The sequence below is a fragment of the Falco rusticolus genome, chromosome 7 (assembly GCF_015220075.1).
Source record: "Falco rusticolus isolate bFalRus1 chromosome 7, bFalRus1.pri, whole genome shotgun sequence".
NCBI lineage: Eukaryota > Metazoa > Chordata > Aves > Falconiformes > Falconidae > Falco > Falco rusticolus.
The window spans coordinates 12,195,445-12,266,722 of NC_051193.1; the positions used below are offsets into that span (position 1 = coordinate 12,195,445).

At 45.2% G+C, this 71,278-nt stretch overlaps 1 protein-coding gene and 1 long non-coding RNA gene across 2 annotated transcripts; both read left to right on the forward strand.

Moving 5' to 3' along the window:
• The first annotated feature begins 18,136 nt into the window (after positions 1-18,136).
• On the forward strand, positions 18,137-36,811 carry MINAR1 (membrane integral NOTCH2 associated receptor 1). Its single transcript, XM_037395836.1, has 4 exons — positions 18,137-18,316; positions 24,924-27,268; positions 28,754-29,008; positions 32,827-36,811. The coding sequence occupies exons 2-4, from the start codon at positions 24,971-24,973 to the stop codon at positions 33,022-33,024; spliced, it is 2,751 nt and encodes a 916-aa protein (XP_037251733.1). The 5' UTR covers positions 18,137-18,316; positions 24,924-24,970; the 3' UTR covers positions 33,025-36,811.
• A 2,205-nt stretch (positions 36,812-39,016) lies between these two features.
• Positions 39,017-52,021, forward strand: LOC119151718. The gene is made up of 2 exons (XR_005105521.1): positions 39,017-46,589; positions 48,308-52,021. It is a non-coding gene; the product is annotated as an uncharacterized LOC119151718 (long non-coding RNA).
• Positions 52,022-71,278: the final 19,257 nt, after the last annotated feature.

Below are 71,278 nucleotides of genomic sequence, written 5' to 3' on the forward strand. Positions count from 1 at the left end.
AAGCCTACAAAAACAAAGGCTGGAGCCAATATCAATGTCTCTGACATTCAGCTGCTTTTAGCACAGAAATTGCATAAGGTATTTACTTAGTAGGGGAAAATGAGGTTAAAATGGTTAGCTGAGAAAGTAACTAGGCAATCTCCACTTTTTCTTTCTTTTTTTTTTAATTAAACAAACGCAAATTCAATTTTTTGTCTGTGCAGGCTCTTTCCCATTGTTTGTGCCGGAGTGAGTTCATGGGATCAAATACCTCTGCTTTGGAGAGACTCTCTAAACGCCGGCAGGCAGGAGGGAGCCTTGGCAGGGGAGGGGGCACTGAGGTGCTGCTGGCGGGGTCCCTGGGCAAGGCTGCCCTTGGCACAGGAGACCTCCTGGGCAGGAAGGGAGCTCCCTCGGGAAGACCCAGGCAGGAGGGAAGGCTGGGTGGGCACGGGCTGGAGCAGCCATGGGGCTGCTTTATCTTCAGGTTCAGCTCTTATTTGTCCGGGGAGGACATTTGAAGCTGCTAGGGCGGCTGGGGACTGGACCTACACTTGCACCAGGCTCTCTCTTTGGAGAGGGAGATGGAAGTGTGATTTCTCAGTTCCTTTGCTTCTCTACTGTAAAAATGCCTCCCATTTCACAGGGTTGGAGCGTGTCTGTACTGCAGAGGTGAGCTAGGTATGAATTATATATGTGAGAACCAAAAAACAGTGCAGTTCGCTGAGCTCTGGCTATAGACCATGATCTTGAAACTGGATGGATTTCCCCCTCCTCCCCACCTCCCCCTATTAAATCTAAGGTATCATGACATTTCGAAAGACTTAAATAAAGCATTGCATGGATATATTTTACATCATACTATTCACTTGTTATCCTGAGGGATGGTTTAGCTTTTGTACTCATTTCCTTGGCATTGTCTGTGATGGATATAACTGCCTTCATCTTAGGTCTTTGAATCTAGCAAGCCTTGACATCTAATGCAATTTGAATAATCAACAGAAGCAGATAATGAAATGCCAGTGTTGAGAGGAAAATTTGCACAGCTGAATGTCCAGTGCAGAGCATGGTGTACCAACATTTTGTAACTTGCTAAATTAATAATGGAGCCAACTGAGCCATCCACATAAAGTATCTTCCAATATGGCTAGAAATTAACCTTTAAAAGCAAGTGAATTTTGTCTTTCTAAGTCTGTGACTGGAGGCTGATGGTTTTCTGTAAGATTTAAAGGTTTTGGGCTCATTTGGTGAGGCAGAGCTAGATGAAACTTTGGGTTGGTTTGCCTAGGAATATTCAAGGTTTCCAAGTGTGATTTTCTTGTTGTTGTTGGGGGTTTTGTTTCTTTTTAAGGGGTATTTTGCCCAGTGCTGATTAGCGTGGATCAGGCTGGATCCCTGATACACTTCCCATAGCCTTAGCATCTGCATCTGGGAGCATTCAGGAAGGCACATGGCAAGAGGCACATCTCTGCTTTAATAAATTCCCTTTGTTTTGCCTAACAGCACTTCAGATAAGTTCAAGTTGAAGTGTACCTAGTTGTTCAGATCCTCAATTTCCTTTCAGTTTGTGCTTTTTTTTTTTTTCCTCCAGAAAAAAACAACCTTCTGAAAGAGCTGTAAAATAGTCCCAGACCCTTTGGCATAGACAGCACTAAAATGCAGCAGTTGGATAAGTATTTTAACATTTTCTGGAGAGAAAATAAACATGGAGAAAACAGTAACAGTCAAGGACAGCCCTTCGGCCTCTCTCTTTCTGAGCTCAGAGAAAACATGGGCATTTGGTGGAAAGCCAGGCCAAGTTTTGTGCGGGTTGCTTTACCAAAGGTCCCAGCAGTTCCTCGTGCTGTTTCTATCCTGCTGTCAGTGTGCAACATGTAACAGGATTTGTGTTTGCAGCCACAGAGCCAAGCCCAACTTGATCTGAACATTTTTCTGGGTTTTGCCAGATGTTTGAAATCCTGATGTGATCTCACTTGTACAAGTGGCTGCAGATTCAGGATGGAAGGAGTGAAAACTTGCTCTCTAAATTGTCTGGGGGCAGGTGAATGAACTGATTTCATTATACTCATGTGGGTTCCCTTAGTCCATTTGAGTTTTTAATACGTTTAAATTCATGCATGGCAGCATTAACAAGACTCTAATATTGATTGCTGACATGCATGATAACCACTAATACAGTCTCCAGTTGTTCTTCAGTATTTTCCTTTGCCATGCTCTTCTATTGGCAGCTAATACCTTTTATGCTCCATATAAAAACATCCTTCTCTAAAATAACATGTTTCACTTTGGAGGCATTTCAGACACATTTAAGAACAAACTTGCTCCAGTGACTTACTGCAAGCCCAGAGGAGTTCTCTAATGCTGCTTCCATATAGCATGTTTTTTCTCTCTTTAGCAGCTGTTTTCTCATTTTTTTTCTACCAGTGAAAGACAGCCTTTGTGAGACATGCACACATGGGAGCTATCATTTGATTAACTCTTCCACTACCATGGGCAGCTTGTGTCCACCACGAAGGAGCAAGGTACATCTTTTAAGCTCTCCTATACCCCATGCTGCCTTTTGCAGCCCCACAACAGCTCCCCTCACTCATCTTTTCCTATCTGCTCCTAGGCACCTGGGTCACCTCCTCACCTAGTTTAGATCCGGATCTGATTCATCAGATCCAGTGGATCTGGGTTGCTTTGGGCAGTTGAAGGCTTGGTACCAGGCCACCCATATGATGTAAACCACTGGCCATGCATAAAGGGCTTTTAATAATCGCTGTCTCCTGGGCTGTGACCTGATACATGCTCCTGAAAGATGGGGATGTTTTCCAAAAGCCTGTGTAACAGTGTTAGATGCTGTGAATATCTCTTCCAGAAGAGCCTGGGAGATTAAGGAGCTCAAAGTCCAATAAGAATTGTCTTGTGCCTGTGTTGGTTTTGAAAAGGGGGCACAAGGTTCATAACTGCTATTATATATACCCTGTAATTAACTGTTCGGGAGTCCAGGGTTTTCTGGAGAAATAATTAAGTATTTTTGCTTTCTTAACAAGTGCCTTCCCGTACACAGCAGGGTCCCCCTCGGGAGAAAGGTGACTTTTGGGTGGTGGATGCCCATGTGCCCAATGGTGTGGTGCTGTTGGCATGAGGACAGCGTGAGAAGATGAGCCAGTGGGAGCAGGGATGCTGCTGGCTGCAGCATACGTGGGTCTGGGGAAGAGAGCTGGGCTTCTGCTGCTCGGGTTAGCTGACAATGGGTAAGGTTTCAATAAATATGAGCCTAATCACACTAAGAAAAGCAGTAATAACCTAGTTTTGGGCAGGCTCTGGTCTCCTTTTCAGTCTTTTCTGGAGTCGCTGCCTTATGAGAGAAAGGATGGGGAAGAGAAAAACAGATGTCCCAGATACAGCTGGTGTTTCTGATAACTTGACTCCTAAAATAATCTTGCTTTATAAAAATTGATTTTGTTCTTTTTCTTTTACAAAGAACAACACAGAGTGAGTTCTTGCTTCCACAAATCCTCTCTGAAGGAACAGTACTTTATAAATCAAACTCTAGTTCAGGGGATTTATTATTTTTTTTTAATCTTTAATATTTAACTTAAGCCATCAGTTTGGACTGACATTTATTCATTTTGAAAGGGCATCAATTTTACTTCTTTTTTTTTTTTAAGAAACTGATATTTTCTCTTTTAATAGAACCTTTATATCACACTAGGGGAAAAAGAAGAAGCTACAATATTCCCCCAAACAGTACCACGCTCATGAAACCTTGTTTTCTCTGCTATGGATTCAGATTAAAATAAGGTCCTTTATGTTCTCCTAAAGCAGTGGTACATTGGGAAGATTTACATTGCACCAGACTAAAAGCAAGGGCTTGGGTGTGTGAGGCTGCCTTTGCTGCCGTTTTGCCCAAGTCCCGGTGACCATTGCACCAGCTGGAGCCATCACTGAGCTGTGGCCCAGCTGGAGTTTCTGGGTTGATGCTTGGAAAAGCAAGGGGTGGGGGCGTGTGGGCCTGAGGTGCTGGGACCCCGTACCCCATGTCACACAGCATCCTTCAATGGCACCTGCACCCCCGCAACAACTGTAAGAGATGCCCAGCTGCATTAAGCATGTTGTGTTTTAGAGAGAAAGTTCCCGGAGCCAGAAGGGCTTTTGAGCAAATACTCTATTAATTTTGTTTTTCCTGAAGACTTCCTTTATATAGAAGAAAATGTGGTTTAAGATCCAGCAGTAGGTATTAAAATGAATGTGTTTCTCTTCCAGGAGTTTGTTCAATGTGCAAATAAAATCAGCCCTCATGCACAGAAAATCTGGAAGGTTTCAATTTAAAATTCATTGGGTTTTCTAGAGAAGCATATGTTTTTGGTTTTTTTTTTTTTTTGTATGTGTAGAAATGTATTGGGAAAGATCCTCATCTGCATAAACCATCAGAGAGTAAATGACAATTATGGATTCGTAGACTAGCAAAAAATATATTTTACTCTTGATTTATCCTTGTGATAAGATTTATAAAGAACAGCGATAGCCTCTGTTAAAAAGAATTACTCCAGCTGGTATAAATAAAAACAATAAACTTAATGGCAAAAGTGATGATATCAGCTCACAATATGATCTGAATAGTAAGAAGCAACACACAAATTGGTAGTTGATGTCCAGAAGAGAGGACTGCATTTCCTATTTGCACTTGAGGGGTATATGAGCTCATTTGGGTCTGCAGGAGAGTTCTCATGCGTGACTCAGAGCAAGAGTAATGAGAAATTATGGTGCTTTTGCCCCACTCATTGAAACAGCAGTATACTCTTAAGTCTCCACTTCTGAATTTGACTCATTCATTGCTATATCTGTTGGCACTATCTGGTATAATATGCAAGGACTTAAAATGCATATGTCTCAGGAGCCCTCCATCTAATTTCATTGCAGACTGCACAAAATGTAAAAGCAAAGTCCCATATTAGTTGGCTATCATCAGATCAGCTCTGCTGCGATAATGTAAAAATATTTGAAAAAATGCTGTATTTGCTCTAAGAAAAAACTGCTTAGAGAAGATGCTAAAATAAATTGCCTGACGGAGGAAGACCATCCAACCAGCAAGTGTGAATGTGCTACATTGAAAGATTCAGCATGACAAAATGACGCCCTGGGCTGTTGTGCCTCTGTGGGGAGGGCGGTCACAGCTGCAGCTTGAGCAAGGTACTACAGAGCTGGGAAACGCCATTCCTAACATTGGTGCTGACTCCGCTGACCTTGACAGCAGTGACTTTTAGGCATCTTGCAAGGATAGCACACGATAATTCAACAGAGAAGGGATGATCAAAGTACTGATGAGTTCTGACATTGACTTTCTGTGCCTCAGTTTCCCACATACATTTAGTATTGTGGTACATTACAATTAGGCATGGTATTTTGTGAGTCTATTAATAACAATGCTACTGTATAACTATGGATAATTATTTTTCTGTGATTTAAAAGCCTGCTTTACCACTAGCATAAGAACTGAGCCTAGCATTATGGTCTCTGATCCCCATTAACGTTAAACATCCTATAATTCTGAGCTCTCCTTTGCATGAACCTTTCTTGTTAAGCCTTGCTGCCTTTGGGTACCCACCTGTCAGCAGAGGCCTGGGGCAGAAACCAGCAGGTTGGTCCTGCAGTGGCGGAGGGGACCCAGGTGTCTGTGCTGACGTCAGCATCTTGGTAGCCTCAGTAGAGGAGGGTGTAAGCAGAGGAGGAGGTGGCTCCATTGGTCTTCACTGGGGATCCGAGCATCTTGCAAGTCAGCACTGGGCCACGTCCCATCTGTGGTCCCATAGCAAGGCTGTGGGCAGCAAAACTGAGCTGGCCTGACCGTGCTCTGCCCTAGTGCAGGATCTGCCAAGCCCCACTGAGCTCTGCAGGGTATGCCTGCTGAGAGGTCTGCGGCTTTTCCCTTGTGGTGTCAACCTTGTTACTGTGATTGTCCTTCTTGCCTCCTCCTGGTACTCCTTTCATGCCGCATCTAGGCTTCCAGTCTTCCTGAGAAACGCATTGCCCACTTACCAAGGGTGATGTTTTGATTTGCTTTAAAGCAGCCCAGCTGCAGGCTTTGCCAGGGAGGTGCTGCGTGTTCCCCACCATCAGCTTTGCTTTTCCATCAGCCTGAACAGCAAAAGGGCACCTGGTGACTGGTCTGGCTAGAAATCAGCTGTATCTCCCTGTCTGTGGCATGTGTGATTTTGGTTGCATCTGTGCCACTTCCCTGCATGGCAACCAAGATGCCAGTGTACAGGGCAGGATGTTCCATGGTCCTCCTGGCCACTGGCCCATGACCAGGAAACCGCAGCCTTGGTGGAAACCTCATTGATTAAAAAAAGAAAGTATGAAACTCTTGGAAACTTTGTGGATGCTATGGGTTGAATGGAGGCTTGGAGACTTCTGTGGTATCAGAGATACCAGTTAGCGTGTCTTGTGTCTGCTTGGCATGAGAGTCTAGACCTGGGAGGATGGCTTGAGAGCAGTGTGCTGTCAGCCCACCCAAATGTGCCAGACAAACCTGCTCAGTACCTGAGCAAGGCTGGGAGGGAGGAAGGAAAGTTTATGCTCCCTGACTATGTAGCCATTCCAAAAATTCGCTTCTCCGAAGAATTTTTTTCAGTCTAAATTTATTCTTCATCAATTTACATCTATTTGTTCTTGTGCCAGTATTCTTCCTCAGCTTAAATAGCTCTTCTTTCTCCCTTGTGTTTACCCCCTTGATGTATTTATAGAAAATAATCACAGCCCCTCTCAGGCTTCATTCTGCAAGGCTAAATGAAGCAGTTTGTACAGTCTCCTCTTACAACACCAGCTCATCCCAGTTACTTCTTGCTCTGATTCAGACGTTGCTGAGCACAGGAGACCTCTCAGGGCAGGGTATTCCCAGCGAGGTTGTACTTGTCCTTCCCAGTGATGCTCATCCTGGTCTGTGCCCTGTAAACATATCAACAGCCCTCTGCAGTACCTGTGTGCAGAGCTACTCATCACATTACCTTTGGTTTTCTATGGCCACAGTGTGTCAAACACTCATAAACATCCTGTGCTAGACTAACACTTCTCTTTTCCCCTTGCTCCCAACTGATAAGCTTCCAGATGCTCGCTGATATTCTCGCCGGTCCTTAAGTACAGAATCATGAGTTTCTTTGTGTTAGTGTTAGACCCATCCCGCTGCCTTTCTTTCTGTGCAATATTCAGGTTTTCTCTAAGAACGCTTCCCAGCTTTCTGCCTAATGCTATTGAAGGCACTGGTGCCTTTCTGCTCTCTCCAGGGGTAATTAATGAAAGCAGTAACCACGGTGGGTCCCAGTCCTGGAGGAATTCCTCTAGTAACCTCCACCCAGCCTGCTCATCCTCCTTCCCAAGCAGCATGTCAGCATTTCTCTTACAGGGTGGGTGGGGAGCTAGCTAGCAGTTGTGAATTAATCCAAATAATTTCCAATGAACTTCATTTTCCATGTCAGCTGTTTTGCTGAAGTCCAGATAAGTTCTATGTGCTGCTTTAAAAAAATGAGGATTTTTATCAGAGAAAGATAATGATGTAGCTGGATGTGATTTATCTTGGTGCATTTTCTCCTGCCACCTTTTGCTTCCAGAGCCTTTTCCTTCAATGTGTATTAAAAATCCTTGTTTACTTGTGAAATCAGACTAAAGAGCCTGTCATTGTCCAGATTGCTTGTCTATACTTCCAAAAAAAATTGGAATATCATATTTTCTTATTCTATCTGATGGCACAGATTTATTAAATAAATCCTTGCCTTGTAGCTATCTTACATCCAGATTTCCAAACCAGTGCAGGGAGGGTGCTGGTTCTTTGATGAAATCTATTGAAAAAAGACTGACAAATGAATCCCAGTCACCATGCCTTTAATAACAAATGCAGGCAAATAAAACACCCTTGAGGATTCGTCATTTTTCAAGCTCTGTATAGGTAGCATGGCTTCAGGCTGCAGCACTGTCTCTCAACGCATTTCACCACCCTGCACCTGCAAAAACTAGCAGTTCAGATATTATACAAAGTGTTTGGCAAAGAACGGCTGCAGAAAGGTTTGCAATATCTCTTATCACAAAGAGGTTTGTCATTAAAGCGGAATATCCTATATGGACACTCCAACTTTTACCATTCTCCAAAAACTGCAAGCTAATGTGGTATTAACTGAACTAGTATGATAGATGGCTGCGTTGTAATTGAATTTGTTAGGAAGCATTGACCTTTTTGATGTATAATGTCTCTGAATGTGAACAACAAATGCAAACTAATGCTTTTATGAGTTTGCTGGGTGAGTTTAGCCATCAACTGACTCACGATAAATAAGACGTTGTACGTTCCAGTCAATGGAAAACATGTTTGCAGCTCCTGTGCTGGTGTTTCTGCACTCTGTGAAATCAGCTCTGCAGACACACGTTACTCAGGTGTGGCTTTTACATTATGAGCTGGACCCAAATGTGAATTCACGTCCTCAGAGGACCTTATACTTGCTGGATAATGATGAGCCCAGCAGGTAGTGCTTGGTGTTAATTGTTTGCTCCCTTACTGTGTGGCCAGATTAGCTGACAATGACCTGATGAGATTTCTGCTGTTTCTACAGCACCTCTCCTCGTCAAAATAGTTGTAGATCAATAGCTGTTACCTCCACAAGCCATACCGAAAGTGAGGTTAGTTGGGAAATGCACTTAGAAGAGAGGAAGTTATTTGCAAAGAATTCATGTTATTTGCTCATGTTGTGTTTCTACACCTTGGTCCTTCCAGCTCCACAGCAGAAAATGAAATTTTGCTGTTTATTTTTTATTCAGTTTGACAGAAAAATCACTGTTGCTTTAACCTGGGACATTTTATTAGAGTTTGTCTGACCATGATAAATTCACACATTGCTACTTGCCACTGGAGCCAAAACAAATGGTCCCCAGATGGACAGGGTGCTTGGGGAACTGGTGGGTGTCTGATCTACCTCCTCAAATCCTGCCTAGGTCAGGAAAGCTTGTCCTGCAAAGTATGTTTACTGTCTAGTGTGAAATGAGCTGATGAGTCTCAGCCTATGTACCGACACCTCCAAAATGGCATGTCCAGGAAGATTGCCCACTATCCCTTGTGCCTATTTGTAAGCGTAGCTAATTCCTGGTGGCTTTGGTTTTCTCCACCTTGCTGCCCTTCCTTTCATGCACAATTTTCGGGTGCTTTCTTGCACACAAGAATCACCAAACCCCTCTCCAGATCTCCTTGCAGTTACCACTAATTTAGGTAAAAGCGTAAATGTTGTATTCTTCCAGTTTGTGTGCGTGCCTCTCACCTCAGGCTTTCTTTTCCTCTGTGGGATCACTTATGCTCTTATCCTTCGATGCAGTCTGGCATGCCCTGCTGGAGCACAGCAGCAGGGGCGCTGCCATAACAGTTTGAGCAAAAGGATCCCTCCAATGCAAGATCTTGTCACCAAGAAGGCCAGCAACAGATATTTTAAAGAGCACTGCAGAAATGCACTGTCATGGCTTAATTTTCATCTAAGAAATCCCCCATCATAGTGCTTCCAAAGTGAGGTCAGAGTAAGCCGTGAAAGAGCAAAACCAGACCAACCAGTTACTGGTAGAAATTAAACTTGTCTCATCACTGCTTTTGTACATCTCTGCTCCCCTCTCTATCTTTGGACAACTCCCCAAACTCATCTATGCTTCTGATACTTATCAGTCCAAGTCTAGATAGTATAATTGTCTACAAGAGACATTAACAATCCTTTTTAGCTTTCAACCTTTGTTAATACATGCTGGCGATGAATTTTACAGTACTGATGTTGGAAGAAAAAAATGTCTCCCATATCATCTTCTCTGGCTCTCTGAGTAAGTGTTAAATGCAATGAAGATGCTCTAAGATTTTGTCTTGCAAATTCAGGAGTAAGTTCTGGCTGAGCTATATGCAGATGTTCCATGGTGGCAATGGGAAAAAAACTCTCCAAAAAGATCTCAAGGGCAGCTCAGATAGGGCTGAGAGGGGAGAGCAGTGTGACCCCTGTTCCCTCCCTCTGCAGAGAGGTGGGAGGTGGTAGCTGATCTCTGTCCTTCCCAGATTCAGCTGGGAGCTGAAAACACAGTATATGGCAGCTTTGCCTGTGAGGCGTAGACTTTTGCTCCACAGAGCATGAACAGCCCTGACGTTGAAACTTACTGCCCAGAAGCTGGCATCAGGAGTTGTGCTTGACTGGTTGTTGTTATCTTCTTTGCTCTGAGCAATCCTGCTCAGCTCCAGCCCAGCGGCAAATAGGTACAGCTTCTCGGACTGAAGCACGTGCTGCGGTGCTGCACCTTCCCTGGGATGCTGCTCCTTGGACTTCTCTCTGTATCTCCTGGCGAGAATTTCCCAAGTCCTCCTGGGTTTGATGCGCACAAGCAGGTCAGATACAACACACCTCATGGGTTTTCCCTGGTACAGAGCAGAAAAGTGACCCCTTTAAGTATTATATCTTTCCCACGTGCTAAACAAATTGTGTCAAAACTGCCATGTGAAACGTGGTTCTACGTTGTCCCCATTGATAAAGCAGTTATGGCAGAGCTAGGCTGCAGCGTGCGCATAACCCCCCAGGCATCACAGGGAAAGTGTAAGGACTTAGAATAACTCACCCAGGGAATGAACCTTGCAAACGTAAATAAATTTAATAGAGATACAGAAGGAAGAGAGATTCTTTTTCTGTACAACCTGTCCATAGTCAAAGGGAGAAAAGATTAAACGCTAGAAAGGTTTAAATCTATTTGTTGTGGTTAAAGAGCCTTGTACAGGACGTGTCACAAGCAGTTCACTGTCTTCATAATGTAATTTAAGTTATTGTGATCCATATGGGTCATCTGTCTTTCATCTGCTGCTTTTTCTAGCATGGGGAAGGGAAGCATGAGTTCCTGGCTGATAAAGACATCTTGTTATGATGCATCTTATATCATGCAATACCTCATGTGAATGATCCACTGACCTGTAACAGGGCTGTGATGCAGGGGGAAGGAAAACAAGAGAGTGGGAATATGCGAAGGCACTGTTCTCTTATTCTCTAACGGCAGTGAGACCGTGTCCCACGGCCTCCCCCAGCCTTTACTGCCACTGGAGAAATCCCAGGGCTGTTGAGATCGATAGGCTTTTTGCTGGCAATTTCAAATGGAGTGATTTAACCCCAGCCAAGACCACAGACAAAACCTGATGTGTGCTGCTGCCTGGATCTTTGGATCACAGTCAGCAAATTTTGCACCAGATTGAGGTACAAGGTGGCCTGAAGAAGCCAGCAAGGAATGACTTATGCATAGAGAAGTTCTGACCTACTCTCCACTCTTGGAGCACAAAAACGTACTTGCTTCAGAGGATTTTAAGGCAAACAAACACAGCTCAGAGGAGAGGATACTAGGAGCCGTGAACAATTCAGAGATTTGGGACAAAACATGTGAAAGAGCTCCTTTAGTGCTTCCACAAATCACCCCACACAGGCCTGGTATGTGGGAGGTCAGGAGAAGGTCCCCTCCCAGGGAACCTGCCCTTGGCCCCTGCACAGCAGTTGCCTTCCCTTTTGACTCTCTGCTTCGCACAGGCTCAGCCAGAACATATTGCTTAATCTGCGAAAGCCTTGGAGCATCTGGTTGATACGTGATCCTTATTCCCATGCTGAAGATCCAGGAAACGGTTACAAATAAAAGCAGGGCCAATGAAGCCCAAGGTTAAGTGGAAGTACATTCCTGCCCACCATCAGACATGGACAAGCTGGACCTAGGACTGGTCCCACAATGATGTACTGTTTCCTGGAGCAAAACTGGCAGCGGAGATGGGGAACTAAAGCTTAGAATGAGCAAGAAAGGAATACTGAGAGAGCAAAAGGCAAAAAGGTGCAACTTTTGATCTGCTGGAGGAAGAGTTAGGATGAAACCTCTCCATCACAGTGATGGTTGCTTTCCTTGGGCCTACCTGGCAGAATCGAGAACTTGTCCTTTCACTCAGCAATGATTTGCAAAGACTCTTCCTTCATTTTCCAGACTGCAAGGCTGAAATTAGGATGAACAGCTCCATCCTGGAGAACAGTGCCAGGCATTCCTCTGCAAGACACCCTATGTGGATGCTGTGGGGGATGCAAACATGAAAGCAGGCTGACCATGGACAGGGGGTTCAGACGTATGGTGCTCCCCAGCTGAGTGTCCAGAGGTGTTCAGAGGTGTGGGGATATTTTTCGCTTTTAAACCCAAGAGGGGACCAAACACTAGACGAACCACTAAAAGCAATGGTAATTTCTTCATTCCTTGATGTCGTCAGTGGAGACTGCAGGCTTTTCTGGAAGATACTTTTTAATCCAATGCTAACTGCTGAGCTAAACATGGTGGTTATTGAGTGAAATGCTATGGGCTACGTTATTCCACAGACTGATGAGCTAATCGTCTCTGCTGGTCTTAAAATCTGGGTGGACTTTTTAAGGGGATTCTATAAAAAGGCCATCCCAATAAATAATTACTCAGGACGGTAAAAGCTAAGACATTTGTGAATTCCTTGGTGACCACAAGAAATTTGAAGAGAGTTTAACGTATTACCTAAGTGCCAGTGAGCACAATCTGACATCCACCCATATGACTGGAAAGTCTCCTCTGGTTTCAGTGGGCATTTGGTCAGGTCATGGTTGTGGAAATGATGTGAGGGCTAAAGAGAGCTGGGAGGCAGGGCTGTGCCACCTTCCATCTCAGAGCATCGCTGGAGGTGAAATATCTTCCCTCACATTTTAACACTCATGGGAAGGTTATTTTGATTTTCCTTTAGAAAGCCTTGTTGGGCAAGACTTGGGGATGAGCCAGTAACCAACAGAGAGACAGATTGCATAGAATATCACCTGAACATGCAAGAAAGCGGCACGTACTTTCAACAGCTTGGAAACACCTTCTCCTCTCTGGAACTCGGTATGGAAGGTAACACCTTCCCAAGAGCTCGCATGGAACAAATATGTCTCCAGCCCTGACCCGAGATCTTACACAGCCTGTTGTTGAGCTGTGGTCGAGGAAACCTTGCGAAGTAGACAGGTGGTTACCTGTCATGCTTGCTGCTGCCTTCACCTGTCAGATCAAGAGGAACCGGTGCCTAAACAGCCGGAGCAATGGCTGAGTGCAGATAAACGTGAGCTGCTCTGACTCCATCTGCACAGCTTTCCAGCACTGCAAGATGCTTGCTCCCTCCTAGGGGCTGCAGCCGAAAAGCAGTCCCTGATTATTTTTTCCCACCACTTTTGACCTAAAATCAGCTGCACTTGTGCTTCTGTGTGTGTTCACTTGAGAAAGGGAGCTTGTCTATACTGCTGCCTGAGAAGTGTCTGAATCTCACCCCTTTTGCTTGTGGTTAACAACGCATTCAGAAAGAAACAAACTGAAAAGCCCAGGTGAAGGCTCATTTATAAAAATATTGGTCATGAATATAAATAATCAAATTGTTCTGAGTTTGCTTCAGTTGGTTAAACCAACTTTATATTTAAGTTTCTTCTCTCAGATGGATTAGCCTGTGATCACTTCAATCATCAGTGTTTTTGTACTTGGTCTTAAAAGTCCATTTTACAAAAGCTCAGACATCCAGTATGGGGGGTTTATTTCTCATAGGCGTTTGTGCCAGCAAAAGCCAGTCGTTCCCACGCCCACTGGAAAGAAATTCAACATAGCAGAGGGAATCTCATTAAAAAATTTAGACCAATATTCACAAAAATATTTTATCTTATCCGTCCCACTCCACAGTTACTTTTCTCTCTGTTTGTAAATATATTGGGGGAAAAAAATCACTTCTGCCTAGGACTGCTGTCAAGTGTACTGCTTTGAAGAATTTGGCATGTTCTCCCGTCAGCACATCTGGTATGGGTGGATGCTATTCAACAGGCTGATTTTTTTTTGGTGGTTGTTATATTTCAAGTGATCCTGTGCCAAAACCCATTTAGCTGAACAAGAAGTTTGCCCATTATCAATCACTCGCTGATAACCACTGCCAACTCAAAGATGCATCTTTCCAGGCATAGCCTGCCTGCAGGCTGGCCACAGAAACCAACTTCAGCAATATTGATACCCTACTGAGACTTCAGAGGAAGTGCAAATACAGAGTACTTGATAAAAATAGCAATCTGCAGGCTACATTTTGCTAAGTGCTATTTAATGATGCAGAAAGTTTTGGTATTTGTCTTTCACCTAGGAAGGAATCCAATGTTTCATCCAGACTGTGACAGAGAGGGGAAGAAAGCACCCCTTGGGTTACCCAGCCATTCCCCCCGAGGTTGCCTTGCTCCCCAAATTCTGGTTAAACACTTCAGGGAGCACAACAGGCTCAGACAGTCTTGTCTAACTGGGGCGTAACTACTTGTACTCCCAGCATAGGGTTATGCTTTGGACTTCAGATTTTATCTTTCTCTTAAAAGCAAATGCAGGAGAGTCTATGGACTTGCTGTTGGCACACTGGCAATGTAAACCAATCTCTGTACTGTAAGCTATATTGGTGAAGGGCTGTTTTTTCTACATTTTAATACCATTTCACTGTTGCTAGCTGTTTAAGAAATGTCTGTGCTGAAGAAGGTGCTAGGTATGGTCATGGCCCAGTTAAAATGAAATTTGTTTTCTTTTACCTCTCAGAAAAAGAGATTAATCAGGAAATGATTTGAGGGTTCCTGAGGGCAGCTAAAACACCAAGCTGGTTGAAGGGTGCTTTGGTGTGTTGAGCTCTTGTTTTCCTAATGGCACAAATTTGCCCAGAGGTTGCAATAAGAAAAGTGAAGAGCAGGCTTGCTGCATAAAGACTTCTTAGTGCTTTAAAACGAGCCCTTGGGTCAGTCCCTTTGCTGTCAGTGGCACAAGCATTTTGGTTTAAGTTAATCACTCGTGTAAGTCTTTGCAAGGTAGAGCACCTAACAGCTGCGTGGTGCTACAGCCACAGCACCTGAGATAAGGCAAAGGGAGAGCCCTGAGTCCAGGCCTGCTGCAGTTTGTACCCGTTCATTGGAGGCACATTGCTCTAGAGGGGCTGCAGCTGAAAGAAAATTTTGCAAGAGAGCGTGTGCAAGACACAAGTGGAAAAAAACCTGCCTCCCTGTGGGAAGTTACCAACATGGAGAGGGAGCTCCAAAGTTCCAGAGAAATAACTAGTGAGTGTTGCAGTGATGGAAGTCAGATTTTCTTTCCTAGACCTTGCCCTCAATGTGAGCTTCTCTTTCAGCATCCATCAGCTTCAGGGTTTCCAGCCCTGCGTGCAAAGAACACTCCTGCTGCTGTGAGAGTGGACAAGACAGTGGCAACGTGTTCATTTTTTTTGTAGCTGGGAATCATCATGTATGAGTGAGGAACATGCTCTGGCCCTGGCAAGCAAATTGGGTTGAAATATCTTTATATTAGGGTTATGCTACATAGGAAAGAGACTGTAGCCCCTGTGAGGAGCTGGGCACTGTTTCTGCAGCACTGTGATGCCAGGCAAGCTGGGAAATGCAGGTGTGCACAGCCCTGGACACCCCTGTCTTGAGGAGACATCTCCTGCATCCAGTGGGTCACCTACTTGGAAGGTGTTGTTGAAGGGGAGAGAAGATGGGGGGCCTGAGGGGAAGATGGAGGCTATGAGGGAGCCAGACAAGGTAAATGTGCCAGCCACTGAAGGAAAGAGGAGATGAAAGGGAAAAGAAGAGCAGAGAACAAAGCAGAGACATCAAGGAAAGGTGGGGAAATAAGAGATGATGGTACTAAAATTAGATGGAGAACGGGGACAGGGAGAGCTGCTCTGTTGCTCTCCCCTCGGATGAAATTCCCACTGAAGCTGCTTTCAAACCTGGTCAGGTGTACGGGGGAGAGTTAGAGTCCAGATGGGAAAGCACGGGAAGAGGGGGGGCCACTGCAGACCTGCAACACCCCAAGCTGCTCAGAGATGTTTTCCCTGACCCCAAGGGGGGTCAGCCCTGGTGCCCACAGGCACTATTTCACCCCCTGCCCCTTGAGCATCGACTTCAGCCTGGGACACACCACCCAGTGTCTTTTTGTAAAATCAATGTCTTGTGTTTATGAATCTGCACCATGTTTAACTGTTTCAAATCAATTTTTGCAGGTGATTCCTAATTATATGCTACTAGTCACAGCCCTCATAAAGCTAATGAAACCCTTGCCATCAATTAAATGTAATTTCCATGTGTGGAGGGGGAAGCCAGGAAGGCAAAGTCACCAAACTTTCCTCTGGCTGCAACCTGGCTTTGGGGCATGCCTTCTCCCAGTTGCCCTAGATCTGAGAGGTCTGGAGCCGAGGGAACAACACTCTGCGCAAAATATGCCGCATGCAACAGGGGAGCAAAGGATGTGCGCTGAAGAGCAACCCTTCCGCTGAAACCTTGAGCTTTTAAGTCACTGGAAAATCTCACCAGGCTTTTGTAGCAGGCAGTTTCATGTCACAGCTACAGCCTGGGCCAGTGAGCACACACTAGGACTGCGTGCCAAGGGAGCACTGGCTGGTACACGACCAGTTCAGCCACATGGTCCCTTTTCCTCCCAGGAGGAGTTCAGGATTATGTGGTTGGGGACTTCTTGTCAACCAGGGAATCATTAATCAGGCATCCTCTTCCATAAGCAGGGAATGCATTACTGATCTCATTATTATTTTTATTATGCTGCTTAATTTCTAGCTGGACCGGCTTTTGCTATGGGAGCCAACTCTGGAAAACTTGGAACCTGGAGGAAAACAATAAGGTCAGCTAGACCTGGACTAGCCGTAAGAAATGTTTCCTACTTATTCTGTGGTGTTTGCAGTTCTGAAGGGTATGGAGAGATTTTCTGCTTATTCTGATGACCTGAAGGCATGTTCTATAGGAAGCGGTATAGGGCTGAAATCATCCAGCCATGCAATCTGCAAGTAAATGGTTGGTTATAGCATAAAACAACCTAAGAAAAGCATGGCAAATGGGGCCCAAGGACACTGCCTCTTTCAATGACGTTAAGTAGTGGTAAGAATAAATGTAGTATAAACACATTTTTCTTCCCTTTGCAAAGCTGTATGTTTACCTTTTCCTCTTTAGCTGCTATGCGTGTTGTCTTTACAGATACTATATATACACTGAATCCCATACAATATTCCTCAAAGTCAGTGGAAGAACTTGCACATCAGTGGGCTGCAGACAAAATCCCCCTCCCAATTCCTTGTTTTTTTCCTGGAAAGCAGAGACGTCTGTTCCCAAGGCTGTCAGAGTAAGTAAACCCATAGTTTTATGCCAGTTTGTCCACAGAGGTCTGATGGCCATGACGTGTTTGTGCATACAGCCCTTCGAATTGGTTCATCTAGGAAAGACAAGCTGATAGTCCACTTCCCAAACAGTACTAATGAGAGGAAAAGTCAAGCCTTTGACATCTGACTGCTTTATTCCCCCAGCAACAAACACCTCTATTAAAAACTCTCTGCAATGTTTCCTGGGTGGCATGGTGAGCCGACCATCAACGAGGAAAGCAGCAGTGCTCTGACAGAAGGTAAGCTCTTGCCTGGCAGGACTGGCAGCGAGTGTGCCTTGGCGCTGCATGTCCATCGCAGCAAGCCCGGGCTGGGGACCCCCATACTGGGCACCCCACGCAGCATCTTGCGCTGGCCACCCACCCCACCGGTCCCCATCCCTGCGAACACCGTGACCCGCAGGTCTCGGGGCGGGGGGTAGGGTACCGCTGGCCTGCGGGGGTCAGGTCGGTGCATCACCGGCTTTGCACCCACCCGGGGGCCGGTGGGCACACAGGGTGGCACCGGGGTGCCATGTCCCCAGGTGGGCAGAGGCATGCCCCCTCCCCTCAATCACGCCTTTGCAGCAGGCTGCGGCGTGCTGGCACCCTCTGCCCGGATTTGGGGAGCGGGACACACACACACACCAGCGGGGCTGCCAGCGCCGGGGGGGCTCCTGGGGCCCCCGGGACCCCGCGCCGAGCCGCCCCCCCCCCCCCCCCCCCCAGCTGGCCAGGCACTAATAACACAGATAATGAGAATGGTTAATTCCCAGCGGCCGGAGCGCGGATCCGCCGCCCCACGCCGCGCACCGTCCCTGCGGGCAGCGCAGCCCGCCCGCTGCCGCAGCGCCCGGGGCCGGCCGGGGCAGCCCCTCCCGCAGCGGCGGGCGCGGGGGGGGGGGGGCGGCGCAGGGAGGCTCGGCCTGTGCAGCCCCCTCCCCCCTCCCCTCCCCTCCCCTCTCTCCCTCCTCCCATGCCAACCTGCTGCCGCCTTTGTCAGCGCAGCCCGGCGCTATGGCATCCTGCTGGGGCTTCAGGCTCGGGCTCTTCCTCCTCCTCTTCCTCCGGGCTGGGAAGCGGCTGGTGCAGCGGCAGAGCCGGCCGTGACGGCCGCGCTCCCCGGGCCAGAGGCAGGCGGAGCCCCCAGGTGAGCCCCAGGTGCGGGGAGCGGGGCACGGATGTGCGAAGGGCTGGGGGGGCTGAAAGGGGCGCCCAGGAGGAGCGCCCCCCGCCCCCCATCTCCCGGGGCTGCCGGGGAGGGGGCTCCAGCACAGGCTTCCCCCCCGCCGGGTTAGGGCAGGTGGGGTAAGTGGAGGTAAGAGAGCCCCCCAGCCCCTGTGGTCCCTGCCGGGTGCCCCGGGGTCCCACCTCGTTGTCAGGCTCCCCGGGAAAGGGGGGGACTCAAAAATCTTGAAACTCTATCTGCGACTTTGGCGGCTCCGCTTCAGTCCCGCACAGCTGGAGGGGACCAAGTGGGTGACTCCTGGCCTGGGCCCCGGGACCCCTAAACCCCAAGCAGGAGGCCTGGAGGGATGGGGACCGGAGAATCCAGACCCACCGGAGCGAGGTCCGGTGGCAGTGGGGTTGTTAGAGGTTTGCTGTGGAGAAATCCAGGTTGCCCATTGATGGAATAAATCACTCGGGTTTAACTCGATTAGACCTTTTTGTGTTGGTTTGTCAGTGTTTGCAATGGTGTCTCCTTATGCAGAATTTCTTGGGGAAAAATGTGACTTGGATGCACTCTAATAATGCATTGAAAGGACGGAATTTGTGTGTGTTTATATGGGCCAATAGTTGGCAAAGAATAACCATGAACGTATGATGCAGTAATAATTCAAGTAATTTATTGCAGTTTTAGAATGATTGTTTGCACTTTCCCAGATCATATAGATATCTTAACCTGGATTGCGTAACTGAGCAACACAAATAGCCTAATGTTATTGTGCAAGAAAAATCAATGGCAAACCTTGTTTGACTTGAGCCCTGACACGGCTGTGAGGGTACGCTGCCTTTATCCACAAGTTCACAGTTAATTTATGCACTGGGAGCCTTTAAAAACTGCTCAGTTCTTGGGGGGTGGGATGCTTGTGTGTGCTGAAGTGTTGTGCAGGGTCCCTTTACAGCAGAGCCTGCCTCTGTTAAAGAGCTGGGTTTGTAAAGCGTAGTTTTCCATGGCTTGCTCGCACAAGCTGAGAGCCATAAAATAGTAACTTCTTCCAGTGCCGTCCCCACCAGTCCCCCCAGTGAACTGTGGATGAGGTTAGCGGTGGGATGCCCGGGAGGGTGCGAAGCATGCGTTGCTCCTGGGCAGAACGGCAGCGAGCCGCTGGTGAGAGCAGGAGCACAAGCCGTGTGAGCTCCCTGGCTGCAGGCGTTTGTCCGTGAATAAAAATCACCCCAGCGAGGCAGGGAGCCAACACACATCTGCTACCTGCCCCAGGGACCAGAGCCCACCCCGCTGCCACACAGCCGAGGGAACAGTCTGAAGGAGACTGCCCATGTTGGGATGTTCAGGAGGACTTTTCTCTTCAATGAAAGGTGGAGAGAAGCGATTGCCATTGTACAGGCAGGGCTTCAAAGTGCGCTTTTTAGTTTTCTTTTTAATGAGTGGCAGAAGGCAGGGGGAGGAGGAGGATTAAGGTGTGCGGAAACGGGTGTTGTTTGCCCGAGTGCCAGCTCCCATGTGTGTGCGCGGCGGGAGCCAGACAAGGCTCAAGGTGCTCATTCGTTCGTCGGAAATTTCTTAATGTTTTGACAGAGAAATGGATTTGTGAGTGTGGGGAGAAAACAAAAACTAAATTCCATCTCGATGTGTTACATGTTCCATGTGAGGCATGCATTGCCTGCCTTGTTTTATAGTATCTGGCGTTGGGAAGACAGGCTGAAAGATTTATGAGCTCAAGTTAATAGTAAACCAGCATATCACAGACTCTATATTAATGTTCTCCAGCGCTCAAGTAGCTGGCTCTTTCTGGGGGAATTTATGCAAGGATCACTCGCTCTGTCTGTCGCAACGTAATGGTATTATAGGGTGGCCCGTTAGTCACCATGGGGGGAAGCAAAACAAGGATGCTGTTTCCCTCTCGGCTGGTAAATCAAAGGGAGAGGGGAAATAATGACTCCAGCAACTGCATCTGTGTATTAGCTGCACCTGCTGTGGATATTGGGAAAGGGGGAGAGCAAATGTCAGAGACACAAAGAACAGGGAAGGAAATGAAGGAGGAAATAACGGAGGAAGATAACGTGGTCTGTCTGCCAGTGGCCATGATTCAGGCTCACGCAGGCACCTTGCCACCCAGCAGCTGCTCAGGGATCTCGAGTGGTGGGACTTTCTCTTGAATCCTGTGCTGGGATTTATCTGCCCCAGTGTATGCTGCCCTTAGCCTGTGCAGTGAGTGGGGCAGGGTTTGGGCTGAAGGTGCCTAGGGGGAAAGCAGCCAGGGCAACTGAGGAGCGGTGCTAATTTAATGAATTCCTGTGAATGTGAATTTTTAGGGTAGTCAGGAGGTGAGGGGCCCCCCTTCCCCAGCACTGATTTGGGAGGTGGTGAGGAGGGAAAGTGCGTTCTGGCATTTCTGCGGGGAAGCGAGCTGCATGAAAGAGTGCGCAGGTTCCCCAGGTCTGGAGGACCACAGGTCTCACGGAGGCTTGATTCCTGAAGACACCAGAAAATAGAACAGTATATTCCCTTTGTGCAGCAGAAAGCACCATTAGGGATGGAGGTTGCAGTCTTAATATTCTTGGTCTTCTCCTCCAGAGGCTGAGACAGTGGGTTAATGGTAAGATGAGAGCTCAGTTTGTTGCTCTTGGTGCAGGGAAAGACGGCATTGATTTGTGGTAAGCCTGGAGCTCATCTGCGTGCAAAGGGAGTCAGACCCCATCGATAGCCGTGCAATATGATGCTGTACAAGTCCATGCTGGGGTGGAATTGTGCTATTAGAGCAGCCAATGTTGAATCTTAGGAGGCTGACTCAAAGCGACCCTCCCAGTGTTAATATAACAAAATCATTGAAGATGAAATGTTAAGTGGCTCCTTTGGTCAGAGGCTGTCTTGCTGAAGATAAATAAGCTAGATCCTGTCCCTGTGTCTGATTAGCTCCATGTCTCTGGGGACCAAAGTAATTTTGGGGGTGATTTGAAGGGTGCATATGGCTGCTGGTAGTGAAGGTAAGGCATGAGGACGTTGGTGGAATTGAGGCCATCCGAGGAGACCCCGTGCTGTTGCTCTTGCTGTGGGTGCTTTCACTTGCTTTGCTGCTTTTGTCTGATTCATGACCCTGTACCCTCTTTAAAAGGCCTTCGTGTGCTTATTTCGGAGCCTTGCATTTATGTGCCATGTCCAGGTCTATTCTGGTCCTGCTTTGAGAGATAATGAATGAATGTGGACATAACAACTGAGATGGTGCGTGGCCAAGTGCTTGGCACCTGGGATGTGGCAGCTCCCAGGGTGACTTGCCAAGAGGTACCTGTCTCTGTCGCAGGCTGTTAGGAGGCTTGACAAGAGACAGAGGAGCTTAATGTGCCACTAAAAACCTTGGCACCGGGTTTTTACATCCTTGACCCAGGCAACAAGATTTCGAGGCCCTTATATATTATCCTTATGGGGTAGTACAGCTTATTCTTCACAGCCTGAATCTGTCACATGCTCCACTAGCAATGTTTCTGATGCGCGGGCACAAGGGAGCACGCATTTCCATGTCCAGGCAGGTACCTTTCACACCTAAAGTGCACTCACACCCGAAAGCTGTTTGTCAACAGCCAAGGAGTGAAGAGGAAAATTTTCTAACTCTTAGCTCAAGGTCTACCTATGATTTTGCAACCTGCCTTTTCAATTCCCACCTCCCGCAGGTGAGCCTCAGTTGAGCAAATTGGCCGAATTCCCACGTCAGCAGGCTCAGCTCTCTCCGGGTCACCCTTGTTTTAAAGCCTCTGTCACCTCCCTGTCCTCTCACTGCTGTACAGCTGACTGCCACCTCCCAGGCTGGGGTCTGGGAGCACAGGGTCCAACGCTGAGCTAAAGCAGGTCTAGCAGGGCTCCTCTGCTTGGGATCTGTGCTTCAGTGCCACTGCCTTACTGCTTGGGTATGGATTGGAGTCCCCAGACCAAGGCTCCTTGTCCGTGCTACATAAAAGCAATGCAAGATTTTGGGGTATGCAGGGCTTCCACTGAACTTGTCAGCACTCAGCACCTTTGAAAATCAGGCTGCACCCAAGTTTTACAAGATCCAGAGGGCTTAGCAACCTGAATTGAAGTTAAAACCTCTGATGGGAAGGGTATGCTAAGAATGGCTTGGTACAAAACAAAAAAGTTCAAGAAACTGTACCTAGGATATCCTCATTGGGATGAGAGAGTAAAGGCAGAAAGGTAGGGAACAAAATGGGTTGACAGTTTTAAGAAATATGATATTGCAAACTGACTACTTGCATATTTTAGCAGGAGTGTGAGCGGGGAGAAAGCAGGGTGCTGGCAGGCGGGTGCGGACAGCACAGAGTGTATATCAGGCTGTGAAGATGCATGTCCAGGTGAGGGTTTTGCAGGGAGCTGCGGAGTTACAGATGGGAGAAGATAGTTGCTTTTGCTGATATTCAGCCTGGAGGCAACAAAAAGACAGATTTCCACTCAGGCCCCAAATGGCAGATTTATAACATGTAAAAAATTGACTTGCAGTGCCAGTCCCCTGGCATCTGGGAAAGCCTCTGAGCCCCACATACGAAGTTTACTCTGGGAGTGCTTGGTGGGTTTGGTGGCAGGCAGGACAGTTTGGACCTAGCTTGGGAGCTTCATTGTGTAACGTTGACAAGTCAGAGCAATACAAAGGCAGGCTGTTAAAAAGGCTGTTCCTCTGGGTACACACTGTTGATAAAAAGGGATACAAGCATCCTCCTCCGGCTTTTAGTATTACTTTCTGGAGCCAAGCACTGAGCAATATATAACATTTTTTCTCTTTTGTCAGTTTGCAGGAGAGTTGTGCTGCTATGCACAATAGAGGAGCTTTAAAAGCAAACATGCATACAGCGAAGGTGTTGAAAAATCCCTGTAGCCTTTGGTTTCTGAGAGTTGTGTTTACAATCACAGACATACATTCACATTGCTGCTGCTCAACTTCTGATCATACGCAGTGGAAAGATGCTACTTAAATAAACAGCCAAGTCCGCATGGAGGTTTGTTTCATATTCTTATGGGCAACCCAGTGGTTTTTTCACCTCCTGAAGATGCTGCTGTGGCATTTCCTATGAAAGCTGATGTACGCTGGCTTCTGACACAGATAGTGATCACCAGCGTGTGATATCAGGGCAAGGTGAAAGGCTACAAGCAGGGGAACAGGAGCCCTGTATTCTTGCAGCGGTGCTCAGAAGTCCTGGGTTTTTGGCTGGGAGGTGATGTTTTAAATGAGTCATAAGAAACCTTGGAAGCCTGACTCTTGTGCTTCGCCATTTGGGTGGATATTCTGCATTTGATGAAGATGGAGAGACTAGTTCCAGGGGTTATCTAAGGGTGGCAGTGAATGGGGAAGATACCATACCTTTTTGGGGAAGGGAAAATATTTTTGTCATTCCTATCAGTAAGAATAACAAAGACAAAGTGAGCAAACATAGGAATTGGCAGGCTGCATCATCCCATGCTGTGTCTCTCCTAGTAGCCGACAACAGAGACACCAACAAGGATATTCACAGTAGGCAGATGAAAAATAAATTGCCCCCCATCAACATCCTTTCCTAATCCGTAATACCTAGAGGTTGGTTTCAGCTCTGGAAGTGCAGGGGTTTATATCCTTCCCAAGATGTTTGCTAGCATTAGCTGTGCTTGTCCGAGCTATTCTTGTTATCCACATAAATGTGCAGCCTTTGCTCTCCACCTCTGCCCTATCATTTTGGGCTGGTGAATGGAGCTGCGCTCCCTGGGTTTCTCTGGGAGCGCATCCCTGAAGAGGATGTTCTCTGTCCTTGATATTTCTCAGTCTTCAAAGCTACCCTGATTGGCAGCTAGCCCTCTAGCATCTGCTGGATTGGTTTCAAGGTTCAGTGGGAAATTTTTTAACTCTTTCTGTTCTTTTCTAAATGTTGCACTTTATAGCTGAAATGGGACTCACAGATTTTTCGCATGGGATCAGGCAGCTTTTTCATTACTGAATCATAAACTTAAGAAAAGATATTTCTGGAAAAAGTGTCATGGTAGAGCAGAGGAGAAAATAATGTTTTAAAATAAGCAAGATGGTACTTATGTGCTCAAATAACTTCTGAAAGCATGTCAGAAGTTTATTGTCAGAAGAATCTTCCTGAGAGCCATTTGCAGTCAGATATGAAAACAGCTGGGGTTGTCATGGTGTGCTAGATCATCTCTGGTTAGTCTAGGCCTAGAATTATTATCAAACAATTTGACGTGTGTGTACTTTCAACCTCTTGCCTGTTGGTAAGAAATTCTGTAAAAGCCCTGTAGCAAGCAGGCTGGGACTGTATATCTGCCATCAGTGCAGCCCCTCCAAAGCTTCTGCTGTTTATTCACTTGCTCACTTTAGTAGACACTGACATAAATGAGCCTCCTTGGATGAAATCCTGATTCCATTTAAGTATTGATTTCATCGATGCTAGGATTACCGCCTGGAGTCCAGAAATACAATGATGGGTTGTACAGGCAAGCCCTCGAATGCATGGCTAGGGAGTCAGGTCCCATCTGTGGCTGAATTACAAGGTTCTGGATATTATCTGTGGGTGACTTAGAATCTTTTTTTGTTTGCTGTTGTGTGTTGCTGTAGAAGTGGAACGCAGTTCCCAGACTAAACCACAAAATACGCTTAGAGGCATGGAGTCCAACCAGGATTCCTCGCTCTTCCTGGTGAAGATCTTGGAGGAGCTGGACACAAAGCAGAATACTGTTTCTTACCAGGACCTCTGCAAGTCCCTATGTGCAAGGTTTGATTTATCCCAGTTGGCGAAGCTCAGAAGTGTGCTGTTTTACACTGCTTGCCTGGATCCTAATTTCCCAGCAACTTTGTTCAAAGACAAAATGAGATGCACTGTAAACAATCAGCAATCAAAGAAAATCATGGTTGCAGCAGATATAGTAACAATATTCAACCTCATACAAATGAATGGGGGAGTGGCCAAGGAGAAACTTCCAGTTGCAAGGCAGAAAGTGAAGAAGAAAGAATCCTTTGAGTCCTGTAGATCTGACACGGAAATCTGCAATTTGGCAGACTGCGTGCCCAACTGCGAGCTGAATGACCAGGAATTCAATCGGGGCTTTCCAGTTAGAAGGTCTTCAAAATGCAGAAAGATGGACTGCAAAGACTGCCAGCAGTTTGTCCCCTCATCAGAACCCAACTTTTTACTGGGGGTTAATAAGGAGATGAAGGGTCGGGCTGCTTCTCTGGACAGGCTGCAGGCGTTGGCATCCTACTCCATCGCCACGTCTCCACCATGTGAGATGCAGAGTACGTACTTCCCCATGAACATTGAAAATGAATCTATTTCAGACCAGGACTCCTTGCCTATAAGTGCAGGAATAAAAGAAACTTTCATTTCGAATGAGGAGCCGTTCGTGATGCAGTCATGTGTCCAGAAAAGAAATATATTCAAAGAAGATTTTCATAATCTGATTACAATATCTCCCAACTTAATACCGTCTAACAAAAAGTCAGAAGATGGACACAGAGAGCCTCAGAACAGGAAAGAAAGCTCTAAGCAGGCTTTCTTCAACCACAGCTTTGAAATGCCATACAGCAGCCAGTACTTGAATCCAGTTTATTCTCCTATACCAGACAAAAGACGAGTGAAGCATGAAAGTTTAGATGATCTTCAAGCTTCAACGTATTTTGGCCCAACTACCATTCTCGGGCCCCAGGACACCAAAAAGTGGACTGGAAAGCCAGCCAAGCAAACTGCCTGGCCAGCTAAAAGCTGGAGTTTAAATACTGAGGAGGTACCTGACTTTGAACGGTCATTTTTTAATAGGAAGCAGTCTGAAGAGAAGCCACGATACCAGAGTTCAAACAATCCATCTCCAAGCTTCCCTTCAGCTGACAGGCATCAGTCCTACCTGAACACGAAGGAGCAGCAACCAATTATGCAAGCAAACTATGCTGTGAAACCAAATGGGCATAAACCCAAGGAAATCCCTTCCATTCTAGATGTGGAGAAACACGAGCCAGTCAAAAAGTTTAAGGATAAAAGTATCAATTGTACTTCTGTTCAGATCTTAAGCATCGACAGGACCACGAGTGTTGGGACACAAACAGAGCAGCAAGGTCTGGACCACAAGAAGTGCAAGGATTTGTGTGCGGCGGGCCAGGCCAAGTATGGTGAGCGGCACTCTCTCAAGCAGTCAGATGATGACTCCGAAATTGTGAGTGATGACATCAGTGACATTTTTCGGTTTTTGGATGACATGAGTATCAGTGGGTCCACAGGAGTGATGCAGTCTTCGTGCTACAACAGCACTGGTTCCTTGTCTCAGGTGCATAAATCAGACTGTGAGAGCTCACCTGAGCACAATTTGACTAAAATCTCCAACGGGAATGCCTGTAACAAATTGGATAAAGTGGTCCGGGCAGATATCAGCAACACAGATGATGAACTAAAAACGAGTGTCTGCAAATTAGTTTTGAGGATTGGTGAAATAGAAAAGAAACTGGAATCTCTCTCAGGCGTCCGAGAAGAAATCTCCCAAGTCCTGGGAAAATTAAGCAAGTTGGATCAAAAAATTCAACAGCCAGAGAAGGTCAGTGTACAAATAGATCTCAATTCGTTGACGAGTGAGGCTGCATCAGATGAGAGTAACTCCCCACAGATATTTCAGTGCCACAATACTCCTCATGGAGGCAAACTGGAGAATAATCCAGAATGGTGCTGTTCGGATGCCAGTGGAAGTAATAGTGAGAGTCTTCGGGTAAAAGCCTTAAAAAAAAGTTTGTTTACGAGGAGGTCATCGAGATCATTAACAGAGGAAAACAGTGCAACTGAATCCAAAATAGCAAGTATTTCAAACTCTCCCCGAGACTGGAGAGCTATTACTTACACCAACCAAGTTGGCATTACAGAAGAGGAGATGAAAGAGAGAGATGGAGGAGAAAATAAGGACTGGCACAGGAAATCTAAAGAGGTAATTTCAACTTTAACTCACATAATAAGCACTTAAAAATAATCTAGTTATGAATGTCTTCCATAGTCATCACAAGCCTCAGGGTATGACAACATTTTGCCCTGCCGTATTATGCTTGTCTTTATTGTTATCATAATTGAGCGATTTTGTACCTGTATGTTCTGGCTTGGTAGCTGTAATATGGTCACATTGTTCTCTAAAAGCTTTGCTCTTTTGAAAAGGGGGTGGGGGGGTAATGTGAGTGACGTCTTTGGAAGGTGATGGTATTCTTCATCATCAGTGGCTATGTAAGGGGGCTGGGTAATTAACTTGGTGAAAAGGTTGTGGGGAAAATTGAAATTCTCTAGTGGTTGTTTTAGAAGGGGTACTTTGAAACTGCATTGTGACGGCTTTTATCAGAGAAGTATGTGCATATTTAAAAACCAACCAAATAGATTCATGGATTCAAATCCCTCAAGAAAAGAGTCCTTGTACGTGTACCGTGAGACTCTTAACTGTAGTAATGTTCTCTATATCTGACTTTCACGGTCATTTAAATGAGTCTTAAGCCTCCCATTGTGGAAATGCAGCATAGCTGTGGGCTTGTTTCGGTTGGTCAGAAAAACTGCCCATCCCTCCTAACAGCTGCCCACCACTGTCTTCACAGACCCCATAGCTACTGTGGCCATCCTTGTGCTGGGCTCTGGTTGTTGCTCAGTTGAAACTGTGCATGGTGTGGGCAGTTGTTTCTGTTTCACGGACAGTGGAGAGGGTTGGGGGTCCTTCAGCTCTCTTGTCAATCAGGACCACATGATGGGCATGCTGTCCTTATGATGGGGAATGAGGGCAGAGAAGGGTTGAGAAAGGAGAGGAAGAAGTTTGGTGGAAATAAGTGTAGCTGGGTAAACACGGAACTATAAACCGTGGGTTGTTAGTAGGTTGCAGAAGAGGAAGAAGGTTACCCTTAGTAAGCCCAAACCTTGGCTTTTCTGTAAACTGAACTGCCCAGGATGAAATGGTGACTTTGCAAGTCCTCACTCCTGCAGCAGACCATGGCTGGCACTGGATGGGTACCATGGATGGTATGGTGTCAAGGGCGTGCTGCATGGGGGCTTTCCTCAAGACTTCTTCATGTTAAGATTGATCTGGAAACAGAAAACTAGAAGTGTGCATGGATGTCTCAGCTTTTCCAGATCAGATCAGCTAGACTTCTCTGGATGCCAGGGCCGTTTTCAGGATTGTTTTATAATCTGTAAACAGTACAAAACCTAAATTTCTTCTGCTGCATCAGCTTTGTGTTCATATTATAGTGAACATGAGCTGTAAAATACCTCTTTGGTCTGGTTGTGAGGAGGTGGGCAAATGGATTAAGGCCATCCAAAACTTTTGTCCTAGGTGGTACTTTTTTAATAAAATGGTGATTCTGAAAGGAATATCTCTGTCCTTTGTGTTTAACCCCCTCATAGTCCTGTTTCTTCTCTCAAATTCTTTTGAACCCTATTGCAGGCAGACAGGCAATATGAAATCCCACAGCCACATAGACTCTCTAAACAACCAAAAGATGCTTTCTTGATTGAGCAAGTCTTTAGTCCTCATCCCTACCCCGCATCACTCAAGTCACACATGAAAAGCAACCCGCTCTACACAGACATGAGGTTGACAGAGCTGGCTGAAGTGAAACGCGCCCAGCCATCATGGACCATAGAGGAATATACAAGGAATTCAGGGGATAAAGGCAAGATTGCAGCATTGGATCTACAAGTGAGTCCCATTTGTTTAATGTGAATGGCTTGATTGCAAATGGATGTTGCTAGAATATGTGTTTAAGAAGGGATTTGGATAGCTCAGGAAGGAGCTATGCAGCGTTGAGCCTCTAATCTTGCTGATCCCTATCCATCCTGGCCAGGGACAAAGAAGAATGTGGATGTTTAATTGCTGAATGGTGATCCTTGACAGGTTGGTGCTCCCAGCTTATTCTGCAATGGAGAGATGTCTGCTAAGCTTTCATGGTGTTGGTAGCTCTAAAGAAGAGTTGAGGGATAAAGGGATGCAGAGCTGAACCAGTCCCAAACTGCAGCAAGGCAGAATGGTGCAGGAGCTGGCATTGCTGCTTTCTCTTCTATCCTTGTTCTGCCTGAATTATTCACGGAGAATTTGTTAGGTCTTTTTCCATGTTGTTAGGAACATGAGACATAAAATACTTGTAGATGGCATTCAATACCATGACTGTTTTTGAAACACATCACTGTTGCAGCTTTGAAGTGGCTGTTGGAAACCAACATCATGTGAAGAGCAGATCAGCTAATGGGCATGTCTCGTTTGCATTTTAGTCCAGCTTGGAAGGGAGCAGGTTCTTCTGCAACAAGCAGAGCAGAGGAAGTTGCTGGGAGACAAATTCAAAATTTGATTTAAATTTTCCCAAACTGTAGTGTATTTGAAATCACAATCCTGATATATAATGGGCTGCCTGGACCCGGGACTGAGTGCCCATGTTGGATACTCTGTGCCATGTTGGATGCATGTCTAGCCTGATAAACACAGGACATCTTCTGGGAAGGAAGATGTCTGAGTACAGGTTTAAAGAGGAAGCATGAAGAGTGACATCCAAAACGTGTAAAGACCAAACAAATGTTGCAGTATTTGGTCATGAAACCCAAAACGCACCACATAATGAAATCCACACTGATGTGCAGATCTCTGTGTATCATTTACATGCACTTATCCAGCAGCATGCTGAATCAGTGGGGGGACTGGTGCTGCCCACGGGTGTTTTGGGCTCCTTGCATGTGTATGCGTGCCCCAGAGCACAGCAAGCTGTCTCAGCTCGCTACAGGCTCGGCAGCGGTTGGGGTACACTGGCCTACAGCTCGGGGCACATCAGCATGGCACTAGCCTGGCTCTGTGACCAGCGGTCTGCTTAGTGCAACCCTACCCCAGCCAACAGTCTGCTTGTCTCCAGAGCTTGTCTGCCAGGGAAGGTGGTGTGCAGGAGCCCGAGACCTGCTGCTTCACATCAGCGTTAAAGGGCTTACTGAATTCCTAACGCTGGCATTGCAGACTCTGTGCCAGAGTAGGAAAAGGCTGAAAGGGGTTCCTCTGCAGCAGGCAGTCACAAAGCATCCCTTACCTGCTGCGCAGAGGCAGCAACGGAGGTGATATTTGGGAGCAAAGCTCCCCTGGGAGAAGTGTTCTCCATCTGCTCCTCATAGGGCTGTTTCGTTCCCCGTAAGCAGCTCTGTGCGACTGTGAGCAAACCAGAGAAATCGGCTTATTGCCATCATTTATCTTTAGGATAAAGGTGATAAAACTTTACTGGTTTGATTCTCTGCCTCCAAAAGGACTGCCAGAATTGCAGCTACTCCACAAAGCCCATGTCTAGACTTTATAATAGAGCTTACTGACAAACTTAAAAAATAGACACAGACTGATGAGTGGGTTTTTTTTCCCAGTGATTAAGTTTATTAGAACTGAAAGTAAATACATTACGCTTTAATGAACATTCCTACATATGGCAACGAAACGGGAAAGGAAGCTGATTAACAGTAATGGGCCTTTTTAATAATGTATCTTCCTTCTGAAGTAGTTAAAAGGTCAATACCAAGGCAGAGAGGTCCAAAAGTGTAATTTCCTTGAAGCATAGCATGGCTATCTTTGGGGTTTTTCTACCTTTATGTATTGAAAATTTCTCCTGGAACTTGACAAGTCTGCTGGTTTTTTCTTCAAAAAGAGAAACTGCAAAGCCAGTCAGGCCAAAGTTTGTCCCAGGTGTGGGGTCTGTGTGAGGTGTCACTGCTTTGCTCTGTGTATGATGATCCACTGGGATGAAGCATTGTCAGGCCATTTTCTGATGCTTCTGGAGACGATGTTGCTGATTGTTTTTAGAAAGCTGGGACAGGTCATTCAGACCCCGAACGGTACAATCTCAGACTGTTTCAGCATACTAGTGCTATTGTAGAGCTGTCTGTTAAACAATGATAAAACCATAGCTTAATTTTACTTGTTTGTTTCTGGCGTAGCTATAATATCACTCCCTGTAGTAGTTCTGTGCGTGAAGCAAATGCTGCTTTCAGGCAAAGCAAGGTTTCAGCCAGTAGCTCATGGTCACAAAATCTGAATTAGCCAATTAAAGGCTTACCCAAATCCCTCTCAAGTCAGCTGGAGTTTCTTTGTGCGGAGTCCAACAAGCTTTGGATCAGGTCCGTTAGGAGCACAGAAATGGTGTGTGTTAGAGTATACTTACTGGAACATTGTATGTGGATTTTTTTTTCTTTTTCTTTTTTTTTTTTTTTTTTTTAAATAAATGGTCTTTTGGAGCCCCAGACACAGGAGGCAGCTTTGAGAAAAAGCTGTCATTTTTCAGAATGTTCTTTTTACTTGATTCCTTTCTGCTGGTAAGTGCAATATAATGCCTAGTTTTTTATTTCCCCCCATTTTCCTAATAGAAAGGATGAAGGGAAGAAAACAAGCAAAGTGGAGATGCAGAGCTTGAAGAGGTTTCAAAATCTTAGGAAGAAAAAACTAAAAGATAAAAAAAGCCCCAAAACAAAAACATTCAGGTGGTTGGCTTTCATTCTGTGACCAATTCACATTCCTTTTAAGTTTTTTTGTTTTGTTTTGCTCACCTGTGTGAAATGAGGGCAAAGTTGTCCATTTCTTAAGCATGTTTTTTGAAATCACCTGCAACCTGGAGACACTCAGACTTTGGCAACAAGCAGAGTGTTTCCTCCTGTGGAAATACAGATTGTGCCATTGGGGTTAAATGGTCTCATCTGTGGAGATGGTCCAGAATAATGTGTGGTAGCAAATATTAAACCAGGTGTCCAGTTCCCTTTCTCCTCTTGCCCCTAAAACTGAGACAGTCTCATGCATTCAGATGACTTTCAGAAGATGGAGCTGGAAGGAGAGCCCAGATCTGAGGATCGTTCTGTCCTGGGTGATTTCATGGACATCCGCTTGCAACCTGCCTGTGCGGGGTGCTCAGCACCTGCTGCCTGTGGCTGTGCATTCCCGCTGGCGTGAAGGGCCAGGGCCGCTGCCCCCAGGCATTGCCCTTCTGGTGGGGGTCTGCAGATCACCCGTCCAGAGGGGCTGGGTGCTGGGGGCCGGAGCTGGGCAGTCGCACCCTGCAAGCAAGTTATGGCAGCAAAATTAGGGTTAGATTTATAAGATGTAGTGCATGAGGAGTGTGTGGTAAGAACCCTTCCCATCAGCTGGGCTTTAATAATTTAAAAAGCAGTAACAGACCGTTAGTTGCTGTCATCTCTGCTCTCTAGCAGATTAAAGAGGTTTTATTTAAATGCCATCCAAGATGACGAAGTTTCCAGCAAATCAGAGGTATGTGAGGGATTTTGCAACAGAATTATACTATTGCAGGAGTTTAATTTTTGTTGTATTTTGTTGCCACTTTTGTTAGCCTTATGGAACTGGGACCAAGAGTTGAAAGGATGTGAGAAGTGGCAATTTATCCTGACAGCAGAGCCAGATGCAGTTGGGAGGCCTTCAGGCATATCTGCTTGCTTTATTTATTTTCTTAATGACAGATCCCAGACAATTAACAACTGTTTCCTTTTAATTTTTAGACTCAAGAATCTTTAAACCCAAACAACTTAGAGTACTGGATGGAAGACATTTATACTCCTGGCTATGATTCCTTATTAAAACGCAAAGAAGCCGAGTTCAGAAGAGCAAAGGTTTGCAAGATAGCTGCCCTGATAGCAGCAGCAGCTTGTACGGTTATTCTGGTCATTGTAGTTCCCATTTGTACAATGAAATCCTGAACCTGCGGAGACCCGTGACTCCCGGCCGCGTGTATATCAGATAGCTCATGCTGTGTTTCAAACGTCTGGTGGCAAAACTGTAAGGGATTTGCTAAGGAAGAATGTTCTGAGGATAACCTGATGGAGAATGCTGTAAATGTAGGCAAAACACAAAACAACTAGAGACACTTTTTTTTTTTTTAAAAAAAAGTATTATTTTAAATAACAGACTGTGAGGTGGAGTTAGTGGGAACTTGGTTCAATTTTTATGCATTTTTAAAAGTGCAATTTTTTTTTCCTAAAGAAACTATGTTTTACAGAACCAGAGACTGATGAGAATCCAGGCAAAAGAGGAAGGTTGTCTGAGCTATGTTGCATTTAACAGAGGTATGGGTACATGGAGGTAGCACTGTATAGAAGGGAATGTTCTATATGCATTACACTGGGGAGCTAGGAAAAGTCTTAAAGCTCTCTACAATGTAGAAAACTTTGAATGTATTGTATTTTTTTTATAGTATTTATGTATTTCATAACCATTTGATTGAAAGCAGACTGTGTAGCCATGAACAGAGTTCATTTCTATGTTCAGATTAAAAAGTGCTCTTTGTATTTGGTCTTGCCCTAAGACCCACTATCATCACTGAGTACTTAGATAAGTGCAATGTGCTGCAGACCAAAAAGATTATGTTTTAAAGCAATCACAAGAGGTTTTAGTTGCTTCTGTTGAATAATATTTGGATAAAGCTGGCAAACTTGCCTTGCCAAAAGGGTATTCTTTACCTCCGCAGACAGTGAAATTGTCTCAGTTTCACTCCTGCCAGCAAGTAAAGCTGGCAAATCAAAGCAACGCTCTGTTAAAGTTCTTGGAAATGTAATCTGAACAGTTATAATTTTTTTTTTCACAAAGTCTTTGTGCCTTTTTTTAGACTGCAGCTTAAATAGAACTGTTTAATTTTGTTATTTTAAGCCCATAACATAAATCACAGCATAATGGGTACTAATGGAGGTTTTTTTTCCCGCAAGCTTTCTATACAGTTCAGAGTGTTCCTCACTCTGCAGGGCTGGTGGGTACTGAGCATTGTATTAAGGGCACAATTTTTCAACACTAGTGGAAACTTGCTGTTAATGCAATGCATTCAGCATGGGGAGACCTTTTGCTTCCCTCTTGCTGATGTACTTAAGAATTATAGTTGACTCTACTGGACAGCAAGCAGTCTGTGTCCCATGGGAAATGTCCATTTGATGCTTTATCCCAAATGCAAATAGCAGGTTCAAAGGAATTCTCAAGCTATAACAGAAATTACCTGCCATGGTTAAAGAAAGCAAATACCCAGACGGTATTACTCTTCTGTCAAGTATAGATCTAAAAAAAAAAAAAAGTTTAAAAAAAAAAAGTTTAAATAAATAAAAAAAAAAGTCATTCAGGAAATAATGTGATCTTGCTGGTCCTCTAAGGGAAAGGAGATTCTGTTAGTGAATGCTCTTTATGTAGGGTAATTTGGTTTCCTCAGAAGCAGCCTCCCTACATGATGACACAGCAGCTAGGAAAGCATCAGATGCTCATTCCTCCGGCTCTCTGGGATGTGCTGCACTTGCTGTTTGTTTCTGGGTGGTTTAAAAAAAGTAGTGGGGAAAGAGCGTGTGGGAGGCGAAGGCTTTGTTGTGACTTTAGATGTATGTCAGTTCTTTCCTGCAGCTGGAGAGCTGTTTACACACTGCTTGTGTGCTGTATTTTATTTAGGGATAGATGATCCCTGGGACTGTTGATCTATCAGAAAAACAAGTTGTAAGCACAGGGGCAGGTGTTCCATCAGCAAATACAGAACAAGGATAAGCCCCTAGACCAAAATCTGCGCCTGCCTGGCCTGAATCCTGATCCAAATTCTGTAGCTTTGGCCCATACCTAATACCAAGATTATTTCTCTTTCCTCCCAGATGCTGCAGGATGGAGTCACAGTAGGGAGGGAGCAATTCACACTGTCTATTTTAAGCTGCCTTTGGTTATGGTGTGATTCAGAGTACCTGAGTTTAGGAGCTCAGGATCCGTATGTAGTAAATATAGACAGGTAGAGAAACCTCCAGGGACGATTCAGAGCTGCCAGCAAGATATCTAATATTAGACATGTGAATACACTCTGGAGGGCATTGCTCTGCAGTTTACTTTATGCACAATTTAAGTTGATTGTATATGTGAAAAAACCCATTCCTGGTTCCGGGTAATGTCAGAAAGCCCTTTTACACCCCTCCTTGGCCTGGTGATAGCAAGCACCAGGTGCTGCTGGAAAGAGCAGCGTGGCCCTGTGGTGGCACAGTCAGTCCCCTGCCTGCCCACGCTGGCAGTGACAAGTCCCTTGGAGGGGCAGGGTGAGTATGGGATGGACACGGGGCAGACTTCCCCCCCCCCCCCCCAGATTCACCAGTCCCCCTCTGCTAGCCTGAGTGGGCTGACCCTGCTGCCCTCAGCCCGACATCAGCAGCACTGCCTCCATCGCATCTCAGTAATCTGATTTTAGACAATATCTCAGTGGAGATGCGAGAAGGGTGCAGGAGGTGTTATTGATCACAGGGGCGGGCTGGGGCTGTGCTTGCACTGATGTGTTAGAAGAGATGTAAGAACCCCTGTTTTGTCTGTGCAGGAATAATTTTTTTTTTTTGTCTGTGCAAGACTCATCCAGCTGGCACCGGGTGAATCCTTGCATTAGAGATGCCCAAAATCCTGAGGAGGATTTGGCCGGTTTTGGTGCTGTGGGTGACATGGAGCTGGCCCAACCCAAGCACTCAGCATCCCAAGCATCCATGCAACTCCTAATTTATCAAGGTGCTTTTGCCCATCCTTACTTTGCACAAGCTGCCACTGGCACCCATCGTTATTGGGGCAGTGGTTTTGCTACACGCCAGACTGTGGTTTGTCATGGATCTCCCTCTTGGGGCTTCATTTGGCTCCTGCAATCTCTGGGATCATCTCCATGGTGCCAGGAGCCCGAGGGGAGCGGGGAAAGCAGAGCCCGTATCCCTGCCTTCCCCCTCTGCAAATACCTCCAGGAGCTGCTGCCTTGCTGTCTCCTCTGCAGCTCCTCGGCACCACCGGGATGCGCATCCCTAGCCATTCCCAGTGGGTTTTGCATCTGGCACAGAACTCTTTTCAGTTAAAATAGGTAAGGAGATGGAGTGGTGGGATGCTGCTGCTGCAGGAGAGCAGTCTGGGCAGGAGAGACTCTTCTGCGCAGAGTATACAAGCTAGGTGAAATCCTGACAATATTAACCTGCAAGAATATTGTGATCAACCTTGTGAACCAGTTACCAACTAGAATATACTGTATACTATATGATAGACTTTTGTATAAAAAAAAATTAAACAAATTAAAGCTATAGGTACATTGTAATCCTTGGTGTGATTGAAAAAAGTGTCCTAGATTGTATTACTTAATTAAAATAATGATGAGCATATTGAACTGTTTTTCGTATTTATGCCTTATAAACTTGATATATTACACATGATAAAATGAAACTGCAAGAATTATAAAAAAAGATACTCCATTTTGGGGGCAAATCCCATTTGCTTTTCCTAAAACAAGAGTGCTGCTTGAAATGAGCTCGATAAATCATGTGTGAAGATGAGCAAGAACAGGATCTGTCCCCAAATGACTTTTTAGGATTTTTTTTTTAATGGGGCTTTCTTTAATGTACTATGTAATAATTTTATTTTATAAAGTTACTGTACAATGTTGCCTTTTGGTTCATTTAAATATAATACCAAATAAACTTGAAAATTACAGAGTCCTAAGTTTTAATGGAACAGTTATAATAATTTATTACTTCATTGCTTTTCCTTTTTTTTCTTTTTTTTTTTTCCCAGGGACATCAAGATAGCCATGGGATGCGAGTGTCTCGGTGTTAGATAACTAAGCAGCCTGTCTTAGTTCTTGGCAGAATTGCTAATGGATTTCTCACTTGTGAAATAATAAGATGGCAGAAGATAATGAAAAATGAGTTTGTTGGGTTTCTTTTAAAAGCTCCTTTGCATTACGTTCTTTGGGCTTCTGGCAGATTAGCTCTTGACACTAATCATAATATTTCATTTTATAGGTTATTTCATGACTGGGTTTTGCCGTATCAACAGTTTTAATAAGGTCACGACTAATATTTTGATATGTTTCACTTACATGTTTATACAGCCACTGTCCCTTTTAAGTCAGTACTACAGATAACTATTTATAGTCACCTATCAACAGGCAGTTTGCTTAGGTTTTCTATATAAATTTAATTTGCTGCTTTTGACTTGTTAATTGTAAAACCAGTTTGTCTTAAAATTCCAGCTGTTGAACCAAAGACAGAGCATCAGAGGTTGCAAAGGGCAGCTGCCGAGAAGAGGACATGTATAAATAATGAACAATGACATGAAAGCATAGTAATGTAAGATCTTGATTTCCTCATCTCCACTGCATAAACACCTTTAATGCACTGCTTTAGCAGCCTTGGTCAGGATGGGAGTGCTGAATGCTCTCTGCAAGGCCAGGCCCCCAGCTCCAGCCTCAGGTGCTCATGTGCCGTGAGTCGGGCTGCAAACCATCACAGGTCTCCTTAGGAGGGAGTGTGATTCACAATTTAGCGTTGGTTTCAGTTTTGGAGATAGTAGCATAGATTTGCCTGAATTTAATGTTTTTCTCTTGTACCCATCAAGTCTAAAAGCTTACAGATAGAAGTGCCCTCTGGATTTTTACATTACAGCATGAATCCCGGAGCAGGAACTTTCACAAAAATGCTAAGTGTTACCAGGCTCATGACAAAAAATCTTAAGCACTCTAGCACAGCATGCCTCAGTCAAGACGCTGGATATGTAGGATATATAGACCTCATCTGGGTCATTGCTGTGCTAGAAGATGGGGCAGCTGCCGGGTTTCTACAGTAGCTGCTGGATAGAGTTGCTGAGTCTCAAGGTAGAAGAAAGCTCCGCTACGCAACTCTGTATTGGTGACCAAAACCCAGCCCCGTGATCTCTGTGCTGCTTTGGATGTCTTGCTCACAGGAATCGATTGTACTGGTTGAATAAGTTCTTTATTTCAGATCTAGCTCTGACGAATGGCTCTGCCTGATGCACAGAAGAGTCACAAGCAAAATATTGGATCTCGAGGCCATTTTCTGCCCTCTGAGGTGCTCTTGTGACTCCATCCCATTGAATCTGCACATGGAAGAAAGGAAAGTAGCCAGTAGCCTGCCCTTAGCAGTGTGGTCCTATTGAAAGGAAAGGTCAGATGGGTTGGTGTGCACTTTGGGAAAAGGCAAGCAACTGTGGAAGTAATTATGCAAATTAGGTATGTACTTTCATCTTATTTTTTCCTTTGCTATTGTTTCAGGAAAGAGCACTATATCTTGTAAAATGCTGTTCTGCTAGTAGTTCTCCAGCAAGCTTGGTTACTTTGGATGACTTCTGAGACCATGGACCACAGGATATCTTGCAGGCTGTTATGTAAATCTACGATGTTCACCTAGAAAATGGAGCAAAATCTTCCAAAAAGAAAGTGGGCTGTCAGCAGCCAAGTTCCTCCCATAAGTAAGTTCCATTTGTTTTTATTTGTTTTCTGCAATTTAGCACAAACTACATGTAGGAGAGTATTGTGACATTGCTTGGAGGGGGGAATTACAGATCTAATGTTATAAGCTCTTTTGAAAGCAGCAGTTAGTTAGATTAGACCATTAGACTAGTTAACAGTCCTGGATGAGTCCAGCACAGGAAAGCAGCTGTGCTTGGCCCATAGACGGTACCACACTGGCCACTGCTGGTCCTGGTGGAGCAGCAGTGAATGCGGGGAGATGTGCAAAACTCTTGGGCAACAAAGTGGTGAAGGGTCTAGAGAAGAAGTCCCATGGGGAGCGGTTGAGGGACCTGGGGGTGTTCAGCCTGGAGAGGAGGGGGCTCAGGGGGGACCTTATCGCTCCCCACAGCTGCTGCAAGGGGCTGCAGCGAGGGTGGGACGGTCTCTTCTCCCAGGTCACAAGTGACAGGACGGAGGAAACGGCCTCAAGTTGCCCCAGGGGAGTTTTATATTGGAAAAATTTCTTCACTGAAAAGGCAGTCAAGCAGTGGAACAGGCTGCCCAGGGAGGTGGTGGAGTCACCATCCCTGGAAGCATTTAAAAGACCTATAGTTGTGGTGCTTAGGGACATGGTTTAGTGGTGGATTTGTCAGTCCTGGGCCAAGAGTTAGACTTGATGATCTTTTCCAACCTAAATGATTCTGTGATTCTATAATTCTATGAACTCACTGCCAGACCGGGGAAGCTGTCCCCAAGGCTTAATGCAGTGTAGATCTGAGAAAACGGTGGGTGTCTGGAGAGACGGTTGCTGCTGAAGCTGGAGGCTTTTAGAAATGAAGAGCTTTGTGGCAGCAATTACCCGTCCCCGATCCTGTTTCTCCCTGCCCTCCCACAGTGCCTCCTCTGAGACACCAAGCAGGTCTCTGGACACACAGTGCAGGCTCAGATCCTGCCTTTTCTCAAAGCTAACCAGATTTCCTCAGTAAATACACGGAATTTTCTCCCAGACGTTGATGCTTTGGCCTCAGTTAAAACAATCCCCTGAGGTCTGAGTTCTCCTTGTCCAGCTGGTGGGGTTGGCAGCACTTAAGGAAATGTGACCTGGTGCTCCATCTCACCCAGCCCCATCATGAGACCAGACATCATGAGATCACGCTGGAAATGGCAGGGTTGTGAAGATGATTCCCATTTTCTTTCATGTTGGGCTTTGAGGGAGTTGCATTTCCAGGCCAGTCTCTGCAACCAGAGGGCTGAAAACTGATTTTTTTTTATTAAGGGTGAAAATAAATGGGTGAACTGCTCAGGTAAGGACATGCAGTTCTGATTGCTGGTGCTTAAAAATGTAAAATCCTGCTATCCACAACAAAATTTCTCTCTTTACTCTTATTTCTCTCTCTACGCTTATTTTGAGCCTGTACGTGGTGTGCTGTCTGCATGTTGTCCCCCAGCACGTGGTGGTGGGGCTCCAGCCTGTGTCCACAGCGGCAGGTGTCCCCCCTGGAAGAGGGGAAAAGAAGGGATTACGTACGGTAAAACAGCCTGATCTGGGAGAGGGACGAGAGAAATGCTAATTATTCTGCCTGTCCCTGGAAACACTGGGGAGTCTGGTCCCTATTGAAAAGCTGTGCTGTAACCTCTGCTTTAGTGACAGACGGATCTCCACTTGTACTGAAAAATCCTCCTGAGCTGCAGTCCTGCCAGGCTGATACACTTAATACAATAAAACAGATCTGTATTGTGCTGTGTGTTTTTCCCCAAGTAATGGTGGGGGAGAGGGGGGAACTAAGGAGGCTGAGTCATTTGTCTTCTTTCCTTGTCTTGGTAAAGAAATATTACTGTTGAACTTTACCGTGCCTTTCCCGTTACTATTTTTTTGTTGTTGTTGTTTTTTTCCAATGGTTACTTTTTAAGAGGCTCATAAAATTGCATTACTAGAATTTATGACTGTGTAGCAAATGTGTGCACATGCATTAATTCTGTTCAAGGCCAGCGTCTTGTAGCTGCAAAATTAATGTTATGGTGCAGTTTCTAGTATGGCTAATGGCTGTTCGATACAGCAGGGCTCACGCTTTTCTCACCTTATGGCACTTAATTCCTAGAAACAGCCCTGCCTTGAAGAGTTTGCCAAGTAATGGTTAAAAAAGGGTACACACACAACATGCAGATACATATTTTTCTGTATTTTTACTTATGCAACTAGAGCCTTGAAAATCTTAGCCTTGTGAGTTGGTTCAGTTGGGTATCGGCTCCTTTGCGTGACAGTTAGTTCAGTTAAGGTTCAGAAGCAGATGTCTCGGAATGCCACGCATTGGCACTGTGCCTCTTAACCATGACTGTGGTCTGGAGGGGCTGAACTGGAAGTTTGTGCTACCCTGTGATTTATACCCTGTGCTATTTGGAAGTGAGTGAACAATAACGGTTCAGTAAATGGTAAATTAATGACATTATCTATTCTTACTATGGTGGTTGAAGAGAAGATATCAGAGGAATATTTTCAGGGTGATGAGAGAGGAATTTGGACGGTGTCTGACAGTGCTTGTTTTCTTCTTCAAAATTTTGTCTGACAGCCAGAAGAAAACAGAGTGCTTGTGGTCTTGTATAATAACTTGGTGTTTGGGGTATGTGCAAGATCGTTGCTGTTAGAGGTAAAAACCCAACCCCTCGGGACTTGAAAGTATGAAGTGTTGACCGGCTGAGATGTACTGGAGCTCCAGGGCAGGTGAACGTCTGGTGGCTCAGTCGAAGTTACACCATGCATGAGCCCACTGGTCCCACAAAATGGGCTCCAACCACAACAGACCCAGTGCTTACATCGAGCAGTAGCTGGGCAGAGTGGTCAGTGATGGCTGCCTGCAAAGATCTGATGGAGGACAAAAATATCTGTTCGTGTATGGGAGCATCTACAGTGTCTTAGCCTCTGGGAGCAAAAGCCTTTGTGGGGGCAGTGACACGTTTTTTCTCTCTGCTGGAAGACATGATCTGACAAAAGCAAGGTATCCCTGGGATGGAGGAACCGGTGCAGGGGGAAAGGTAATCTTGTGAAGGCTGTCAAGGCAGTACTGCATGTCTTCCATGTTTTGGGACAAGTCATTTGATCTCTGTGGGCTTTAGTTTCGTGCCAGCTATTCATCATGTCTCTCTGCAGGCTTTTTCTTAGAACAGAGCTTTTCCCTGGCTGTGTGGTCATGAGGTGCTCTGGAAAAGAGGGGAGACACAGGCTGGGATATCTTACAGGCATCGTCTTGATGCTTACAATGGCATTACAGGTATCACAGCTAGTTATAACCAGATCCGTCATCAGATTTGTACCTCTGGTGGTAATCAGCGATACAATGCCTGGGAGGTATTTGGCTCAGCTTGTCAAAGTGTTTTGGTATTATGAGAATGATGAACATCACCAGGAAAGCTTTGGGGGTGGGTGGGGGTTGAGAGGAGAGAGAAAAGCAGGGGAAGCGCGATGCTCTGCTGGGATTGCAGCGTGGGGAGAGTGGGATTAGTGCTGCAGGAGACAGGCAGACAGCGAGCATCTGCTCTGGGCCACCAGGATCAGAGCACAGCAGGAATGAGAAATTCTTGGACCAGCTACTAAGAAATTGGGAAACTCCAGGATACTGTACTCATGGGGTTTTTTTACTACCCAGACATCTGCTGGGTAACAAACGCAGCTAATCATGGTGATAATGTACAACCTTAATTCACTATAAATTCTCTCCCATATGTTTAGAATTGTATTTACAGTAGGAAGTGAGGGATAGTTATTAATGAATCAAGGTGAACTGAGTTGCTGGTGCAGAGTCAGCCATATATTGTGGAAAATAACGTGTGACAGACTTGAACAGAATCCCTCTGGAAGCATGGCTGTATTTCAGGTATTTTAAGCAAAAAATGTTGCTATAATTACTGATTGCTTTTAAATGCGCCAGTTGAACTCCTCATTTCTCCATAACCTTTGTTGACCTTGAAACGTAAGTTCACAGGCAGAGTTGATGAAGAATTAATCTGCTGGATGAAATACGCCTCCTCGAATTCAATTCTGCTGATGAGGATGTTGAGATGGGTTAAGAAAAAAATAAGAAAGGATCCATGATGATGGCTGCTTAGCTCACTGGTAGCACATGAAAGGATGTTGTTTTATTGATATACTTCTATGGCCTTTCTTCAGTTGCGGGCAATAATTTTTTCTCTAGCTCACCATGGACCCAGAAGAGCACTGTGAGCTCAAATATATCTGTTATTGAGGTGGGAAGGAGGTGCCCCAGCCGCCAGAGTTCAGGGCTGAGCACAGTTAGTTACTCATGAATTATAGTGCCTTTTCCTCCCATACAGCAATTCCCTGCTCCTTGGCTGCTCCTGCCCCTGTGCTGCCTCATTGTCAGCACGGGTACTTATGTCAGTAAGGATGCTGTATGCTGATCTCTGTCGTCAGCCACTCAGGGCCTGGGGATTTGCATAATGGCATTACTGCTTATTCCTCAATTACAGTGCTTGAATATGCAAATCTGTTGATGCTGGCTACTGTAATCTCCCTACCCTGGCTGGTCCCTAGCTGGGGAAGTCTTTGAGCCATTTGCTGGCAACAAGGATTTTTCTGTTGGTTTCTCATTTCCAGCTGCGGGTGAAGGGGAAAACTCCTTTATCAACTACCTGAGAAAGAGTGAGAGCAAAGACAGAGGGCTGTGAAATTCAGAAAAAGGGAAGATCTTTTCTAAAAAGAGCTTGAATGCCTTTTCCCCTGTTGTTTTCCTTGCAGGAGCTCATGTTGATGCTGCTGGTGAGCGATGGGATGGGTCAGCTTGCTCCATCGCACCCACTGCAGCAGGGTTTTGTCCTTGCAGTAACTGTCCCCCATTTCTCTCTGCCCTGGCTGCTTCCCACTTGAAATCTGGTTTCAAAGTGAAAGAGCTGAGATAACAACCAACAGTTTCTCCTGATGGTCTGCCTACTCCAGTGGAGGTGGGTCAGCGTAAGGCAGGAGGGGAGCTCAGCAGAGGACTTGGTTGCTTGGAAGAAGGGATGAGGAAACCTCAGCTCCCAGCACCTGGGCATGGGGGACCTGGGTTACCTGTCCCAGCATGGTTGTTACTTTGGGCCAAAGGAGGACTGATGAACTGCAGAGTATTTTAACATGTGCTGAAATGTATATGAATGTCTAGAGCAGGAGCTCTTATTAAAACATTAATTGGTTAACCTTTCCCACTTCTACTTCCAATGTTTTTCCAATAGTATTTTCAGTGTTACTTATTATTTCCCCCCCTGTATCTTTCTAAGTAAGGAGAGAGCGAGAGCGAGCAACTGCTTTATTTTCTGGAAAAAATAGGTAAAACAGGAAAATCAGTGCCTTCTCAATTACAAGGGTGGAATCCTGGTGCCACTGAAGTCCAACTTCCCAGGGCTTCTGAAGAGGCAGTATTTCACCCAAAATGCTCTCTGGGGCACCTGCACTCTGTGTCGTGGGGACTGTCCTCGGATCCAGCCAGCCCTGCATGCTCTTATGGCATCCACGATAGCTCATATTCTTCTTCTTCCCTCAGCCATGGACCTGCTAGCTCCATCTGCACAGGCAGCATTTGGTGAGAAAACCAGTTATTTTGCATGTGATTTGATAATGACGCTGTGAGAATGTCACTGCCACATAAATCAAAACGTCCAGGGAGTGGGGTATCTAGATGGATTTGAAAGGCACACTTTGCCGATGCATGGGAACATGTCCTATGCTGTTATGTTAATGGATATGATTTATTTCAGAAAAAAGAAGAAAACCCAGCCAAATGTAGAACCAGTGATTTACGGGAAATAACATTGTTTGGAATATAAATATAGACATGCAACATATTTGTTGCTGATGGTGCTATGTTCCCTGGGCTAATAAAGCCATTTTGTAACTATTTTTCTGTGTCTTGATCTTGCACACATTTTGCCTCAAAGTTTTTCATTTCTAATGAGGTTTCCTATCCTGAATATTTTTCTCAGCTCAACAAAAATGGTTTGACATCCATTTGTAAAAGGCTTCATTGTAATATATTAGTACGTTCTGTTCCTACATCAGTTTCTTCTGTTTTCAGGATCTTCCCCAGCACTCCTTTGTCACCCAGATGTGGGGGAAGATACCTGCAAATAAAGATGTATGTTGTGTCAGGGCCTGCTGCTGAAAATGTCCTGAGCGTTCCTGAGCTCTGCTTTTGTGCCATACTTAGCAAAAACTTGTCATGCTCCTTTCCTGGAAGGTTAGTATGAACTGAAGCACTTGGAAAGCAATTGTTCTTCATGGGGGTTTTGACCCTTTAAGTGACTAATATTTTTGGAGCTGTTCATCTTGCTTTCACTGCAGGCATTTCTGCTGTACCATGAAAGTAATGAAAAAAACTAACCAGAGAATGAGGTTTTCCTGTTATTCTGTGACAAAGTAGTACACAAGAATTATTTTTCACTATGTACAAATGAATTGTATCTTTTTTAGTTGGATTGTAATCATGGAAGGGAAAGAACATCCTGGAAACTGAAGAGCTATGTTTAGGGCAAGTTTAAAGGACAGCATGGCAATGTATTACTTTATCATCATGTATCTCTGATCTGGAACAATTCCTCTACAAACCTTTAGCAGTAAGAGGGTAATCTAGTGCCTGGTTTTATTCAGTATGGGGCTTGTCTGCTGGTACCAGTGGGAAGAGGTGAGTTTATGATGTTGATATTTGCAGGAAGCTGAGGTGATATTGCCAAGACTTACCAAGCCTATGAAGTGCCAAGGCTGCAGGAATCAACTCTTTGTATTTCAGAAATGTTGCAGATAAAATGCAAATAAAAGTCAAAACAGTAGTAACTGTGAGACTTGAAACGCATTAGTCAAGAGAGATATTTCCCCATGTTGTCAGTCTATGCAGCTGTCTGGCCTTCCTGCCTGAATTTCGTTTTATTCGGGTTTTCCCCAATAACAGTGGGTTATCTTTTCTACTCCTATCAGTTTGCCATAGGTTTTAAGTGGTAGAACTGAATACAATTCTTCAAGAATAAGTTCTGCTGCTGTGATCTGTTTTACTTAAATGTGTGATCAAACAAAAATGCAGCTTCTGAAGAACACTTTCGAACACGAGCAAAATCTGGCAACTTGTTAGATGCCCTCAGTGACTGTAGTCTTACTGAAGACTTTGATCACAACTTCCTTCATCTCTTTTCCTGCTGCTTATGAAGTTACTCTATGTAAAAATGTAGTGTACGATATACTTCAACCAAGGAACAACAAACTCATTCTGAAGGCGGGAGATGGCCAATCTCTGGGCTTGAGTCGTGTGTAGATCTTGAATGATTTTGGAGAAGTTGCTGTGGAGAGGATGTGCCAAGTGACTGACAGCAGGGCTGCACCAGAGAACATCCTTGTGCTAGTTACCAACTATAACGAAGTGGAAAGGTGACCTTCTGCAGTCAGATTTCCTTATTTCACAATTGTAAATGAACTTTCCCCCAAACTGTATGGTATAATGGGTATCTCTGCGCGAACCCTCCCGCCAGCCTTGTCTGCACACCTACATTTTGAGCCATCTGGAAGCTCTTACGGGCCAGGAGCCATAGCCTGAAGTAAGACAGTCTTCTCTAGGGGAGCTGTGATGGTTGCTGAAGGAATTCAGCCTTTATTTAGTCCCTAAGAGATGGTTCCCACCGCTGCTGAACTGCAGGTACTGCTTAGCTGCCGTTGTGCGACTGCTGCGCTACATTGCAGTATTTCAGGAGGAAAAGTGGAGAATGACTTTTCCATTTGAAGCCATGTGAGGGGATTCAGCCAGACGGCATGTAATTACCCTAGCTGGAGCCAGGCCAAGGCAGAGGATCCGTGGCTCCCCATTTGCGGGCTTACTTTCAGCACTTCAAATGAAAGATTGCACAGAACACGTTGAAATTAATGAAACAAACTTAGTTTCTGTCTGGACATCTCTTCTGTCATGCCCACATCAGACACAAATAACTCACCAGTGGTGTACCCGGGACTGCCCTTCACAGGCTCAGCCTACAAGTCCAAATGAAAGAGCAGCTGGAGGCAGGGAGCCTTTCCCATTCATTCAGGTGAGCTGTGAAGTGGGTAATGAAAATGCTATTGTGTTCCAACATGGGCGAAATAGGTTATTCAGACAAATAAATTTTGCCTGTGACTCTTCCTCTTACAATGGAAGAATGGCCCTAATCCAGTAAAGCACTTTAGTATGTACTGAGCTGGAAACTGGTGAGTGGCCCTGCTGATTGCGAGGGATCGGCTCTCGTGCTGGAAGTTAAATGTGAGGAGTGGGAGCTGGCAGGTGGGCGGATGAGCGGTGCGCTTGCCCGGGGGCCCTGCCTTATTATCTATGATTATACGGGCTTAGCGTTGGGCTGGATCCCGGCCTGTCTGAACAAAGCAGCAGGATTAGCAGGCGTGCAAATAGGGAGCAAAGCCAGAGGGTTCCAGCAGTGTCAAACACAACTTTGTTACTCTGACAGAATGTATAAAAGTAAATGAAAAGGCTGTATGATTGCTGTTGCCATCCTGTTAATTACGCTGAACTCATGCTTCATTAGTGCTACAATATGCTTCCATCTTAACAAAGCCCTATTGGGTGTATGGAGCCACTTTACTATTAGTAAAATGAAGCCTTATCAGCAAGCCCGGTAATTCATTTTGTAAGACAAGTCATGACATATATTGTGTTGGAATTGCACTGAAGAGACAGATTACTTGCTTAACACTTGCTTTTCCTAATGAACAGGAAAAGATGTTTTCAGAAATAAGATATTTATTGTATTGGGAGCTCTTCTGATCTCATGCCTAATTACAGTGCATCATCCTATAACAGTGTTTCGAGTAGTTCCTAAATAACACAAATTGAACTGAGCTGCTTTTGCCCTTGCACGTACTCTCAGTGGCACGGTAAAAATACTGTCAAGCATTAAAATCCCTGTTTCTTGGTGTCATTGTGGGGAAAAGAATTTTGCATGTAACCGGTACAGTATCCCTGCAGCAGGAATGCAGCAAAAGCACTAGCACATCCCCCATTCCCACAGTCCCTGCTTGCAGCAATATAAAGCAGTCCTGATTAAGCAGCACAGTGAAAACTTGACACAAGCAAGAAACTACGTGTACTGGCTTGTCCACTGCCCCCAAGAAAACACTGTGCTCCCCTGCCCCTGCTCTATCGTGGGCAGAGCATGTTATTTGTAGTAGTGTTATGATCGATGTTGACTGGCACTGGTTTTTCTATGGACTCACCGTGCTGGGAAGGGAGTTTGGATGAAATTAGGGGGCAGGTCCACACTGGCCTCAGCTGCAGAGCTGACTTCAGGCTGTCCTGCCCTACCAGACTTCCCCACTTAGTGATGTTGGTGGGGTTTTGTGGCTGCTTTCAAAACCAGATTTCTGAAGATTAGAATTATGTTAGAATTAACACCCACCCCTACCCACCCACAAAAAAATAATAATCCCAGAGAGTTTTTTCTGACCTTTAGCTGTTTGACCTATCCATCTAGTGCAGTGTACGGCAGCCCTCCGCAGTGCAGTCAGTGCCATGGGAGTAATTGGTTGTGGGTGGAAAGAGAAAGAGCAAATGGGTGAGAAAGTGGATGTATGGAGGAGTGACTTTAACAAGTCTGCCACCAAGGGTATAAGAATTAGTTGTTTTCACAAAGGTATGAATTTGAGGCAGAATAATTTCCCAACCTGTGTAACTAATTGTTAGTGACAGTTAGGGGTGTGGGGGCAGGTTGTGTTTTGTGCTTCGGTGGTTCTCACACAGTACCTCTCTCTTCTACAGGCTGAAGTCAACTGGCAAATGTTGGCTTCGTTTCAGCACAGCAGGAGGAATACCATGGTGCTCCACCATCTTTCCCAGAAAGTCCTCATTTGATGGATCCCTTCTGGGACCCCCGGTGGAAGCATCGCTCTCTGCCACAGCCAAAAGTAGCTGGGTCCAGCAGAGCGGGTCACACGTGGTGGAGTTAAATTCAACTCCATTCCCCTCACAGCTCTGCCTGCCAGAGTGATCTGGATTTGCTATTACGGGTGGTAAGATCAGGGAAAGATGTGTAGCAACATCTTTTTATTTTCATGTTTCCTCCTTGTACCATTCTTTAGCCTTACTGTAAACACCCATGCTTACTCATGTCTTCCTCAGTAGACCTAAAAATATCTCCCTCCTCCCATTTCCAATGCTATTCCTTGCAAACCTGAAATGACCCTATATGAGAGCGTCATAACAGCACAGTCTAAAAAGAATAAAAACGGCGATGAGGTAATGTAGCAAAAACAACTGTTTGAAAGAGCATCTCTGAACTGCTCACTGATTCTGTTTGCTTTTGCAACTCAGGCTGTTTGTATTGTTATCCAGCTCCTGGGCTGAAGGGCATTTGTTGGTGTAACCCTGTGAAATCCATGGATTTTATCCCAGGGTGGCTTCAGTCACAAGTGAGTGCCTTGGGTGAAGGGCATAGTCTCACGTTCACGTGCCAGGCGCTGCACGATTGCATGTCCCCAGTGAAATCGGCACCAGCCCTGAGAAGCTGGGGAAGCTGCGCTTCTTCACACCACATCAGGTTTCAGGTCTGCCCCAGCGCTCTGAAATGAGCGCTGTCGTACAAAATGTACAATGACAACAGGGAACCTGAGGTGGTTTTGCAGAAGGATTATTATTTACTGCTTCAATAGAAATATCTTACTCTTACAGGCATGAAAAATGCTGCACTACAGTAAATTTGGGAAGATCCTGTAAGATTTTCTTACAAGATGGAATAACACCTTTCCTGATCCCTTAGGGCCACCATCACCATAAGCCACAGTTGTTGGTTTTCAGCAGGTTAGTTTGAATCTGGATCAGATCCCTTGCTCTGCTTTGCTACGCAGCTGTAGAGGTGCTTGAGCTGAAACAAATGGATGTGACAGGATGAAGCAGGGCAGGACAGGAACGGCTGTTTCGGTGGCAAGGCCAGCCTACATCAATTTAAAGTGATCACAGAACTGTCATGCAAGGTGGGCGGTTGCTCATGTTCTCCACTGTTTATGGTCAAGGACACACCGCTGGTTGCTTAACCAAGTGGTTTCCTAAGCTCATCTTTTTGTAGGTTACATATATAACCAAAAGTGGATAAAGAAAAGTGTGTCAAATAGCAAGAAACCGTAACTGCCAACTCACAGTTGTGGTTTTAGCATATACAGGCCATAAGAGCATCTAATTTTCATTCTTCTGCCTGTATTTGTAAATGCGGATATGAAATGATCCATTATCAACGCGTTCCCACAAAATAACTTCAACAACAGTACAACATAAATCCTCGTGCAGATGTCTAATCCAGTTACTCTATGGAGTTTTTTAGATAGCTTTTCTGCGGTGAAATAACCTTTTTTGAAAAGTGGATGGTCAAAATTGAACATGTTGAGGAGCACAGGCTCCCCTCCCACTTCCCTGTGTGTGTGAACTGAGTTTGCAGGAATGGTGGGTGTCAGGTGGTACTGAATATATTTTGCTTCACCTGTCATATGCCTTAACTCACCACAGTGTTTTGCATCTGGGTCAGCTGTATTTTTATCAAGCATTAACATGCATAAGGGTTTGCCAGTACTTAATAAAAATGCTACTGAAAACTGCATTCTTCCACCTCTTTATTGAAGCAGATTATATTGTGTTTGAACTGTGTTTGAACTGAAGGTACACTCATGTGAAAACTGTTATATTCATAACCCACACCCAAGCAATAACAAAGAGCTCAGCTAATGAAAATCACTCAAAGGAAATCACTGCCCACCTCTTCCAAGATCAATTAGAAAGATTATTCCAGCATCCCTAATGCTACCATGCTGCTGTTGTACTCTAAAGCACCTCTTCCCTTTAGAAAGCTAAGGCAGGGAGTCTGACAACAATATGTAATAAACGGTGCTGGGAAAAAAGCATTTCTGGTGCTATTACCACCATAATTTCCTACAGCAAAGGACAACACTGGGACAATGTAAATATATAAGGTCTCCCTGTGAGGCTCACATTCAAACGAGCACAAGAACAGAAGGTTTGGGGCCAAAAGCTGCTGCCCACAACTGGATCAGAGAGTTTGAACCACCTTTTCAGACAAAGGCTGACAAAAAACTGTTTCCTAGGGGGGTTTCTGTCTTTGGAGGACACCTCAGCTAATGCTCAGTAGATCAAGGATCAGCTGGAAGACAACTGTTTCTCCAACCAGAGAAGAAAACATCCTTTCTGGCAGCACACCAGCAAATTCAGATGCTGTAGCATGACAACAGACAGAGTAGCTGCCAGAGAAGAAATACTGTGTGTAGAGCAGGGAATCCAGCATTCTGCTGTGTGGCTTTGAGCATGGCAGTGTGGGCAAACTCTCAGCTGCTGGGACACGATGATGCTCCACAGGCTTTGGAGACAGAGAGCAAATTATACCAGTTGCGAGTTTGGCTTTCTTGTGGATATTCCCATTTCTAAATGTGTTTGTTCTTCTCCCCTTTTTCCTCTCTTCTGGTGTCTCTGTTGACAGCAACAGGTTTCTCTCAGGGATTTATTTTCCCCACTGCATCAGAAGGTAGGTCTGAGCTTTAGCAATGCAGAGCTGAATGCTGGAGTTTCTTAGTAATTGGCAAAAGTCTTAAAAACTGGGAGTCTAGTATTTATCAATAATGAGAAACTGTCAGAACTGCTTTGAATATTTGTCTGATGCTAATTGTTCTGCCGAAACCAGCTGATTTTTAACTATATGAAAAATTAGTATTGCCTAAACATGACTTCGCATTGCAAAAAATGTGCCAGTCCTTGAAACAGCATTAAAGATATAATTCATTGACTTATGCAAATGAAAAATGTTCATAATAATTTTGGTAAATATTTCATTTAGTTTAAATACAGATCCATTTTAAACTGCAAACATAGGCAAAGGCAGGTAAGTTTTATTTCAAGCAGTTCACAACACAAAGAGCTGCTGCATTTTTCAAGTGAATCTTCCTTCTGGCCATATCTGGAGGCTAAAAGGGAGTAGAGAGAGAAGAGGGTGAACCTTTTTCTCCAATGGTCATGACCATACCACTGAATAACTACGTTTTTTCTCTTTACAGTGGTGTTATAATATGTGGTGTGATTCCCGTGCTGCACTATGAAGGGAAAAGTGCCCCAACCCAAATAGCTAGGAACAGAAAATAGAAATACTAATCTTAACTACCCCTGTGTTTGAATAAGAGGATTTGTGGAGCACAGCAGGAAAAGCTGAGGCACTGGTTCCCTGTGAGCTAAATTCTCACTCTTCGCTCTCTAGCCATGTGGTTCATTGGCCTGACACATTCCAATGCATTAGTTTGGCCGTGTTAATTCCTTTGAAATATGTTTCAACCCACTGTACTTCCAAAATCACAAAACAGTTGATTTAGCTTTACGTACTTACACGTTGTTGGAAAGATAGGGCGTTCCCGATTTGACTCTGTAGCGTTCACTAATTACATTCAGTTTTCTTGTCTGAGCCATCAATAAAAGCTTATGAACTTCTGACTTGTGTGATTGCAGTCACAAAATGCCTTTTTTTTAGATGTGGAAGGTGCTTGCTTTTGTCATGCCAGAAGATGGAGAAACTTTCTCTAATTCCCTCCGTTGATAATTTTTATCTTTGCTTTGCTTGCTGCTTACGGCCACCTTCGTCAACAGGCGCCGCATCGACCGCTTCTGCTTGCGGAGCGCTAATGAGTGCTTGGTGCTGTTGGTGGCTGCTGGGAACAGCTTCATCTTCCAGCTTCATCGCTGTCCACAGCAAGTGAGTCCACCCCATCTGGAAGGGATTATAGATGAGAGAGATGCAGCGGTTACAGGCAGCGGGCAGCGGGGCTGCCCCGTGCCCCCACTGCAAACTGCCCGTGGCCGTGCAGGGCGGCAGGGCACCAACCTGGGGGAGTTTGTGGCTGTCTTCACCGTGCTAGAGCTGTTTGCCCACACTCTTCTCCTTCCTCCACCCCAGTGTTTCATTTCTATGTGGCTGTTCATAACCACCTCGGTTCCCGCTGCAGGGAGGGAGATCCCGCAGTGTGATGGGGACCATCTGTTGTCCCCCGACACAGTTTCCTCAGGGTCTTCCTTTCCCACCTGGGAAGCACAGGCAAGTCCTGCCCTTCACTGTTGGTGATGAAAAGCTTACCAAAATCCACAGGACTCCTCTTCAATAAAACACTAGGTTTTCACCAAATGCAACAGGCCAAATTTCTCGTTGAATTTCTAAGACCCAAAGACCCCAAAGAGCTTTGCCCGAAGCCCAGGAGTTTGGTTTTCAGCCAATGCCATTGACAACCAGAAGAGGAAAGGTGGAGAAGGGGATAGCTGCTACATACTGGTTCCTTCGGTATTCTGCCATTCATGTGTGTATTCAGCTTTATTTTCCTTACCTTAAACATTTCTTTTCCTCAGCCAGGGGAGCTGCTGCTTCCTCTTGCTGCTTTTCTAGTGAGCCTGTTTTGGATTATCTCCATATTCCCAGAGGGTTTGTACCTGCATCTCCCTGGAGAGAAGCAGCTGACTTTGTGCTCTTCAGGTGGGGGAAGAGTGTTTGCACAGCTAAAATCGCCTTTGTTTCTCACGTTGGCATTGCTTACATCTAATTTGCTGTCCTCTGTTATCACCTAGGCACTTTAAGAGCTATTGCTTGCCAATACACACATCTGCTATTCTTTTTTGCTAAATGCATTTCATTTTGCTCTTCTAGGAGGTATCTCACTGTCTGAAGTCTTGCACAAAGCCAGAAGGGGGGCAGTACCCCCCTTGCGTGCTCCCCTTGCAGGGCAGCGCTGCAGAGCAGCTCGGGTACAGGGCAAGGACTTTTCCCTCAAACAGAAGTTGCCGCACGGCATGGCACCAGGGCCAACAGCCCAGCTTGTCGGCATGAAACCCCCAGCAAAGCCTGGAAAGTGAAAACCTGGAGTCCCCAGGGCTTTTTACCCATAACTTCAGCAGACTCAGGATATCGCCCCTCCACCCTCTCCAGCAGTGCAAGACGGGGTCCTGCAGATCTTGTGCTTTGCTCAGCACCTTCAGTTCAGGGTTGAAATCAATCATTTGGCTTTAGATTCAGTTTTAGTCCTTGAGATTTCCTGGAAAACCTTAGACAAGCAGATAGTGCTTACGTGATTTGTAACCCAGAAGAGGAACAGCCGCATCTTTCTCATGGCAGCGGGAGAGCATTGCTGCTGCAGAGGCCACCTCCCCCCTCTCTCTGTGGGTGCAGGAACCTGGGCAGCAGGGCGCACCGAGGGAATAACCTTCAGTCTGAAAAATATGGATAATATCCAGACTGCAGGCCCTTGCATAGACGTGCTCCCTGATGCCAGCGAGGCGTTGCAGATGCTGCAGAGCCGGTGCTGTGCTCGGGACTCCCAGCTCAGACCTGTTGCTTTTTTCCTTTGGCACCTCTCACCGTTACTGTGTATTACAGCTGGACTCCAGACGTATCATACTGTAAGATCTTGCTTTAAGTATTCCCTGAAGATGCACACAGCTTTTCCAATTTTAAAATGCTAATAAAAGGATTAGCATCATTATTTATTTGGTTGCTGTTTTCTCCCCGATGCACGCATGTCTGAACAAACACACATACATGGCCCAGGGTTTTTTTCTCTTGTGAGCGAGGCGACATCAACAACGTTCTCACCCCCTGCTCCCACGAGGGGTTTAAACAAGAAATCACTCATTTAACTGAAGTTTTATTTCACTCATTTAACTGAAGTTTTATTTAAGGTATAAAGTTCAAAATGCTTTCCGCTAATGTGGTCAGCTGTGTTTTTTCTGTTCATCAAACTGGGATGAGGGAGAGCGATTGGTGGAATAGGAGGACATAAAGTGAGATCACACAGATTGATGGGAGGGTCCAACAGGAAGGTGGGTAACAAGAAAGGGATGAGTGAGACATTGGGAATGTTGGGGCTGGAAGAGATTTCAGGACAGGGAGTTGCAAACTGCTCTGGGCTGGGGCAGGGCACTGGTTTGGTCAGAGCATTCCAATCAAGATGCTGTTTCTTAAGTGAAAACATGCAAGCCCCGTTTCCCATCAGGCAGCACTGGGCTGTGCCCTCTGTGATGTGCTCATGGGCAGCAGCTGAGCCTGCTGGCCCCTGCTAGGTGGGAGGTGGATGGCAGCAGCGCTCCTGGGGACTCTTCCTGCTGTGGCTGCAAGGTAAGGCCCTGCTCTGGCCAGGGATTTAGGTCTTTCTTTCCTTGCCAGAAAGGCAAAGACATGAGCAGATTCCTTATTCCTGTTTGCGCAGACTTATTTGTGGGTTGCAGCTCTCTTGCTGCTCCTCCAGGCATGAGACAGTGGTTTGGTCAGGGAGCTGAGTAGAAACTTTTCCCATTAGGACCCGAGTTGGTGGATATAAGGAGGTTTGTTTGTCTTCACCTTTCTTGCCGTGTCATGGAAGTGCAGCTGGGTTTGCAAGTGCAACAGAAAGAAAGAAAGAAGCGTGTGGTGGTTTGCAGGAATGCTCACTGCTGCGTAGCCTTCAGCTGGTGGCTGGCACAACCACCAGATCAGGTCAGAGGCTTCGGTGGTTTTGATCTGTGGATTTTTGTCCAAGGGAAGATGTGACCTTTCTGCTGAGGTTCTTGCCTCTGGTGTCCTTTTTAACAGGCAGGGTCAAGAGAAAATCCTGAAATACAGCTCAGATGTTTTCCCTGAGCTGTAATGTCAGGGTGGAAGCACTGTAGGTTTTTCTTCCAGCTAAACTAAATACCCTGTGTCTTTGATTGTAAAGATACATATTTTGGGGGGTCTTTTGTGTAAATCAGTACTGTGGAGTGAAAATGGTAGAATAATGATAATTCTCCAGCTGCCTTGTGTTTTTTCCCTAACATAACCTCTCTGGTGCTGCCTCCAAGTGCTCCTTATCAAGCCTGAGGACTTTTCTGTCCTCTGGCAACTACAAGAGGCAGCCCGGGTTAGTGTGCTTTCAGAGAACAGAGCAATCATTGTCTGTATCTGTGAAGATCTGAGAGTTAACCCCAATGGCTGGGATAAATAGTGGGCTGTGAAAAGAAAGAACATGTGGATTTCTGAAACCCATCAAAGCATTTAAAGGATTTCTCATTGTGCCCAGATGATCGCAGTCAAAATAAAACATTACAAAACAGAAAGAGTAGGTGAGGAACAAAATAGTTGAGGATTGTTTTAAAGGGTCTTACGCAGATGCTGAATTCAAGATGAACAATGTTTTCTGGAGTACCAGAACAACCCACGTAATTCACATAAATACTTCTGGGAATGTTTATCTTGTGTATCATTTATGGATCTGTCTTGTGGCTGGAGCATATGGGGGTAGAAGGGAGGGCAAACTCTCTGGGAGTGTGTACAGGAAAACGAAGTGGAGCAGTTTTGATGCTTGTATGTGCTTTGCTTGAAATTCAACTATGGAGCACACAACGTTGTGACTTGGGTGCCTCTGGAGATCCACAAATATCCATTAAAAAAAAATGCTCACATGAACTACCGCATAATTGCAGGAACACATCTTTCTTTGGCCTCATACAAGGTAAGGCAGTCTGGGTTCCCAGCCTGACCCAGCCCAGCTTCCCTGTTCAGTTTTTCTTTTTCACATTTGGTTGAAGTTCACTGTCAGTGTTAATTTTGATGAGGTCTGACTGCTTACACACGAACATAGCTCCATACCCTAATTTTCTTAACTGATCTCAAATTAGAGATTAACTCTCTTTAAAAAGTGATGATGCTTTAACCCTGTTAATTTTTAGAAAGCGGAAACATATGACTTAGAATTTGCTTGACACATTTAGTAACGCCTTGGAGCAGTTCTGGATTTTCAGTATGTCTGTATGCAGACCCTTTCCCCTCCTGCCTGTGCCTATAGGAAGCCCTTTCCCCCTCCTGCCTATGGACCTGCCCTAACTCTAATCTAGTCTCTTCTTCACAACTTTTAGCTGGCTCTAGTTTCAGGTCTGTGCTACTTTTCTGTGCCTTCCCAGAACATTCACCGTGGCACTAGGATACAAAAATGGAAAAGATTGGCTGAACTGATTTGCATGAACACCTCTTAGCCTGCTTTCTATAATTTTCATAGAGTTGCTGTAACCTGTTATGGCTGATTATAAAGCTATAGCGTTAGTGATCATCAGTGATGGTGCAATCTTTACTGTGAGGAACGGAATTTCTGCAATACCCATCTTGGTGAATACCTAGGCATTCTTTCTGCAAACCAGAAAAAAATCTGATGAGAGTGTGAATCTTTCTCTTGCTCTACCCCATAGTTAAAAGGAGTGGTAGCTTGTATTCTCAGTCATTCCTCTGATCATACCGAATCAGCCAACTACTGTAATGATAAAAAAGAATGTCATATCTCGTGTGATAAATAGGGATATTTCATCCTAGAAAGGATGCCCAAGTGGAAACTTGCCGGTAAGATGACCCAGGCTCAGTACCTTTCAAAGTCAAGCTCACTGGCAGGCTGCTCATAGATTTCAGAAATAATCTAAAAGCAGAATAAAAGCTCAGCCTGTACCTGAGATCATCAAAACTGATGTTAGCAGCAAATCTGACAACTTGCTTGTCTTAGAAAATCACTTGTGAGCGTTTTTCAGTTTGTTGGAGTTCCCTCAGTGGTTTAGAAAAACAAATATAGATGTACTGAAGAGAACACGTTTGCTTAGGCAGTATCCTAAGCCACATGGGGAGCCCTCAGTATAAGATGATTCTTTCTGAGGTTTAGGGACTTCTCCTGTACGCATAATGATGGCTGCACTGAAAGGAGAGCACCTGGAAAATGAGCAGCAATAATCCCAGTGCCTGGGAAAGGTGGTGCAATAAGCAGGGTTAGTTCTAGAAAGACTTGGCAAGACCACAGTGTTGTGTTTCAGGTGTGGAGTGAAAACAAAAGATAAATTGAGAGGGTAAATAATGAGTATGTGCAGTAGAAGCAAAAAGTTTCACTCCGTAAAGGCTTGTGGTATGCTTGCTAACCTGTGAACTGGTAACACCTTTTTGTGATTAATCCTGGGTGTCTAAGTGGCATGATCAATACATGGTTAATTCTCAATAACTGCACACAGTGAAAGTCTATATTCCAGCTGGACAAAAGCTGCCAAGAATGAGAGGGCAGCGGTGCTGGTGGTGACCACTGAGCTGGCAGACTTCACCAGCTGTGAGGCCAAGTTCACATAAATCCAATGGGACACAGACTCCAGAAGGACCCAGCAGTGTCTCCTGCAAAACTAGACGGGTAATAGGAGCTACAACAAGGTGCTAAAGTGCTCAGGGTTCTTAAGGATATTAAAGAAACTCCAAAAACAAAACAAGTTGTGGATTCATAAGAACAGATCAAAACTTTTCTCTGTAGTGCCAGAAATATTGGGAAACCTGAAACTGCAGGAAACTCCCTTGGGTTTTCTCTCTGTTATAAATTCTGACCTTTGACTCAGCTGCCCAGACACTGTTTGGATTTTCCATTGGTTTACCTCATAATTGGATGAAGCTCAGCAGTTCCAGCTGAGTTTCTGGGTTCAATCAAATCATCATATATATGAACTCAGAAACTTCTCATTGAACACCTACTGGGAATTCACACTGCGGTCCAAAACCCAATAAAAAAAATTGTCAGAAGAAATCTTTAAGTGGCATCTTGTACAGATGCCCAGAGGAACGTGTTAAGTATCTTGTGGTACTTTTGACGTGATTCAGCTATTGCATCCCCTGTCCCTGTGCCTGCCTCTAGCTTTCAGCATGCAGTAATTGCTTCCTGCACCAAACTGCTCTGTGGAGCCCCTGAGCCTGCACTAAGCCTGATCCGTCTTTTTTTTCCCAAGCAGTGCAATAATTTAGTCTCCTGAGGAAGGTTACTTGAGTAGACTTGTGTTCATGTGTAAAACTTACCTTTGCTTGAACACTTGTTTCTCTGCACTGATGTGTGCAAATCATGCAGCAGGACATTGACCCCCAAAAAAGCCTCCTCCTGCCACTTTTCTACAGCATCTTTTCTCTGTCTCAGGGAAACCCGCCTCAGCTCTCCCCGGTCTTTGATTTCTGCCTGGTGCGCTTATGGCTGCAGGTTATCTGAAGGCTCATGGTAAAGGGAAAATGTAAAAATACTGCCACAGCTTGTGATTAAATTTTTGAAGACCATGCCTCATCGGCTGTAGTTTGTCAGTAAGCAGTTGCTATTTAAATTGTACTGTTTGTTATTTGGATGTACCTACAAAAGCCTTTAGTCATCTGGGTTTTTTAAAATAAATTGAGAAATATCTCTTGGTCAGACATTGCTTTTGCATTTGGACTCTGTATGGTGATAAAACATCTCAGTATTTGCATTGCTTGCCTGCAGCTAATGCTACGTCCCTGGAGGTTCTATTAGTAGAAAGAGTATTTTCTGTAGAGGAGCCATATGTGTAGAAAAGATAAGATTTGCAATTGCATATTTTTTTAAAAAATAAATATATAGGTCAAATGAACAGCTGGTCTAACTCCTGTTCTCAGTGAGCTTCCTCGTGGGCAGGCTCAGCTCAGAGCATTTATGGAAGCATAGCACCGGTTATGGCACTGGTGGCTCAACTGTTATTAAACAATTAGTAGGAAATAGCCCAGGTGAGAGACAAGGAGCATAGGAAAAGCCTGGGAAGCTTATTTAGTGAGATTTTTCTGAGTTAACCTTTTCACTGGGTTACTGTGCCTGAAGGAATAGACTTTGCAGCTGGTGTAAGTTTGATACATTTTAGATGAGTCACTGAGTTTTATCTTGGAAAAGTGAATTTAAAAGTTGCTCTTGCTGTGTTCTCATCCTTATTTTTCATGCTTGGGGCCAGGTAGTTCAGGAGGTGAGTGATGGGTTCCCATCCCTGCTGGGACTCTGGCAGCTCACATGAAGACGGTGCAAGTGCTGTGTGTCACCTCAGGAGTGGGATGTGGGGCTGGGGGGACTGCGGGCACCAGTGTGGTGTGGTGCAGTGCGCTGGGGATCCGCAGCATCTCCCACCTGGGCACAGGGATAACACAGGGCTGTGACCTTGGGAAGGTTGAGGCGGGATCTGTTTGTGGTCCAGATCCAGTATATCTGTGTCTGCCGTTTGGATTGCCCTGTCTTAAAATTACTGTTTTGGATGTCATTGTTCAGAGGGGTTAATAAAGAGTGTTTCTGCAGAGTAACTTACAGACTTCTGAATCACCTGAGCATCCCCGTGAGCTGACCTCCAGAGCCAGGGCAGCCAGAGATGGCTGAGCTGCCCAGGGACCACACCGGTTAGCACAGCGATTCATGCAAAAGCCCTTTAAATATTTGAGACTGTGTGTGGTGATACGAGTTCGGCTGAAGTTTTCAGTCCACTTCATGAATTTGAATTACTTGTGAAAAAGAAGTGGAAACCAGAGGTCCAGTCCTCTTAGAGGGTGTCTGGAATTTGTGATATCAAGGTTGCTGGAGGACGGATTTATGTGTTTTCATCATATGCCCCTTGTGCTGTTCCTTGGCCAGCTCATTTGCTGACATCCTTCTGATTTAGGATATAGATTGTGCATTCTCCTCCCAGTCACTTCCCTGGTGACAGTGACGTGTTTTTTGAGAGAATACCTGGGAACACAAATCCATCGGGAATTTCAAGGAGAGTGGCTTATTTGGAAAATAGTAGCTCTAAGTTTTGTACATCTGCCTCCTTATGAATGCACATTTTTGTCTAAAAAGGCAGTGCTTCTCTGGAGAGGTGTTCTTGCGGGTATTTTGCTTCTTTGTCTGAGGTCTGTGCTCTGAAACAGGCAGGATGGAATGTTAACGCCTGTCAAGTAAATGAGAGTCTTGCTGTTAACTGTTTTACTTTATTTCCACTGGCCTCCCTCCAGGCCAGTAAGATGGTTATGTGTTTATGGCACCTTCTCCAGGATCTGTTTCTCTGCTCTTTTCCTTCTCAGGACATGAAGTGTGGTGATGCCGCTGCTCATTGTCACAGATGAGAAGTGACAGTTGCATATTGATTTAATTATTATATTTTATAAACTGAGGAAATCGGTGGTGCAAGTTAACCGAGCTATGCAGTGGTTGAGGGACTTTAAATACCCCAGGCACCGTGTGCAGGTGGTTTCCTGGCAAAGGAATGGGCAAATTTAGCCTGAATTGGTGGGATAATGAGGTTGCTGTGGATAATCTGGGATCCTTGGTGCTCTGTGTAGCTCCTGTTACCCATGGCTAAAGGATGATCAAGGAGGGATTCCCTCGAGAGGGGTCCCCAGCGTGGCAGAGACCTGCCTAGATTGCTGGGGAGGGGCATTTCTGCAGCCTCCTTGTTTGCTGGTACCTCGGGACCCTGATCTGGGGTGCTTATCTTGCTCTGTATGTGTTCTCCTTCTGGTCCCAGGTCCCCAGGTGATGAGCCACTATCCTGCTGCAGGCTGGCTGGTGCCAAAGGAAGGAGCAGGGATGCTCCTCTTCGCTCCACTTGCTGCCACAGTCTGAACCATAGTCAAGGATGGCAAAGAGCAGGGGACAAGTCCCTGTGTGGCTGAGGGCCTTCAAACCCACTGCTCCCAGTTCCCAAGTAACTCATGCCAGCCCCTTTTTGGATGATGGAGACCTCTGGTCTCACTTTTTAGTAACTGTGGTGTGGTCTGGTGAAGGTGTCTTGGGGTTGCTGGTGTTCATCTCCATGCCAGCGGCTGGGGGGGCCCATGAGGGAGATGCCTCAGGCTGAGCATCTCAGATGGGAGGAAGGCTCTGAGCTGCCCTGCTGGGGTGCTACCAGCCTGCAACTAACACAGGGGCAAAACACAGGGTACATAAGGAATTCACTAGCGAAGGTGTGTTTATTGAGGGCAGTTTTGAGGATGGTCACTCTCAACTCAAGCACCCAAATCGCCCCCACCCACCTTCGGGCTGTCGATCCCTTTTGTTGGTGTAGCCTTTGGTCTAACAAGGGAAGAGGTGTGTGTTAGAAGACAACTGCCAGCCACTGTGCTCATCCTTCATGCTGATTTGAGAAAGAAAGTATGTTATGGAGAACCTCTCCCCTAATTCATTTTCAGTTAATGGGTAAAAATAGCTGGCACAGCTTGAAAAGTGCAGTGCATGTAGTTCAGGAAAGTCTCAAGTCACAGTGGGAAGAGTTAAACTGCACTTAGTTAGTCTTGTTAATCTGATTTATTATAAGCGAAGGCGCTCCAAGCAAAACAGCAATCCCTTAGATTTTTGTAAGAGATCTGACAAGTGTTTTACAGAAGCATCTGATAACATTTAAGAATATTAAAAAAGCATATATAATTGCCTCCTAGGAGAGGCATTTGTGCAGTGGAAGTCAAGAGAGTAGAATGTGGCAGATTTGATGAATAACAGTAAAGAAAAGCTGAGCTCTCAGAAACAATATTATGAAAGCGTGATGCCTAATAGTGTTTTCATGCTGGCAAAATTTTACACAAATATTTAGGGAGTAAATCACTTGTTCTCAAACTCAGAGGCAGCATTTATCCAGGAAGATACAGAGACTGCTCACTTTCTTGAGTAGCGAATACTAGACCCTGCCCTTCCCAGGTTTTGTGCCTTAGAATTCAGTGGGCAGGTGAGTAGATCAGATCTTAATATTAAAGACAGGGGAGAGGAGCTCAATATAGGACGCAGTTGTGGGTTGTTGGTTTTTTTTTTTAATTTTAAAAGGTCTGCTTTATCCTGAAATACAGCAGAGATTTAATTTCACATTAAATAAGACTGTGATCAGGATACTAAAAAAAAGTATATTTATATGTCTTGGAGGACAATACGTAGTGAATTAGTCTGGGATAGGAAGAAACATAGACTTACTGTGCACATACGGGTGGGATGGAGCTGTGTTCTGGCCTGCTGCAGCTTCATTCTGGGGCACTGAGCCGCACTGAGGCTGTGAGGATTTAGAAATCCTGCAGTCTGTCCCTGCACAGCCAAACCCTTTGTGTCATTAAGCCATTAAAGTCAAGTACTTCCAGTCTTACACCCTATTTTGACTCGTTACCTAGGGTTTGGGTTTTTTTTCCTTTCTAAGTCACAGCGCTGATGCTCCAGCACCCCGGCAGTTTCCCTCCCTCCCTGTGCAGGCAGGGGGAAACGGGCAGCATCCCGTGCATCAGCACAGTGAGCTTTGCTCATGGCCTCCCATCCCTTAGCAGACAGGAGAATTCCTTATGGAAGTTTGAGTTACTGTTATTTTACATGCTGTCCTAGGACGTGCAAAGGGCAACCTCATTATAACAAACTGTCCTTCCCCCATCTCTTTATGTTTGGTGATGTGCCGAAGGATTCAGCAGGGAGGCTAAGGGCAGCACGAGTTGGCAGGGAGGCTAAGGGCAGCACGAGTTGGCAAGGAGGTCACAGGTGGCTGTTGCAAAGCATCTGCTGCCTCAGGCTGTGGGGAATTTTTTTGCAAAAGGCCAGTATTGCATCGGTAAGGCACTCCTGGCCACAGAAATGCATCTGGAGAAGTACAAACATGGACTCTGTGTCTACTTGTTTTTCTTGTCTGGAGAAAAACAATTTTGGGATGTAAGATAACACTCTGAAGGGAAGTCTTCTGCATAGGATCCTGCCCTGGATCTGAGCAGACAGTGAGAAAATTCCTTGGTGCAATCTGGGTCTGTAGTGGGAGCCCTAATTTTGCTCTGGATAGTGAAGCTGCTGCTTCATGAGAGCTCAGAACTGAATTTATGGTCCCTCCTATCCTGGGACAGAACAGGAGTGGGGACTGGAAGATGCACCTGTGGGCTTTGCTTTTGGCCTGATGGCAGCAGGAGTCCTTGGGACACTGTTGCAGGGGAACTCGGATACTAAGGGAATCGAGAAGATCCACCAAATCTGAAATAGGAGGTGCCTGAGACCTTTCCTTCTAGCTGTTTCCCAAAAAGAGGGTTTATGGAAAAATTTCCGCCACTTGACATCAGATCAATTTTCCCAGCACTTAATAGATGCAGTTTTGCACCCATTAACTTTCAGAGAGTCTGTTTAATGCCGTGGGTCTGGTGTGCACTAATTCTTCAAAAGCCTTGAAGCTAAACAGGCTACTCTGTCAGTGACATGTGAAACTATTAGAAAGATGGATGTGTTAAAGCTCTATAGCAGCAAGACTCTGTAGCTGTGGCTGTCAAGTGGCTCCTTCGGAAGGCAGCAAGGCTGTGTGGGTGGAAACCCTCTTAGGTGGGAGCAAAGTGCCCTGTGGGGTCCTGCAGATCTTCAGGGACTTCCAGCCTGATGCTGGTGAAGGGTTTGTTCTAGAAACCCTTCCCCTTCCTTAGCTGTGAGGGTTTGGGGTACAACACCCTCCTTGCTGGAAGGACAAGGGCTGGAAGTTGCCAAGCCCAACCCAAGAGCCCCCTTCAACTGCGTGGCATGGGGGCTTCAAACCCCCCCATCCAGCGCTCTCATGTGCAGTGAAGTGTCCAGTCCCAGTGTCATGATTTTTATTTTCACATTGAGAATGAGGTGGTTGTGTATGGGTTTTTTGGGGGGTTTGGGGTTTTGCGAGGCTTTTTGTTTGTTTGTTTGTTTTTTGTTTTGTTTTGTTTAAAGTATGAGCTTCTTTTCCTTCCATTCTCAGATTAACTCAACAACCTTTTTTCTGAAGCCGAGGGAGCTGGAGCTGGCTGAGATGAGGCCAGTTGCACTTCATAGTGCTTTGAATATCTTGAGACTAAGAAACATGTGGAACTGGGATTTATTTTTACTGTAAAGACCTATAAGGAGGGGGGAAAAAAGAAAAGATCATGAAGGAAACTTTTTAGACCGGATACTGGAGACTTCATTACACCACCAACCTCTACTGCTTGTCTCATGGGTTAATATTTTTAGACCAAGTTAAAACCATGCAGCTCAGACAGTATAAACCGAAAAGTCATTATAGAAGAGGATAATTCCACTTCCAACCTTTTGTTTTAAAAAGATATCCTATGGGGAATTCAATCATACTGTGCTAATCACTTTCATTATCACCGGTACAAGTGTAAGACTTCACAAAGTTCTCTGAAGAGCAACTTAGTAATACTGTGCCATCAGCTTTTATGGTTTCAGGTTGCTTGTTGTAGCCCCTGTGAATATGCTCTGTGTCTATCTTGACTCTTCAGGGATGCAACGCTTGCTTTATCTCCTCCTTCCTCTAACAGCAGAGCGCTCCTCCAGGAGTTGCCTTAATGACAAAACCTCAGAGGATCCACCAGAGAGGGAATTTCCAGGATTCTATAAAAATGTAATGGGCTTCCATGGAAATGGTTTGAAAAAACCCAGAGAATTGGACTCCGTCTGTGGTGGGGTTTAGCCATCCAAAATAGGTCTTTTGCGGTAACGTGATCTGTTAAACTCTGCTGAATGTTTCCCTGCAAAGTGTATCTTTTCCTGTAGAGATCCTGAAATTCTGCACTTTTCCACATAAAAGGAAAGATGAGTATTTGTTTCGTAATCTGTTTGGCCCTTTCAGAATGCTCTGAATGCCAGACTCAGCAGCAGAAGGCATTTTTCAGTGTGTTTTTTGTTTTATCTCCTTCAATGAGACGACTCCAAGAGCCACTGGACCAGAAACACTCTGCAGAGCCCCAGAGCAATACATGACATGCAGTAGATGAGGCTGCCTTCCAACACCGAGCACTCCGTATCACATTTCAAGTGGTATTTAAATTATCTTTTCTGCTAAAGCCTGGAGAATTAAGACTTTCAGAAATGGTTAATCTCATATCGCTGAGGATCCAGATTCCTGCACAGCCAGGGAATCTAAGGCAGGGCACACGGCTACTCAGCAGCAGGAGCTCTCGGTGTTCTCGGGTCTGCAGGACTCGGGTGTTCAGGCTGCATCCTCGCCAGGTACAAGCAAGGTTAGCCCTGCCAGAAAGGGCTGGCAGCTAAAATCAGACCTTTGTAAATTTGTGCATTATATAGAGCATCACTTGGAGGAGCAACACTAGAAATATTTAAATCTTCTGCAAAAGCTGAATTTCTGTACTGTGCTTTTTTTTTTCTTCCCTTTTTTTTTTTTTTTTTTTTCTTCTTAAACCCCATTTGGGGCCAGACTCCTCACGGGTGTGCATCGTTCTGACTTTGTGAAGCTGTGCTAATTGAGAGCAGCAGAGGATCTGTCTCTCTGGTGTTACATTTGAAATATTCATACAATTAAACAGTGCTTTGAAGTGCTCTGGCGCTAGATGTACTCTGCTTTACTTCGGGTGGTCAGGAGATGAAAATGGAAATGTTTTAATTAGATTTGGTCCTAAGAAAGTGTGCCATGTCCTTGTTGGAATTTCCTTGCTAAGTGATACTACACCTTCTCCTCTCAGCTCAGAGCGGTTGGCCCTGTGCAGAGGAGACCGTGATAAATGGTTGGTTTTAATCATCTCTACTTTGGAGTGAATTAGGAAGGAGGGGGATGTTTTTATTCACTGAACTGTATTACTCCACAGAGAAGGATTTTAGACCGAAGAAAGAACTTGAATACATCTTGGCTGCAGGACAGGATTGGATTCATTTGTTTATTTGGTTTTGGGATTTTATTTTTATTCTGCTTTTTACAGTGGAAGAAAACCACTTCAACTTCCTGCATAATGAGGTGCTGTTTTCTGATATGCAGTATCTAAAGGTCAGAGAAGCCTCGCTGCTATAAAGTAATGGCTTATGCACTTATGGAGTGTGTGTGGGGGGGACTTTCCTCTCCCCACCCGGAGCACCAGCCCTGCTGGCAGGGAACTGGGGCTGTGGCACGTTCCCCACACAATTGCACCTTTCAAGAAACTGCTACCCCTGGTGACATCGCATTGAGGTTTAAAATTTATTGTGCTGTTGGATGGGGATTTTTTTTTATATACTTGTCTCATTTCAGATTAATTTACAAATCTTTCAGTCTCTGTTTTCACAAAGCTTTCACTCAAAGTTGTCATATTCCCAAGCTTTGTTGGGTAACATCTTGTTGGCGACATACCTCTGGCACAGCTAGAAAATAACAGCAGATGAAATGTATGTAGCTTTCTCTCTTCAACAACAGCAAACATTGATACTTTCACAAAAAGTTTTTTTTCTTCTGGAGTCTTAAAAAATGATATATACGTGTGTGTATAGATAATTAAAATTATGTATAGTGTATATGTACACACTTCCGTGCATATATATAAATGCTAGCCACTTGGTGATATTTCTGGAAGGTTAGATGACATTGTAATCACTGAGAAGTTTACTTCCTTGAAAGTTTAAGCTGAAAATCCACAGGCAACATTAAATCCACTGACTTTAGTCACCAAATGAACTTGCCCCTCAAATGTGTATTTCTGTGACACTCTCCTTCCACTGCGAGACTGTTTTCTAATTTTATTTTCCTCTTTCATCTTCCAACTGCTTATCTGTCCTTCCAGATTCATTACCTCTCCTTTCCTTTCTCCTTGCTTCCTTTCTTCTCCTGCTGTGTTCCCATTTTTAATGATTTATTTTATGTTTTATTTTATAATGTTTATATCTGCAGAATGAACTGGTTTTATAACCCCCCAAAATGAATTCTATAATTTATTTTCCTTGGGAAGTTAATGCTCACTGCCGCTGAACAGCCTCTCGCTGATAGTGATGCACACCCTGATATCAATGCTGGGTGACTTCACTGCGGTTCAAGCCACACGTTTTGGCTGAGTCAGTGTCGGGATGGGATCGTGATGCGGGTGCCTTGGGGGGGATGACCAGTCTGGGGTAGGAACTTAAATATAGCTGTTCTGAATCAAACTGGTCATCCCTCTGTCCCTAGCTCCTGCAATTAACAGATGCTTAAACAAGAGTATGAACTGGAGGAGCATCTGCAGCAGTCCTTCCTTAAGCAACCAGCTACTCCTCCCCTTCCTGCTGTAGTACACAGCAATCAGAATCTGGTGACTTCCTAAGCAGAAACTGCATCTCAATCATCCCATTTAATAGCCATTACTTGGTCCTGTCTTCCATAAGTTTGTCTAACCCATCCATGAACTTATTTATCCTTTCAGTCTCCATAATCCCAGGCCAGAGTGTCACTCAATTATGCATGGAGGGGAAAAGTATTTATTCCTGTTTGCTGTAAACTTGAGGCCTGATAATTTCACTGGGTACCTTCTAGTTCTTAAGTGTGGAAGAAGGCCGGGAAGATGCAGCACTGGGTTTATAGTGGGTTACGTGTCTCTGTTCAGTGTCAGAAAGCTTTATCTCCTCCTCAAGGCAGAAACACCTCACTTCCAGCTGAAAACTAAAGTCCATAAATGCATAAGCGTTACCAAAGGGGTGCATGAGGACTGTAGAGGTTGCATAACTCATCCAGGGTATTTTTAAATAATAGCATGTCTCACTATATTCATCTCCCCTGAGCTTATTCCTCAACCTCTCTGTACGTTTTGACATTCAGAGTTAATCATACCTTCCAGTCAAAATACGCAGCACAAAACCATCTTGGAAGAAAGCTGCAGCTCCCTTGAGCCCAGACCACAGATCGTTCGGAGCCGGGCAGCACCAAGGCTGGGCGGATGGTGTAGATTATGGCACATAAATGGTACCAGCTTCGCAGCATCCCTGGGAAATCCCTGTGGCAAACAACACAGCTGCTGCCCTGGTTATTCCTGTGCCTGGGCACGGGCAGCTTGGTGCTGAGCAGTGTGTTTCTGTTTTTCCTTCCTTCTGTATTAGCATGGCTACTCTGGTCACCGAGCAGAGGACTGGAATAAAGGTTTGTGTGTGGGGGGGTGGTCCAGTGCACTGGAGTCCTTGCTCTCATCTGGCATCCCTGACCATTGGCCTGGGATTGTGGGGATTGCTTTCTTCAGTGGCTGTGTGCAATGAGAACTGCTTTATCTAAATGCAAACGCTGAAGCATTTAGGAGCTGGAAGGAAGGGAAGGTGGATCCAGATACTGCCTTCAGGAACAAGATGTGATTCCTAGTGGTCTTCGTCTGGGTTTTGTCTCGGGACAGGTTTGCCCTGACTGACCACCTGCCTCCTGGCCACCGCCACGATGTGGCCTGACAGCGGAAGCACAATGCGCATCTCCCATTGGATTATCCGGCAACATTGAGCTCTGCTGCCAGTAGCATGAAAGGGAGACAGTGAGGAGAGCAGTGGGAGGCAAGCAGCGTACTCACTTTTAATTTACCCATAAAGGAGGAAAAGAAAGAGAAGGATGATGTGGCCTGCAGTGCTTTGTGGAAGGGAACATCTTTTCCAATTATCCATGTCTGCATTGTGTAAAGTATCAGGGGTTCCAGTACGTACCCCCTCAACATCCCACTTATGTCAACATAGATCAGCTTAATGCACAGAAATGATAGGTGATATGAACAGCTTATCCAGCACATGGGATAATTGCTGGGCACTCCATCCAACCAACAAACCATTCTCTGGGAATCCTTAATACTTTGGCTGTGACCCTTGGGAGTGATTTTAAAACTTGCAATCTTCTCTATCTCCTCCTGCAGTTGAGGAATAAAAACTATTTTCAGGAATGATTCAGGCTAAAGATCCACTCTGTGAAGAAACTTGCAAGGAAAACACCAAAGGTGGGTGATCCCTGAAAGCTGGGATGACCCGAAAGCTGGGATGACATAAAAGCTGTGTGCATGACAGCATGTAAAAACCTTTTAATTGGAGTTGCTCTCTGCCCTCTGTAGTCCTGGTCTGACACAAACCTGCAGCGCTCTCAGCCTAAGATGGCAATTTCCTTCTTGCAAAGCCCTGCAGAGAGGAGCATCCTCAAAGTGCCATAATATAGCAATCTCTGGCAGAGACAAACTGCACGGGACTCACTTTCCCCAGTGCTGCCTCTTGAGTATGTTGGTATATACTGCAAAATAAGATAAAAAGTCCTCTTAGCATCAAGGACACTATCTCCCTAGCAATCCAATACTTGCCAGCTTGAGAAGTGAGACCAGATGTGCTTTGTTGCTCTTGAAGTACCAAAAAAAAAAAAAAAAAAAAAAAGCACTGACTGCAGGGTTATTAACTTAGGAAAGTTGTCCATCCGCTAAAGAACCATAAATAATCCACGACAGCCTCTCTGCCTGACTCCACATCCAATCTCCTCTGCTTACGCTGGTTCACAGCCAGATCAGATTCTCCTCCTCACAGCTGTCCAGCAGATTATTTTGGGCAAAAATGTGATGAACTCAGCTGGAACCACCTGCTGCCTCTTTGGTTCTTGTTAGCTCCATGCAGCTCTTGGCATTAGACTGGGCAGTTGCTTCTGGGAGCAAGAAAAGATGGAGGGACCTGATTATAGTTGGGGACCGTTGCCATCTTCCTGGGGATGGCAGCCAGCGATGTGGGCAGTGATGCATGTTGGTAGAAGAGCTCAAGGTTGCACCAGTGTGTATTACAGGCTGGCTGTGGCTTGTGAGCTTACAGCATGTGGGGTAAATGGCTCTAGGCACGTGTGCTTTGGTGCACTAGAAGAAGTTCCCATCAGCTGGTGACTCAGGTTTTGGGGGCTTTGTCACTGCCTGGTGGGCCTGGAGATGGGCATTTTGACCTGCTGCAGGAATATTGGTGCCACTCCATGCTGTGTCTCTGGCTCTGGTTTCTGGGTGCTAGTAGCAACTTACTGAACTCTGATTTCAAAAGGATGAAAAATGTAGAGGGGGGGGGGGGGGAGAAAAAAAAAAAAGAAGCTATCATGGTTTGATAAGGTTCTACCTATGCATTATTTCTGCTCACCTCTGGTAAAACTGTGGTATTAGAAATAGCCTGTTTCTGTCTAAATTTCAACTCCATTTTCATGCCTAATGCTCAAACATGGCCTTTTCTTGCCTACATGCATATGCATCTGTTCCGATGGCACAAAGCCTACTTGCATGTTAGCAACATGCCTGTTGCGCTGGGAGAAAGTACCTTCTCACACTTAATTACCCTCAATGAGAACTGCCAAAATGGGCGGAATCAGCTTCAGGGCTTCAGCCTTTGCTGCGTCTCCCTGACCTAGTGCTTAACATAAGAGACTTATAAAGGTTGCTGTGAAGAGGAAGAGAATAATCTTTTCTTCTCTCCAGGATAAAGTAATGGCTTAAACTTCAACAAGGAAGATTCAGACTAAATAGGAGGCAAAACCTTCTAACAGCAAGGATGAGGGTTTCCTGGGGAGGTTGTAGGGATTCCACAGCTGGAGGTCTTCAAGCAGAGGCTGGATAAATATTTATCAAGAGTGACATAGCCATGGCTGAGCTTTCACAGGGGAAGGGACTAGAGAAAGTAAGTTGCCGAGATGCTAAGGTTCTTTCCAGCTTTTTGTTTCCATGAAGTAGGCAAGAAAATTTTCCTTCTAAACAAATAATAAATAAAATATTTCACTTCTGCTGCTCATGCTTCTGCTCTAGGGTACAGAGTCAGGATATGGATTACCTGTGCCAGGAAACGTGAGCTGAACAGAACAAGACAGAATATGCTTTCCCAGCCTGTACAACTCGGCAGCTGTGGCATTACATCTGGATCAGCTGTGCTTTCTGAGTGTATTTACTGTCAGTCCTAAACCTGGCAATAGGGCACTCAAAGGGGACAGAGATTCAGATCTTTGTGTTCATGCATATCTTTTTCTGATGTTGTTTTAACTTTCTGGGGTGCCTAAAGCCATCTTTAGGAAACAGTGTTGGCAGTGATTTGATTATTTGCTGAATTTACCTCTTGCTTCTCGTTGCATTTTTAGACCCCTGCTTTGGTTAGTAGTTCTACACACATCCCCTTGGTCTGCTTGCACCTTGCTGGCTGCAGCTGCCCCATTTTGTACTTTGCATGAGCAGTTCATGTGCTTTGCCTGGCCAAGAACTCTGAGACTGATGATGGTGTTGATGCTATAAAACAACTTTCT

What these genes read in the sequence shown, in the direction of transcription:
- MINAR1 (XM_037395836.1), top strand. Translation starts at nt 24,971, where the DNA reads ATGGAGTCCAACCAGGATTCCTCGCTCTTCCTGGTGAAGATCTTGGAG. An exon ending in GGCACAGGAAATCTAAAGAG is followed by an intron (nt 27,269 to 28,753) that starts GTAATTTCAACT and finishes ACCCTATTGCAG; the next exon opens with GCAGACAGGCAATATGAAAT. An exon ending in TTGCAGCATTGGATCTACAA is followed by an intron (nt 29,009 to 32,826) that starts GTGAGTCCCATT and finishes TTTAATTTTTAG; the next exon opens with ACTCAAGAATCTTTAAACCC.